Here is a 72,089-nt window from a genome sequence, read left to right as displayed (position 1 = left end):
GCTGGCTGATTGAGGAGAACTGCATACTGCCTTTCAATTTTACTGGTAATAAACTATGCTAAATCTCCATTGGCAAAGACACTGAGAATAAGTCTCTATATAAATAAAGATTTAGAGATGCATAGGGTTAATTTATTTCCTATCTGAAGTCTTCAGAACTAGGTACAAACCACAAATACAGTTTTCTAGCCAAGAGGTCACCTTAACTCTTTGAATAAGTTGAAGTTATGTTAAATACTCATTAGCATTTCTTTGATCAAATGTATATTTTCTTCCTTTTCACAACTTTCAAATGCAAATATGTGCTTCAACTTTAGCCACCAAGCTTCAACTAGGAGAACATCCACAGAATGTTTAAAAATGCAAATCCGCACCTCTGAAAGGAAAGAATGAACTTTCCCTTGACTCCACTCTTTTGTACACAGCAGCAAATAGTGGGAAGTACGATTAAATACAATCTCTCTGAACTCTTCCATCAAGAAGTAAATGTATTACCAACTGAACTACAAGTGCCTGTCTTTGAGAAGTCTTACCAAAATGCCATCCGTGCCCCAGGAGATCCAAATGGAACACAATTACAGTTAAATTGAAACACCATTAAGAAAAGGCCCAATTAGTGTTCTAACAGACCAAATAAAAAGTTTTGTTTGAAATTCAATTCAGTCATTTCACTATTCGGATGATTTTTAAAGTAAACATGGGTTATGAAGTCAAATGAAGGTAGGGGCTTAGAGGAATAAATCACCCATGTTGCTTTATTTTAAAAAAAGCTATTAATTCAAGAAAGGATGTCATTAGGAGGTTAAAATTTATTTTAAAAAATATTAATTGCAAATAAATATGTACATGCTAATTAAAAATTGCACTGAAAGTTGCTAAAGTCACAAAGAAATGGAGAAATGAAAGAAATGAGGAAATGAATATAACATAATTATCTCCAGGTAAAGGGCAAGTTCATACAGTGATCTCCCGCAATGAAAAGACTGTCCATACTTATCTGCTCTTAGTCTTTATTTTAAAGACTGTTGTTGTTGTTGCTGTTGTTGTTGTTGTTGTTATAGTATGTTATACTATGGTGGATCAAAGACAAGAAAGTCACAATTTTTTTTAATTATATTTTGAAGGTCTGGAGAGATGGCTCAGTGGTTAAGAACACCTGCTACTCTTCCAGAGGATTTGGGTTTTAGTCCTAGAACCCATATATGATGTTTCACAACTGTCTATAACTCTAGATCCAGGAGATTTGACATCTTATTCTCGCCTACGTGGGCACCAGGCACACACATGGAATACAGACATATATACAGACAAAACGTTCATACACATAAAATTAAAAACAACAGCAAATTACATTTGGACAGGGAGTGGGGTGATGACTTTGAAAAGCACAAATGAACTTGCACATGAGTTCTACTAAACACTGATGATGGGCTAGAGAAATAGCTCAGTGGGTAGAATGCTCACTGTACAAGAATAGAGGACCTGAGTTTGGACTCTAGCACCAACACAAAAATCTGCACATGGGAACTAGAGATGGTGGGTGATGGTGATAAAACCTTTGGAACAGAAGAATGAGAACCTGAGTTCATGGTATTGCTGAAAATGGTGCAGTGGCCCACCTGAAATTCCAGCCTGCCTGTAATATCATCAACCAGCGTGAGCAATAAACAGAGACAAGGGAGCCCTTGAGAGAGCAGGCTAGCTGGAATACTTGCGTCATTATGCTCTGGGTTTAAATGAGAGATCCTGCCTTAATATATATGGTGGAGAGCAATCAAGGAAGACACTTGAGATAAACCTCTGGTTACCAGAAGCACACACAACACATACAAGGGAAAATGAGGTTTCCTTTTTTTACTCTTAGAATCGTTAATAAAAGAATTTAAGGCTGGAGAGATGGTTTATTGTTTAAGAATGCTTACTGTTCTTTCACGGTACCTGAGATAGGTGCCAGCACTCATGTCTGGCAGATAAGTCACCTGCAACTTCAGTTCCTTTTCTGGTCTCATGGGCACCCCCCCCCCCCAACACACACACATGTGGTATGAATGAGCACACACACACACACACACACACACACACACACAAATACATCTTTAAAAAGAAAAGAATCTGAACATGGAATCCAGTTGAGGTCAATTGTATTAATGAGAGAAAAACAATAAGCTGTACGTTGTGACAGTGGTCAGTGGGGGGGATACAGAAGAGGAGGTGAGAAAGCCATGTCTTTTGCAATGCTTAGCAAAGACATTTGGCAACCAGCCACATTGTGAAAGAGGAACATGTCACTTCAGAGAGAGAAGGAGAAAATCTAAAGAAAGTCAAAAATCCAAAGAGAAAACGTGCTTAGGTATTTGTTCAGTATCTAAAAGAAAGAGATTTAAAAGGAAAAGTTTTAATGCCCTCGGTAGTTGCTATGAATCCCAAAGATATTATTTTCATGCTGTTGTAAATATAGCTGGTTTTAACCTGTGATTGGTCAAAAATTTGACCTGTATGTAGGTTAGTGCTCTTTTTGGCAATGTGCTTTCTTCAGCAAATTTGCTGGCTTTGATGGATTAGAATTTAGTCTCTACAATCTATTTGTAATCATAGTCACAGTTCTTTCACATGCAGAATTTTCCCATGGGATCTGCCCTTTTCTTTCCATGTAGCTTTGCCACTCTATCAGCTTAAGCACAATTCTCCTGAGATAATCTATCACAGTGGTTCTCAACCTTCCTAATTCTGTGACCCTTTAATACATTTCCTCATGTTGTGATGAGCCACAATCATAAAATTATTTTCATTGCTACTTCATAACTGTAATTTTGTTACTCTTATAAATCATGATGTAAATATCTGTGTTTTCTGATGGTCTTAGGCAACCCTTGTGAAAGGGTCATTTGACCCCCAAAGAGAGTGCAACCCAAAGTTTGAGAACCACTGATCTAGCAGAAAAGGCCTAGGTACAAAATGTTGTAAGGAAGATAACAAACATGTAGAGACCAGTCTTTAGATGCAGACTCATTCTGAGAAGGGCTATGAAATGGGTGAGGTAGTTTGCTACTACACAGGGCAGTCTCCCCCAACATCCACCTTAAGAGCTATCTTCACTCAAACCTCCCAGAATGTAAAGGAGTAAATTTGTCAAATCTGAATGGGGGGCTCTGAATAATATATCACAGATTATACCTCAATGGATCCCAATGCAATACTAAATTTCTAAAGGAATAACATAATGTCATCTGACTGAGGAAGTTGTTATTCACTGACAACTTCACATCATGGAAAAGAAAGGATTAATATTTGCTACTCATTTCTATTAGAGATCAAAGCATGTATTTTTGTGATATCAGAAAGGATTTCTAAAGAGTTATTTTTATTTTATTGTAACTATATAATGTGCCTTGGGCAGATGTTAGTGTCATTTCTTAGAGTCAAACTTATTAAGACTATGCTTTTGCAGTATTTGTGAAACTGCATATATTTCCAAATCCATCAATTTTATTATTTCATTAAATGTGCTTTTACTTTTAAAATGTACTCAAATGTTCATGGACTCAGTAAAAGAATTTTGAATCCCTATAATACCCCTTTTGATAAGAAATATCAAACCTTGAAATTTTTAAGTACATTTTTGATACACATAAAGTATCTTAAGTCAGTAGCACAAGTCTTCTCACTATAAAATATTTGAATTCATTTCTTAATGTAAATTTTAGGAGAACTATAGGATTTGGATTATCCTATAAGTGTCAACAATATTTTAAAACAAATAAAATTACAATAGTTCTTCATAAAAGCACCAAATCTTATATTTAAGTACTTGGCTGCATTCAAATACATATTAAGTACATGTGCATTCAAAGGTGCCTAGAAGGTTCCATAAACTGGGTTCATCAAGGAGAAATGATTTTTCACTATGATTAGTGATTTGACATCATTAGGGTCTTCCAAAGACAACATGAATGTCTTTAGGGAATTCAAGTTTTGTAAGTACTCCTGCTTTGATGTGTATACCTTCCCTTAAATTTCAGGCCATACTTGTTTCCTTTTCCAGTGTATATTTAAATCATGGTCTTCAATATCTCCAATAGAAGTAACCCATGTTACTTCAAATATAAAGAATGAGAAGGCCTCTAATAACATCTTCTATGACATTAGAACAACCTGTTCTTTATTCATTAGACAAAATCTACTGCTTTGATGCCCTAGCCAAGCAGCAACAATTTGACACTCAGAAAGGAAAAAGTAAAATAAAACAAAAGAACAAAAAGGTACTACTTCTCTCTTGCCTAAGTAATGCCTAAAATTTCAACCCTAGAAAGTCACTCCTCAATCTAAAAACCCAGGCTTAATTAAAATATAAATATAAGTATGACTTTTATGAGAATATAATACCTTAGTTTAAACAGTGATCACACGGTTTGCTGAAACATTCCTTAAGAGACGAATCTGGAAACAAATTATCCTGAATAGAAAACTAGGAGTCTCTTTTTCACTGCTGAGTAGTACTCCATTGTATATATGTGCCACATTTTCTTTATCCATTCTTGGGTTGTATGGCATCTAGGTTGTTTCCAGGTTCCGGCTATTACGAATAATACTGCTATGAACATACTTGAGCATGTGTCCTTGTGGTAAGATTGAGCATTCCTTGGGTATATGCCCAAGAGTGGTATAGCTGGGGCCTGAGGTAGATTGATTCCCAATTTTCTGAGAAACCGCCATACTGATTTCCAGAGTGGCTCTACAAGTTTGGAATAATATCATGAAATTTGCAGGCAAATGGATGGAACTAGAAAAAAATCATCCTGAGTGAGGTAACCCAGACTCAGAAAGACAAACATGGTATGTACTCACTCATAAGTGGATACTAGTTGTAAGGCAAAAATACCAGACTACAGCCCACAGCTCCAGAGAAGCTAGCCAAAAAAGGACAACCCTAAGAGGGACACATAGATAGCCCAGCAAAGAAGAAATAGATGAGATCTACGTGAACAAACTGGGAGTAGGGGGGTAATGGAGGGGAAAGAATGGGGGATGAGAACATAAGGGAATGGGAGGTTCAAGCTGGAATAGGGACAGAGTGGGAGAACAAGGAAAGAGATACCATGATAAATGAAGACATCAGGGGAATAGGAAGAGGAAGGGTGCTGGGGAAGTTCTCAGGAATCCACAAGGATGACCCCACCTTGGACTACTGGCAATGGTCAATAGGGTGCCTGGACTGGTCTAATCTGGTGACCAGATTAGTGAATACCCTAACTGTCACCATAGAGCCTTCATCCAGTGACTGATGGAAGCAGATGCAGAGATCCACAGCTGGGCGCCAGGCTGAGCTCTGTGAATCCAATGGATGAGAGAGAGGAGGGATTCTGTGGGCAGGGGACATCAAGATCATGATGGGAAAACATGCAGAGATGACCAGCCACACGAGTGGGAACCCATGAGCTGTGGAACCCCCATAGGACTAGACTAGGCCCTCTAGATACGGAAGACAGTTGTTTAGCTTGAACTATTTGGGGAGCCCCCAGGCAGGGGAATCGGAATCCGTCTCTGGTGCATGGGCAGGCTTTTTGGAGCCCAGTGCCTAGGGTGTAACACCTTGCACAGCCTTGGTGCAGGGGGGAAGGGGCTTGGACCTGACTCAGCTGAGTGTGGTGGGCTCTGCTGACTCCCCAGGGGAGACCTTGACTTGGGAAATGTGGGGATGAGGGGTGGGCTTGGGGGGGGGAGGCTGGCGGGTGGGAAGAGGGAAGAGGGGGAATCTGTGGTTGGTATGTAAAGTGAATAGAAAATTTCTTAATAAAAAATTATTTTAAAGAAAAACAGGGATCTCAACAAATTTGCACATAAGAAAGCTGTGTTATCTATTGATTGCTCTACAACAAATATTCCCCAAACTTAAAGGTTTAAAATGGTACTGACTGATTTAATTATATCACAATTCATGTGGAATCTGTGCAGAAATTCAGTTAGGACCACTGTTTCAGGATGTGCAAGCCAGTTAGCTGAATCTTTTGTCTCATCTGAAGGTTCAATTGCGAAAATATCTGTTACCAAGCTCACTTCTATGGTTGTTGGCCAGGTGTTCGTCTTTGTGGGATTTGAATTGAACTGAGTTTAATTGAATTGAACTCCTCAGTTTATCAATGACTATGGGACAGAGATTTTGTTTAGTGACTTACGACATTTACGGCTTGTTTCATCAAAGTGTGGTAACCAATGGGGAGACAGAGAGAGGGAGGGAGAGCCAGAGGCAAAGCCAGAGGCAGAAAGACAAAGAGAGAGAAAAAAAAATATTGCCAAAAGGGAAGAAGTCGCAGCCTTCAATAACTTAGTCACAAAAGTGAAATTCCACCACTGTTGCTACAACCGAGTTGCTTCAAGGTCACTTTGTTCGACCCAAACCCAAGGGAGTTTACAAAAGAGTGAGTGTAGGAGAATTTGGGAATCATTAAGAAATATCTTAGCAATCTGCTTAGTCATAAGTTGGGAGAGTGTTAAAAATAATGGAAATTTTGGTAGGGCACTTCAAAAATATTTAATATCTTTTATTGTCTAGGATTTTACCTAAGTGATTTCTCAAATGTCGTGGTTTTGTTATAAGCACGAATTTAAGAAAGCATGCTGAATGATAGCTGGAGTTTCTAGGAGTAGGTTTTGTCACTACAAAATAGGGATGATAATCCTACTTTAAAGATGTCATTGAAAATTAATGAGAATAGTTTTAGATGTAAGATTCAGGTAATGTTTCCTGTATGTTTGCCAATACGTTAATTTTTTTCTAGAGTCACATATATGGTTAAAATATTAAAGATATGCAGAACAGTCTGTCCTTAAGGACATACCATATAATCAAGTAAATATTAAAATATCTTACCTCGAAACCTGAGCTACTAAGCAGAAAGCATATTTAAGCCATGGATTTGATTGGGGACTTGTTCCTTTATTTAGAGATTAATCACTGTAACATAATCATTTTATAGAAATTAACTTCTTTCTCAATAAGAAGAAATGAGGACAGAGTAAGTTCACTCCTCAGTACTTGATGCAGATTAGTAAGTAATGTGCTCCATCAATGCTCAGAAGAAGTTGATAATGATATTTACATGGATGATACTGTCTTTATCATGTACAAGACTCTTAGTAGCATTTAGGAGAGAAGAGAGAAATCCATATACTTAAATGTAGCCAATTTATCATTGTCTCAGTTAACTGCAACTTGTAGCACTTCTTTATCTCATTTCCTATATAACTTTATGCCAAATACACATTTTAAATGTTATGTATTGTTACTCTACACTGTTTTCTCTGTTTGTCACTGCTAATTAGGGTCACATTTTGGTGGGAGTTTGTTGGAGGAAGGTGCTTATTTTATTGCATTATTATCCTTACAAAAAACTTCTGAAGTAAATTTTGAGCTTATTCATTCATTTAACATTAGCTAATATTATAAAAACATCATTACATTTATTTATTTATTTATTATTTATTTGTGGGTATGTGTGTGCATGAACACATGCCACAGCACTCACTTATAGGTCAGAGGACAGCTTTCAGGTGTTGGTTTTCTCCTTCTACCACAAGGATCCTAGAAATCAAACTCAGGTAGTCAAGCTTGGCAGCAGGCATCTTTCCTCTCTGAGTTATCTTGCTGTTCTAATCAGCTAGTTTTTGTAATAACCAATATTTTGAGAAATTGGTCTTATAAAAAAATACACTCATTGATTTTAAGAATATTATGAGCCATTAATAAAGCTTCATGATTGTTAACAAGATAAACACTGTAAAAATGATCAGTTTATACTAGTCTGATCAACAAAAGAATCATTAGGTGCCATTTTACATAAAAATTGATTGTCAAAATTCGATATATATGTAAGGATTACAGTGTATGAAAGTATAATTCTGAAAATGTTAAAAACATGATCTTCATACAAAGATACTCATACGGAATGAGTATGTGCTGAAGATTTTAACAGTACAAAGAGCCTAGCAGGGTGGTAAAATATTTCAAAGTAGAGTGTGAAAACACAAAGATTTATATGATCAGTTAGTATGCATAATAAATGCTGGTTTGAAATTGAAAATTCATTAAAAATATTATACCAGACAATAAAACTAGTCATTTGGAGTAGTCATTTTTCCTAAGTAGACATTATTAATTAGCATGTAACTTCAAAGTTTGGGCTAGACTATATTATACTGTGTTATAGTTCTGACTGGTTCTATAGCTAAAAGTGTACATTTCCCAATTTACGACTTTGGTTTCTTCCATGATTCTACCATATATTTTAATATGGAAATATAATTCTATGTAATCCCAAGAATGAACAGAGAAAAACTGAATTTACAGCTTTGGATACTGTATAAGTTACTTTCCTCACAGCACTGTGACAAAGATCCCTATCTTAAACATCTTAAAGGGGAAAGGTTTGTTTTGACTTACAATATCACAGGACTCAGCTCATGGTCACCAGGCTCCATGTCCATGGGCCTCTGGTAAAGCAGAGGATCTTGATAGCAGGAGTCTAAGGAGGAGGAAGCCATTCACCTCACAGCAGACAGCAAGCCAAACAGCAAACAAGGGCCCAGGAAGCAGGTATAGCCTTCAAAGGTAAACTCATGAACTTGCTTCCTGTAGCTAGTTTTTCCCTCCTGACATCTCCAGACCCTTCCAAAATTAGTGCACCAGCTAGGGACAATGCATTCAAACACGTGAGACTGTCAGGACACTTTCTATCCAAACTATAAAACTATATCCCCAAGTAATCTGTGGATGTTGAAAAGAACATCTGGAGAGATTTTGAAAAATTGTTTCAGTGTATTTCAACATTTTAAAATCTAATTACAGTGGGAGGCACCTCTATCCAAAAAATGTTTGAAAGACTAATGGAAATATTAACAATTCTTTGTTTGGTGCTGACATCTTATTAATTCAGAGATACATTCTTTTCTTGCAGACCAGAAATTTTGGTTGGCATTGGTTACTCTTTAACATCCAAAAATAATAAAAGGGAACCTTTATAAAACAGGGTTTGATAACTATTGCCCAATGTAGACCCAGATGGAATTATTGCAACAATACCAATGCCTGATGAGCAGAGCATTATTCAAAGCCTGGCATTGGCAACAATTCCAACATATGGTGAAACATCATTGACTCTCAGAAGATGGGAATATTCCACAGCTGTGACTTGCTTGTGCTTAAAAAGTACACTTACACACATAATTTGTCACCTGTCATATAAGGGAAGGAAATATCCTGGCTATGCACAAGTTATTATGAACTTTGGATCATTGCTAGATTAATAGAGAGTTATATGGCTACTGTCATATAATAAAATAGTTTTTGTCAAACATCTCCACAAGTATTATCATGATCTCTAATAGATCAGTAAATCAATGAAAGAAGGAAGATATTATTTACACACCACAGCTAGATAAGCTGAAGTCCACATAGGTGAAAGGTTTGTTCCATATCTCATAAGTAGTAATCTAGAAACGGGATTGTTTTGGTAATCAGTACCAGATAACAAGCTACCGCATGGCCTCATAAGCATAAAACACAAACATCTTTTGACCACAGATTGGGGATGTCACTTCATGAGCTCTATCAATCCTATTTTGACTCAGTGCATCTGGGGTTTGACAAACTAGCCTGGAATAGAGTTAGCTAGACTTACTGAAGAGACTTAATTCTACACTAGTCTTTTATCCTCCAGTCTACAAGCTTATATGTGTTCTCTGGTCAATGGTATGGAACAAAGCTATGAGTAAAAAACAACAAGTGCTTTTTTAGGCCTCCAATAATATCCCATTCTTCACAGAATATTGTGTTTTCACATTCAGAACTCATAATTGAGACATAGTAAAGGTAAACTTACACCCACTAACACCTACTACTTGGAATATGAACCTGTGTTTTCTTATTCTAACCTAATCGCTTCTTGTCAGTTGTAGATGCAGTAGAGTACCCAAATGAAGCCCAAGTTCATGAGAAATAGCTGGCTCTTAAAAACTGAAGATTTCTAGTGATATATTGGATGGATGGCAATGTGGTTATCATTTCTTTCAAAAATTGCTTAAATATTTATCACTGACTGTTTGCCAGGTTTGCTTTTTAGAAATAAATACAGCAGTCACTTAAGCTTTATAGTGATGATGATAATGATGACAATGTGCATGCGTGTTTTGCCTGAATATATGTCCATGTACCACTTGTGTGCTTATTGCCTGCAGAGACCAGAAAATGGCACTAGATCTTCTGGAACTGGAGTTACAGGGAGTTAAGAAATACCATGTGGGGGCTGGGAATCAAACTGGTTCTTCTTCAAGAGCAGTCAGTATTCCTAACTGCCTAGCTACCTCTCCAGCCCAATGTAAGCTGCCTTAGATTAACCACATATACTGCTCTTGCGCTTAATCACATTAGTATAAAAGTTCATCTTTTCAGACTCTCCAGATTCAGTATTCTGATGCTGCTTCCAGAAAGGAAAGGGAAAAACAAGGTGTAGGGCTCTTGAGCAATTCTACTCGATTATGCTGTCAGCTCTTACATCAACTGCCACATTCTCCACAGTTGTGCATACTAAACACACTTTCAATTCCTTTCTCTCCTCTCAGACCTCATCTTATTTTAAAAAGAGCTAGAAGCTCAGTATCTGTATTAAATGCCCGAACTGCTTCAAATTATAAAATCTGTTTCTTGTTTTTATTTCTTTATTTTGGGGATTACAATACAATAACATAATTTCTTCCTTCTCTTTCCTCCCTCCAAACTCTCCATATATTCTTCCTTGTTAATTTTCAAATTCATGGCCTCTTTTTTAATTAATTGTCATTACATATATACCTGTATATTTTTCAAAATACATTAAGTACAGCTAGTTTTTATATTGAACGTTTCAGGTAGAAAAACTCAGGACAGGATCATTTCTTCCTCGAAGTCTCAGATACATTGCTATATGCATTGGTATGTGAGAAATGGAAGAGATGTAGGCTTGTCTAGATCAGCCATTACAAATATTTGATTATTATTATTTTTATTGTAAAGCAGCATAATTCCATTTTTTTAAAATTCCTAATAATTTTTTGTGTGTGTATGTGGGTGTGAATGTGGGTGTGTCATGACACGTGTGGAGGGCAGAGGACAACTAGCTGAAATCAGTTCTCTCCTACCATATGGATCTTATGGATCAAATTCAAGTCACCAGGCTTGGCAGCAACTACCGTTACTCACTTAACTGTCTTGGAGCTCCCAAAATGCTCAGTTTTTCTAAATGAGTCTTTTGCAGGACCCATAGTTGAGCATAGATAAACGCTGGCTTATCCTGGATAAGTTGAAAGTACAGCATTCAAAGCCCTGTCCGCTTAATTTGGACGAAGTTCAAGCCAATCGGAGCATTCTGAAAGAATGTTTGAATATTCCTTAGATAACCCTTACTGGTTTTGAAGGTCCCATTCTCCCTGCATGTGACTAACTTAGCACTCAAGGAAATCCTAATATGTGACATCTATGCTGTGATCCCACTTCCTGTCCTCATAAAAATGTGACTAATAAAGAACAACACTTTCCTACTAAAACCAAGTGCTATATTGGAGTTCTCACCATATGATTATTTACCACGACAAATTGGTATTTGCATTCAAGATGAAGCTTATTTCAAATCTATGAGAGCCTTTCTAGCCATATAAAAATATACACACGTGATTATGCATCACTCTTACACACACATTGCTTGTTCTATATCAATCAATCATTGGTATTTCCTGGTTATCCACTGAGATGAACAAGCCATGAGCTCTGCAAAGACAGAATCGGGGAATTAAAGAACCAGTAGTTAGAATCTCAACTTCTTCTTTTACCCAAGTCTGAAGAAATTCATATCCTTTGATATAAGGGTGTTTGTGGATTTATGAGAAACCAGACCCTAGAGTCATATTCATGAGATTATAATACCCAGAAGCTGAATGAAGTACTGTCTTTTAGGGTACAATAATTTCATGTAAGAGTTCAGATATGCCTATTTACCTCACCTTTCTGTTGGAGGCTTGAAAACTTCCACAATCCCCAAGCAATGATTAAGCATATGAGGAGTACTCAAGCCTGCCATTTATATCCAATATAGTTGTCTTCCAATGAATAATCTTTGCTCAAAAGTTGCCATTAGATTGGGTGAGACTATCAGAGCTGTGTCATAGTCTCTTCCTGCCCAGTACTGTTTCCTCTTCCTTTCTTTCATAGTCGTCAGATATAAAATACAGTTTGAAAGCGTTCCCTATCCATTCTCACTTCTCTGCTTGATTCATCATTTGCTAACATGACCTTCTTTCCCTCTCTCACATTCCTGACTCCAGTTTAAAGTTGGCTTCCTGATGGCCCCAAACAGCACATTAACAAATGCTGTAAGAAGTTCTATTGCATGCCAATAATTTTATAAATGAGACTATATTGCAAATTAATTTGTTTTTTAAAAACCTTAATATCTGGTATTTTCATAATGAATTTGGAGAAGACAAATGGGATGTTTAGGAAGACCATACAGTTTAGGTTGCCTGGAACAATGTCAGTTAACAGATATTTTTTAGATGACCCTTCTGAGTTAACATTTGCTACCATGAAAACTATTTGAGAGGTCACTGCCAGTGACACTGAATAACACCTATAATTCTTTCAACTTGTAAAGTTTCAAATACCTCCTCCATATTTCTAAAGCAGCTGAAACTATTCATTTATGTTATGACATTCTCATTCCTTTAAGTAATAATTAAATGCCAAAAATGCTTGAGTTTCCTTTAGCACAGCATTATATGCCCATGACTCAGATTTAAAAAACAAAACAAAACAAAACAAAATACGATGAATTCTTGAGTAACATTTTAAGTCAAGCTGTGTTTGAGTAACTAAAAGACTAATTTGAGAGATCAGTTTTTACCTGATTTTCTAGTTCACAAAGAGCATTCATAATGGCTAGTCTACCATGACAGATATTTCCTTCAGTGGAGATGGCATGCTTCCCTGGGGACTATCTTTCTGGGCAGCAGCAACTGCAGTACAGGTTGCTGAATTCAGCTACATTATATTTGACAGATTGAAAGCTCACAAGTGCCTTGACTTTACCAGAAAACATTTGTCTTTCTTAGTAGGAGAATTGGAACTCTTTCAGTTGGCTGTGGCAGTTTTTTCACTTTATACAGTTTTTAATGGAACATTTCTGTACTATCAAGTTTATTTACCAGGGTATGCTCTGCCATACACTTAAGCATTACAGATTTTTCACTTCCTTCTCAATTTTTAATGAAAATGCATGAGTAGAATAATGCTTCTTTAAACAAATTGAGACACTTTGATTTTGTATAGTTTCATTTTCATTCATTATTTCGGTTGAAAGTAGCATGCTTGTGTTCACTTCATCACAGCTCCCCATCTACCTGTGCCATGGAAAGGTCTAATAAGCAAGGTTACGATAGGTTGTGACAGAGAACACTCACTTACAGCACAATGGAATAATTATTTGTGATGTCAGTATCCATTCCGTATTTGAAAATCCAGGCTGAATTCTATTTCAATCAAGGGGGTGAAAAAATGACACATGTCAAAAGATAACTCTTCTGAAGATTGGTCATTACAAATATCATATGTATAAGTTGGTTTTGTAAGTTTCAACCCTTTCTTAAAACCATAAGATGGTTACAACTGAAATACAGGCACATGCAATGTTGTTATTATTTTGCAATTGATTGGCTTCAGACAGCTCTGAATTTCTGCTTACAGCATAAAACCCAGAGGTTTAGCATTTTCTGTATAATAAGTGAGACACTTAAAGAAATTTTTAAATATTAGAAGATGCTATCACGTATCTTTCTAATAGATGCCTTAAATTTTCTGTATAAATATTACTTGCATGAAGTAATTGTGAAAGCAGCTTCAATGCCCCCTTGTATAGCCAGCATCATTCACTTAGGAAGAATATTCCTTCACCTTCCTTTTAAAGTAATAGTTTAGTCAGGAATATGGAAATAATTCTTGGTATGCCTAGTTTAAGCAGATTTAAGACAAACAAATTAGAGTATCTGCAGCATTCTCGGCATTCCTAGCAGGAGAGAAACTAAATATGCAAGGATCTCAGGGGGTAGGGGAGTAGCCACTGATGCCCTCAACTGTCCGTAGGTTCGACATGGAAAAATTTGGAGGTTGCCTACTCTGTTCCATTACAACAGTTACTCTCAACTTGCCCTCATCGTGCTTTTCCATTGTATGTAAGTCTTTTCCTGTGGCATCACTTAATCTGGAGGAATTCTAGTAAGAGGACCTTGACATTTTGTTTCCATCTCCTTGGTAAATACAGAAGGGTAGAGAATGATGCAGAAATCAGGAAAGCTAACATTCAGGAGAGTACCATAACCCAGAGGAAAGGCAACACTTAAGAGTAGATAATCTGGAGTTTCACAAATAGCCTCCAAAAGACAGTCTCCTATAATTTCAACTTCTCATTACAGTAAGCCATAGTTTCTTGATCTACAACTGTTATGATTGTTATACCTATATGGCTCAAGTTTTTTCCAAATGAGCAATATCATTCCAGTGAGAATACCTTTTTCTAAATTGTCTCCTTGTTGAGCTTGGGAATTTTCCCATTTTGCAACATACATGAGCTGTGAAGTTAGGCTCTATGCTTATAAAAGTATTTTCTTTCTTCACCTGTTATACTAGAAAGTATTCAGATCACACTCCACATGTATTATCCAGTACTAGAAAAACCCCATTGCTTCCCTTATGTACCAAACTTGAAGTAATGACTAACACAGCATTTTAAAGATTATTATTTTTATTTTATGTATAAATGGGTGTTTTGAATACATGAACATGTGTTCGTATATCTGTGTACCATGTGTGTGCAGTGCTCTTGAAGACCAGACGGTGTCAGGTCCCCTGAAACTGGAGTTACAAATGGTTGTTAGCTATGGCATCGTTTCTGGAAACCAAACCCAGTACTCTTTAAGAGATCAAGTGCTCTTAACCACTGAGCCATCTCTCCAGCCCCAGTTGTTTTCATGTTTTGTTTCGTTTTTTATTGTTGTCTTCAATAATTTGGAGCACAAAATTTTTTTCTTCTGACTGACTTTTATACAATAAAGCTTAATTGCATCCATGGGTCTCTAGGCCTCCCAGCACAAGTCTGTTTTAAGGTAGAATTATGTTGCCACCCACATGAAAACATCTCCTTTAAAGCCTCAAAATTCAAAAGCTGATTAGGCTCCTGTAGGGGATAAAGGATCTCCAGATCAAAGCAACATAAAAACCTGTTTGGCTTCCTGGTGGGGTAAAATAAAATTAGTTTTTGTCCCTTTGCAATGACTCTCCAGCAGCTTGAACACTGTGCTGTTTCTCTGTTGGCTGCTCCTTCACATCAAAATTGCAGTAAATCAACCTGCCACACTTGCTAGAGGATTATCTTTTCCTGTACCTATGAAAGTGAAAATCATTCCTCTAGGAAAGTCACTGTGGATGGAGGGCTGTACTTATGGTCACGGAAGTAAGCTATCTTCAAGTGAGGATGTGTAACCCACATTTAGATGACTCCGTATGACTGTAACCTCACAAGAACCTATTCAGCTGGAAACCACAAGAACTAATAGCACAAAATTGCTCTGTGTCTGTGGGTTCTACATCCATGGGTTCAAACAACTGCAAACTGAAAATATCTGGAAAAATACTGCATCTATATTACAAATGTATAGTTATATTTTGGTCATTATTTTCTAAGTGATGCAGGACAGCAAACAATTGCATAGAAGTTACTATGTGTCAGATAGCATAAAAATCGAAAAATAAAAATATAGTGGCGTGAGTACCTAGGATATATGAAATTACAATGTCATTTTACATATGAGACCTGGGCACTGGGTAGAGTTTGGTATGTAAGACAGGTCTAGAATTAATATCCCATAGATACCAGGAGAAGGGTATATTGTTATCAAAACATTAAAGTTTGTAATTTTTGTGTGTGTGTGTGCAGCAAAAGATAAGCAGAATACTGCCAAATCTAATTGTTTCCATACTTCCGAGCTAAGGCTAAGCCTGGATGTGAGTGTTAAGTACGTCTAGGTATGGAGGAAAAGGAAGGAGAAAGAAAATGAACTATACATTAGCTGTTTTTAACCTGGAGATAGAGAAATAAGATAATTGTTTTACTTGAGGTTTTATATGTGTTATCAAACCAGCTGCATTGGTTTGAGGATTTTCTATGCTGCATTAACACATATATTACACTTATATGAGATTTAAAAATATAATAAGAGCTGCTAACAACTTGGTGTCATGAAAAAACACACTATGCCATAATTTCTATGATTCAGACTCCTTAGACTAAGCCGATTCACTCTGTGTAGAGACTCACAAGGTTAGATCAATGTATCAAAGAGCTCAGGATTCTCTTCCTAACTCGCATGTTTATGGTCAGACTTTAGTTCCTTTTGTAGGACTATGATCCTTGGCTCCCAGAGGCCCTGAAGTTTCTACTACATGACTCCACAGGTAGTTCATATCATAGTAGTTTTCTTCCTTAAGGCTAACAGGAGAGTATTTCTAATTCAGGAAACAAGACTGAATAAACAGAATGAATAATAAAATAGCATGAATAAATTAGTGAAAAGATATTTGCTGTGTATAGTGGCAATTAGTTTGGAATAAAAGTTCTTTCTTGAATGGTTTAAGGTATAGAGGTCTTTAGAGTAACAAGATGAAGATTTTAGAGTAAAAATATGTCCTTAAAGGCTAACTCAGTCTGGAGTAACTTCAAGAAGACATCAGCAATTTCTACAGTTATTAGAGAAAGCACTAATGAAAATTGAAGCAGTTGGAGTTAGTGTTTGAAACAAAATGAGCAATTAAAAAATGACAGCTATCACAAAATAAAGATGGAATAAAAATCATTTCAAGTGCAGTGATCTAGTGGCTCACTTTTTCCCAGAAGCTGGGAGCTGTAAGAAGACCACTAATTTTTGTAATGCTAACAGATATTGTGCCTGAGGGTTGCTGTTTTATGCTAATTTAAATTATTCACACACACTATATAAATGAAGCCTCAAGGATGCCAGATTGTTTTGAGATGCTTTCTAGAGTCATATGTGAGGTTCCAGGTGTGAATAGTAGGCCTGTGGGTAGAAAATGCAAAGCCTGATTTCTAGGTAATGATCTCTGTTGAAAAGAACATATGAAGGTTCATACTGCAAGCAAATATTGGAGCCAAAGCAACAACAGTTAAGAGAAAGGACATTTGTGGGAAATATGAGAGTACAATAACACAGAAATAATTTCGCCTTTGAAGCTATTCTTAGTGCATTGATGTAAGGATGGAAATGTCAGTATAGTTCAACCATAAATATAAATTTAAAAAAAGATTCACAATTTGAGGGGGAAACTAAGTTGGTGCCTTCACTTCTCTTTCCAGTCCTTTTCTGTGATGCCAGTAACCATGCTCAAAGGTTCAGAGTAAACACGGAGAACATATGCAGAAGAGTCAAAATGGGACTAGAGACACCACAACAATGCTTTGCATGTCTAAAGAAAAACTGGAAGGAGTGACTTTAACCTGGCCTTTGATTTTCAGCCAACTACTTAACTCCTTTAACCCCTAGCCATTAGCGAGGAAGGCTTGAGAACACTTGCATAAGGAGCAGTGAAGAAAATATACCTTTTACAAACACAGTGGATACTGCCTGTGTGTATGTCAACCACATGCAGCTTCCCTCTGCCAAAGAAATGTGATTAATGGAAAGTTTTTCAACCTCCAGGGCACACTCAGCTGCATGACAAAGCCCTGCGTGTAGCAGTTAGCTGCTAAATGACCACAGATGGAGAAGACGTACTGTTTACAGTTGGGGAATGCCAAATACTAAGATCCTGATGCCAATGATGAGCAATATTTTTGTAAATCTGAAGTCTTAGGAAAAATAGAGCTTATTGTAGGTGTTTTCATAACATAGACACACTATCAGTTATTCTTTCACGTCTCTGCATGTACTATTTCTCAAGTCAATATTTAAGCTACTAAGTCCTAAGACAATTCTCCAGAATGCAGAGAGATATAAACTGATAAATCTGAGATTCCCCCTCTCATTCTCTTTTGCTAATTTTTATTTATGATTATAAGTCTGTGTGTGTGCTCAAGCACGTGTGTGTGTGTGTGTGTGTGTGTGTGTGTGTGTGTGTGTGTGTGAACACAAGTGTATGCTACAGAATGCATGTGGAAGTCCGAGGATAACTGTGGAGGTGGTTCTCTTCTACCTTTAACTGGGTTCTGGGGACTGAACTTAGGTTCCCAGGCTTGTGCTGTAAGTGCCTTTAAATGGTAGAGTCAGCCAGTGATCTCTCTTTTTTTCTAATTCAAGGTACTTCTGCTGGGCAATCTTATTAGAGAGTCTTCAACTTAAATGAGTTGAGGCATGCTTATAGTTTATATAAAGAAGTGGCTGAAAGATGGATGTTCACAGAATAAAGTATTCTTTATATTTTACAGTAGTGTAGTATGTTGGTCCTATACGACAAAGCTCACTGAAATGAAGATCCTAGAAAGCAAATTCTGCTTCAACACAAGGAAAAATTCAGACAACTACCATTAAGAAGTGAAAAGCCAAGTGCAATGATCAATATGATGCAAACCATAGACTAGATGAACAGTTGGCCCTCTGTAGTTACCAGTTTCAATCACCACACTCAGCAAATTGTGGATGAAAAACAAAACAAACTGAGTCTGTACTGAACATGTACAAACTTTTCCTTGTTATTTCCTAAACAATACAGTATACTTACTATTTATATAGAATACATAAAGCATATTGAAAGATGTGGATAAGATATATTCAAATACTATGGCGTTTTACATGAAACTTGGGAATCTGGATTTTGACACCTGTAAGTGTCCTGGAACTGGTCCTCCACCATATAACAAAAGATATAAATATATCTTTTTTGATATAGGGTTTGAATATGAATTCCAACCCCCAAAGCCCGTATTGAAGCCTTGGGCCCCAATGCAAAGTTCTTAAGTGGTTCTTTTATACAGTGATTGAATCTCTGACCTAACTGATGGGTTAATGCATTCTTAGATTCCTAACTTGATGGACCTGGGAGAAACTAGGACACAAGGTCTCTTGAAGGAAGTATGTCACTGGAAGCAAGCCCTGTAATGCCTTGTGTCTGTCCCCTGACTTTCTCACTGTTTCCTAGCCACCATAAAGTAGAAATCACATAGATCATAAGAATGATGAGCCATAAATACTAGTTCAGTGGATTGAAATTGTTACGTGTTTTCTAGGTGTCACTTTTCACACTGGCGATGATATTTCCCAAACTAGTGCAATAGGGAGTAAGTACTCCAAATTCTGTTCCTATAAAACTAGAAGCTGTAGTAAACTGAGGACATACATCCATGCAACACATTCATGCAATAAAATGTTTGTTTAAAAATTGAAAACATATGGAATAGGTAATATTCTTATCTACTTTCACATATGCAGAATTTGAGTCAGGGTAAGGATAATACCAGAATTTTGAAATCTTCCTAATTTGTTACTCATTTCTGGTTTTCTTATTGGCTCCTGCTCCATAGGAAAATAATGGTACCATTATTTCCTCTTCTCTGGGATATTGTCATTTATTTGGCTTTTCACAAACATCTATACAAATAGGACTGCGAATACTTTGATTCTAGTTCAAGCCACTTAATATATTTGTTAAAGATAATTGTGAAGAACTTCAGAGTCATCCTTGACATTACTTTTCTCCCTCCTTAATTACAGTCTGTCTTTCAACATGTCTGCTCTATTGTACCACCGCATAATATGGAATCTCTTCACGGCTTCTTAGACCACTGTGGCTAATCTCATCTAAGTTAATCTCTACTTTACAAAGGCAAGAACCACTTGATTAGCTCTTTGTTTGCATGTTTTCTCCTCTGAGTAGACTTCTTTACAGGAAATTTAGGTCTACATGGTGTCCTTATTCTTCCCAAATTAGAATAGAACCATTTTTTATTTCAGAATCTTCAGTCTCATAGTTATTTGTAATTTGTCCTCTTCCTATTACAGATCTTTCATTTTATTTTTTAATGTTTTAAATTACTTTCACTCTCCCTTTCTTTCCTCCAGCCCCTCCCAGTTACCCTCTCTCAAGCCCTCCCCACCACTTGCTACATATGTGGGGGGGGGATGCATGCACAAATATATAAATGCAGCCTGCCGAGTGTGTTTTGTTTGTGCATATATCGTCTCAAGGCTGACCATTCTGCTTTGGGCAACCAATAAAGAGGCTCATCCCTAGGAGAGGTTAATTCTCCTTCTCCTAGCAGTCATTAGTTGCCAGTAGTTCTTTATCTAGGGGCAGAACTCTCCAAAAATTTGCCCCTTCCACACTAACATGTCCATTGATATTGTTATTGTTCTGGTCTTGTTTATGCAGCCATCTCTAAAAGGAAGTGTTTCACAGTAGCCTTCCTGGTATTCTAGCTCTTGTATCTTTCTGTTCTCTTTTTTGCAATGTTCCCTGGGCATAGATGCAGGAGTTGGGCTCTCCATTATTCACTGATCTCTGCATTGTGTGCTGTTGTGGTTTTCTGTGATGGTCTACATTGGCTGTAAAGTGAAGCTTCTTTGATGAAGGGTGGTAGCTACACATAACTGTGGGTATAAGGACATATTTATATACATATGTGTGTGTGTTTGTGTGACTATATTACTTTAAATTCCTTTATAAATATATACATATTCATATATTTATATACATAATTATATAGTAGATTTAGTATAAATTTATATATCACATATAATATATATTGTATATAAATATACATTATATATTTATAAACATACATTATAAATATATAAATATAACATAAATATGTGTATATTTATAAATGAATTTAGAGAATTTACATATATATTTTTTTATTTTGCAATACAATTCAGTTCTACATATCAGCCACGGATTCCCTTGTTCTCCCCCCTCCCGCCCCCCTCACCTTCCCCCCAGCCCACCCCCTATTCCCATCTCCTCCAGGGCAAAGCCTTCCCCACAGACTGAGATCAACCTGGTAGACTCAGTCCAGGTAGGTCCAGTCCCCTCCTCCTAGGCCGAGCCAAGCGATCCTGCATAGGCCCCAGGTTTCAAACAGCCAACTCATGCAATGAGCACAGGACCTGGTCCCACTGCCTGGATGCCTCCCAAACAGATCAAGCCAATCAACTATCTCACCCATTCAGAAGGCCTGATCCAGTTGGGGACTCCTCAGCCATTGGTTCATAGTTCATGTATTTCCATTCGAGGAAATTTAAGCCACTTGGTCTGAATATATATATATATATATATATATATATATATATATAAAATCTTAAGGCAATTTAAGCCACTTGGTCTGACAGTGCTCCCTGTAGGAACCATAGATTATCAATAATCCTGGTACCATACATGAAACTCCTCTTTTCAAAGGATTGATCATGGGAGTCCAAATGATTCCAAAAATAATATAGACTTTTGATGTAGCCCTTGGTTGCCTCTCAGAGGCTGATAGTGGGACCCTACTATTGAAGGCAGCATGCTTAGAACACAGGACTCAGATGACTCAAGCTGGATCTGACGAGAAAGTCTTTTTCACGTAGTCCAGCTCTATGCTTCCAGAAAATACTATGCAAGTTGCCAAGGGAGAGAAGCAACTGAACGGTCACACCCAGCTGCAACACTTACAAACCACAATTGGCAGCATGGCGGAATATGCATGAAGGTACAGTAAGTGGCACTACCATGGCAGGGGCAAACAAAAGCTGTCTAATGGGACTTAAGGCCCACTCATCAGGGTGGAAATCATAGCAAATACGAAGAACTAGCCAACTTCATGGGGCTAGTAAGGTCACGGACCTTGTCACATTGCTACACTACTATTTATGACTATTACAGATTATTATTTTTTCCTTTACTTTATTTATGTGTTGTGGGATATATGTGTGCCACATCACAGGTGTGGACATCAGAAAACAGCTTTAGAGAGTTGGTTCTTCTTCTACCATATAAATCCTGGGTATTGAACTCAGGTCATTGGGCTTGGCAGCAAGTACCTTTATCTGCAGAGACAACTTCCTGGCCCTTACTGCAGATCACTTAAGTCATTCCTGTGTTTAAAAAATTTAAAAATTAATAGAGTTCATATTTAGAGAAATTCTAGGCTGAAAGAAAACAATTGGCAATATGTTTCTCCTCTTACCCTCACAGTTTTTGTTCTTTTTAATATTTTGTTCCAGTGTGGTAAGTTTCTTAGAATTGATAAACCTATACCAATATAGTATAGTTAACTTAGATCTCTAGACTCGTTTAGGTTTATCTGTCTTTCTTCTATTGTTCTATCGGTTTTGACAAATACACGATGATACGAATTAACTGTTACAATGTCTACAAAATATTTTCATTAGAAGTCCCTTGTATTCCACCCTTACAACCTTTCTTACTCTTGTTAAATTCCTGGAAACTGCTGATCTCTTTGTTTCTTCTTTATCTTCTTCCAACGTCTGAGCCATCACTCCATCTCTACAAACACAATCTTTGGGCACGACCACAAGAACTCATATTTCCCCAAGCAGCCATTGGTGAAATATAGGTCTAGTTTTACATTTTTCTTTCTTATAGAAATATAGCACTTTGATAAAGACTATTAGCGATTATCGAATCCAATGGTTTTTCCCCTTTGGTATTTCTGTATGATTCAATATTCCACTTTGTATTGCAGATGGGAGGAGGTAGGAGTCTGAACAAACATGTCATTTTATTTTGAAAATGCATATTAGAAATTGCAGAGCTGGAGACAACAAAACAACTTAACTTGGTCTTGCGACTCCTACAGCTTTGGGGTCTATGTGAACCAACCGTCACAGCTGCTGATTTCCAAATGCTCAGGACAATGCATAGTCTCAGTAGGCAAAGGTGGAGGGCAAGGACATGGTAAATGTTATGGGCATTTTAATTTCACGTGCCAGTTTGGCTGCGCCAGTGTTCAGACATGTGGTGAAATATAATTCTGAATAATTCTTGTGAAGATTGTAACGACAACATTTAAATCAGCCCTCTGTACTGCACCTGGGTTTAGCCCATTCAGATGAAAATCTGGAGAGAGCCAAGGGAAAGGAATCTGCTAGCAAAAATGCTTTCAGCCTTGAACTGCAATATTTAATTCTTCCCATGGAATCCATTTTTCTTTCTCACTATGTTGATCCAATTTTGAACTTGTCAATCCCTTAATTGTGTGATCCAATTCCTTAAAATGAGTTTCTTTTATTTATATACGTACATCCTGCTGCTTTTGTTTATTTCAAAAATGCGAATATACTTTCAGCTAGCAAGTTCACCAACAACTGCAGAACAGAGGCTATTATTTTAGAAATCAGGGGACTGATGCTGAAAGACAGAACTTCCCTTGCAAGCATGAGAGCTTGAGAAGCTTCCCTCATCCTTCATATAACTGAACAACATCTTATTTGAAGTATATAACAGCAGAGGGAGCTTGGCTAAGAGACTGAAATTGAAATTTCTTTTATTTTCTTTTTGCATGGGGGGGGGTAGAGATTCAATAAAAGGTTTCTCTGTCTAACCACAGCTGTCCTGGAACTTGCTTTGTAGATCAGGCTGGCCTCAAACTCAGAGATCTACCTACCTCTACCTCTTGAGTGCTGGGATTAAAAGCATGCATTACCATGCCCAGCTAGACTGAAATTTCTTAGGAGAGATCACACAATAACTGACAGGTTTAAACCAGAATGAGAATTTAGGTTTTCCCTATTCACACCATGGAGAATTCATGAAAGAGACAATATGGGAAGAACATTAATAAAAGACCAGAAAAATGCATCCAGCTCCCCATTATGGAATTTTCACAAGCGTGTTCCAGGAATCCAAAAATGACAACACAGTGCTGTACCTCTATGTGCTGAGACCAGATACTTGGACCAGAATGGCTCTTATTTGCATAACCCCGCGTTGAAAGCTAGAGATTATAAACTAGATATTAAGTGCACAGTACCTTAAACTAACCTTCAAGAACTATACAACAGCAAAATCTGGGCTGTCCTCCTTTGTATGACATGAATTACATGCTAGTAAACTACACACAGGAAAACTTACCCTAAAAGCAAGGTATGTACATCTCTCAAATGGAGAGTCTAGTGCCCTATGGCGGTCTGTATTCTGATTATTGCCCAGCTTGATGGTCTTTTGTAGCATTTTTATTGTTCTGATCTAAAGGGTGAATTAATTCATCACCTCCCAATCTGTAGTGACTAGTTATTTAGTCCACTACACATATCAGATTAATTTAAGATAAAATAAAGATGCACTATTTCTTAGTCTCTATTATATCATGGGAAAGAACTATGTATCTATATAATCAATATATTTAATCTCTGTATTTGACACTTAAGTCCCTTTATTAGTTTAATTACATTATTTTTATCATAGTTCTTTTTAAAATTATTTCTCAGCAAAAGTTGTTAGGGAACAAAGGTTGTATTTTGTTAAGAGAATGCTTGCCTACCATGTATAGGATTTGATCCTAAGCTGTGGTGGTTTAAATAATGGTCCTCTGTAGGCTCTTATATTTGAATGCTTAGTTACTAGGGAGTGGAACTATTTAAAAGAATTAGAAGGATTAAGAGGTGTAGCCTTCATGGAGGAAGTGTATCATTGCGGGTGGGTTTTGAGGGTTCAAAAGCAAATGCCAGGCCCAGAGTATCATTCTCTGCCTACAGATCAGGATGTACTTCTTAGATACTTGAATACCACCATCCTTCCTGCCATGGTGATAATGGATTAAACCTCTAAAACTGTAAGCAAGCCCCAAATTAAATGTTTTCTCTTATACTAGCTGCCATGGTCATGGTGTCTCTTCATAGCAATAGAACAGTGACTAAGAAATCAGCATTGCAAAAATACAAGGAAAAGAAGAGTTCATGTGAATTTCTACACCTCTCTGAAAAATATTAATGTTATTTTTAAAATGAGTAACATTCATTAGCATTTCAAAAACCATTGGGAACTTAGCAAATATAATGCTATATTACAATGTGGTTAGCATATAAGGTATTGACATAAACCCTGTGCATATCAAAATTATTGTAGATTATATACTATCACATTGAGTAGCCCTTACCTTAAATACTTATGAAATATGTTTCAGATCTTAGGTTTTTTAATAACATAATGTTTGCATGTACATAATGAGATATCTTAGGGATGAAAATACAAACATTAAATTCAGTTATATTTTGTGTATACATTATTCACATAGCCTGAAGATAATATCACATATTTTTAGTGCTTTTGAATTTTTTCTAAAAAAATAGTTTAATTTTAGGCGTGTGTGTGTGTGTGTGTGTGTGTGTGTGTGTGTGTGAGAGAGAGAGAGAGAGAGAGAGAGAGAGAGAGAGAGAGAGGAGTGATATGGAGGCCAGAAGACAAAAATGAATCACCTGGTGCTGAAATTGCAGGATGTTGTGCTGCTGGTGATTGAACTCTCATACTCTGGAAGAACAGTATATTTTCCTAACTGTTGAGCTATGTCTCAAGCCTTGGTGCCTTTGATTTTTAACTGCACCTCACCATATAAGATGAAATTTCTTTTTAGCATATAGATTCAGATCTACACTTAAATTGTTATTCTACTTTGAAGAACTCCAGATTTTGGATTTTTGGACTACTTGATGTAGGCCCATGAAAAAATGTCAGTGGAAAAAAATTAACCATAAATTTGGTAGGCAGTTTTGAGGATATATGAATTTTGGTAGTTTCTTAAAAATTACATGACACCTAAACTATTATAATTCCTATTATGAAGTCAAGATAGATACTGAAGACAGTGGAAGCCTGTTGGAAGATGGAGAGTGGGTAAACATTACTTCTACAGCTCCCCAACTTTCAACTGAATGTAGCTCCCTCTAAAATATATTCTCCCAAAGTAAGTAATGGCTTACAAGATGGTTACATAGACCTCATGACTCCCTAGGGCAATATGACTAATATTCCTGTGCTGTGGAAAATGATAATGCATCCTTCTCAGAAAATAATTTGTAAAAAATCAGTTCTGTTGTATTTTATCTTGTATTTCTTCTTAGCAACTTAACCTATAGTAAGCACAATATGACACTAAAGAACATGAATCTGTAGTTGAATCTTTGCTTCATTTTCTGTGCTGTGGAAAAAATGATAACTTTTCCTATAGATTTCTTCCTTTATAGCAAAAATATCAACAAGGTTTGTTCAGAGGAAACTTGCAAAAAATCACAGAATTTCCAAGTCTGGTAGACAAGAATTCACTTGCTTTCATGTGTTAAGGCAGAAGAAATGTCAGCAGAAACTAGGTATGGTTTGTGATTCCAGCCAGGGAAGCAGGTAGGCTAACTGAATATCTTCATCTCTTCCTCTTCTTCAACCTCTCCAAATCCTATACCCCTGTAGTCGCATCCCAGCTCTGCTCTGAAATGGATCACTTGCTGCTGGCTCTTTCTCCCCACCTCCCGCCCCCATATTCAGTGGTTCATACAGATCTTCCCCTCTTAACTTCTCTCACCCTGACTCATCACTCTTTTTTTTCCCAGACCCCAACTCCAGCAGGCACCCCCTGGAAACCCACAGGTTTCTCCTGCCAGGGAAGCAGTTAGGCTAACTGCAGGTCTTCACCTCTCTCTCAGTTCCTCTGGATCCAATTGCCCAATCTCATCCCCACCACTGTAGTAGACAGCAGCTTTCTGCAACCTTTCCTTACTCTCTGTCCCCATTCTAGAGGACTAAGCAGACCTTGGTAGAACACCTTGATTTTCTCCTTCCTGGGTATCCCCGTAAAGCCCCCTCAGCACATCCCCATTCCTAAGTGTCAGCTGCCAATACCTAGAAACATATTTTACCTGGAACCCCCAGTGGCTACACCAATCAGGATCTCAGCAGAATGTCCTACCAGGTAACATATAGCAACCACACTCTCCTAAGAACCACAGAGGGCAATAGAAACCAAGGAACAAAACATCCAATGCAACAATGAAAAGATCAGATATCAGCACCTAGAATTCCATTCTTCCCATGTCCATGTGCATAAAAACACAAGTCAATAATGGCCAGGGAAATACGTTGCCACTAGAGCCTCACAACCATACTACAGGAGGCCCTGAGTACTACAACATAGCTGAAGTACAAATAAAAGACCTCAAAATAGCCTTTATGAATATTACAGGCATTCTTAAATAGGAAATGAATAAATACCATAAAAAAATCTATGAAAACACAAACAGTAGAAAGAAATGAATAAAACAGTTCAAGCCATGGAAGTGAAGCAGAATCAATAAAGAAAACTCAAACTGAGGAAAATCTAAAATTGAAAAATAAGCCCCAATGCCCTGGACAGATGTTCTACAGACTTTACAAGAGCAGAGATGCCATGTCAGACTACTATACCCATCAAAACTTTCAATCTCAATAAATGGAGACTTTAAGACATTCCATGATAAAACCAAGTTTAAGTAATATCTATCTACAAATCCAGCCCTACAGAAGGCATTAGACAGAAAACTCCAACTTAAAGAGATCAATACCATACCCAAGAAAACACAAGGAATTGAAGACCAGTTTATCAAAAGACAAGAAACACACACACACACACACACACACACACACACACACACAAACACAACAACATCAAAATAATAGGAATCAACAAATATTGCTCATTAATATCTCTAAACATCAATGGTTTCAAGTCCCCAGTAAAATGACAGACTAACAAAACGAATGCATAAACAAAATCAATCTTTCTACTATACCTAAAAGCACACCTCAATATCAAGCATAGACATCACTTCAAGGTAAAAGGATGGTATGGTGGTTTGAATGAGAATGGGCTCCATAGGCTCATAGATTTGAATGCTTAGTCATCATGGAGTGGAACTGTTGGAGAAGGATTAGGAGGTGTGGTTTTTTTGGAGGAAGTGTGTCACTGGGGCTGACTTTGGAGGTTGAAAAGCCCAAGCCAGGTCTTCCTGATTGATGCCTGTGGATCCAGATGTATAATTTTCAGCTACTTCTCTAGCACCATGTCTGCCTTTATGCCATCATCCATGCTCCCTAAATGATGATAACAGTAAACCTCTGAAACTGTAAGCAAGTCCCAATTAAATGATTTATTTTAAAAGAGTTGCCATGGTCATGGTGTCTCTTCATAGGAATAGAACACTGATTAAGACAGAAGTTGGTATCAGGGAGTGGGGTATTATTGACAGGCCTGACAATGCTCCTTGTTGGCAGAATGTGGACTTTGGATTAGGAAAGCAATTGAATGGGGCTTAATGGACCATACTAGTAGAAAACATGGAAGACAGTGATTCTGAGAGCAATGTATACTATCATAACCTAGCTTAAGAGCTTTCAGAGGAGAAGAATGCTAGTAAGAAGCCTTGAGAGAATTGTGATATTTTGGAGCTGAAAATTGTAGCTGTTTTTTGCCTTTGTCCAAAAAATCTGTGAGAGGCTAAATTGAAGAATTTTGGATTAATGGTGTTGGCAGAGGAGATTTCAAGACTTTCTAGTGTCAACTGTATCATGTGGTTATTAGTGGTCACTATTATGAAGATCTATGATTTAAAAAGCAAGTAAAGATAAAAATGTACAGCTTAAGGAGAAAAGGGGAACCAGGAAGTATAATGGAGCCAAGTCCAGTGCTCAGGGAGACAAAGTGTTTAAAGAACAGCCTGATACCAAATGTAACAAAAGGAGTGGTGACATCAGGGAAAGACCCTATCCAGTTAAGCTTCCAACTTATAAAAAGGGATCAAAGATAAGCTTAAGCAGCAAAGGAAAATATCAAAATCAGAAAGCTGGTGAAAATGTATTTGAATGAGGAGCCCAAGTTATAGCTCCAGCAAGCAAAAAAACTTGGCATGGGTTATAGAATCTCCCTTGGGGCTAAGGAAAACCATTAAGGCCAGGGATGTGTCAGGAGTGTTCCTGCAGGGGGCACAGAGAGGCGATTGCCTGAGGCTGTGAAGGTGAGGCCTGGATTGCATTGGCGATCCCCAAATGTTGGAGATGCCAAAGTCATGGGATACCTGCTGTCTTAGGGTTTCTATTGCTGTGAAGAGACACCATGACCATGGCAACTCTTATAAGGAAAACATTTAATTGGGGTGGCAGCTTACAGTTTCAGAGGTTCAGTCCATTATCATCATGTCAGGGAGCATTGTGGCATTCAGGCAGATATGGTGTTGGAGAAGAAACTGAGAGTGCTACATCTTGCAGGCAATAGGAGGTGATTGAGACACTTGGTGGTATCCTGAGCATAGGAAACCTCAAAACCCTCCCCCACAGTGACACACTTCCTCCAACAAGGCCATACCCACTGCAACAAAGCCACACCACCTAATAGTGCTACTCTCTATCAGATTATTGGGGCCAATTCTACTCAAACTAGCACACTTCCCAAGGAGTGCTACATACTGGGTATGGAACCAGTTAAAGGGAAAGAAATATGTTGCAGTCAACACACCTGAAAGGAGTTGGAGATCTGAAGAGCACTTCGATATCAGACATAGAGATGTAGATTTTGGAGTTTGCCTTGCTGGCTTTCAGTCTTGCTTTGGTCCTACTGGATCCTCAATCTGCTCCCTTTCCTAGAATGGCTTATATATTCTGTGCCTTTGTGTGTCAGAAGTATGTGATCTGCTTTTTTATTTTGATGTTACAAGGGGTTGCAGTTAAGAGATTGCCTTGAGTCTAAGAAGAAACTATGAACTTTTATACAGTATTGAGATTTTTGAAAGACTATAGGGACTTTTGAAGTTTGACTGAATGCATTTTTGCATTATGATATAGTTCAAAGCCTGTAAGAGCCAGGGAGTGGAATGAGGTGGTTTGAATGGGAATGGGCCCCCATAGACTCATAGATTTGAATGCTTAGTCACCAGGGAGTGGAATTGTTGGAGAAGAATTAAGAAGTATGGCCTTGTTGGAGGAAGTGTGTCACAGGGGTAGCCTTTGGGGGTTCAAAAGCCTATGTCAGGGCCCAATGACTCTCTCTTCCAGCCACCTGCAGATCCAAATGTATAACTCTCTGGTACGTCTCCAGGACCAAGTCTGTCTGCATGCTCTCATGCTTCCTGTCATGATGATAATGGACTAAACCTCTGAACTTGTAAGACAGCCCCAATTAAATGTTTTCTTTTATAAGAATTGCTAAAGAAGGTGGTAATGGTGCACACTTTTAATCCCAGCACTTGGGAGGCAAAGACAGGCAGAGCTCTGTGAGTTCAAGGCCAGCCTGATCTACAAAGTGAGTTCCAGGACAGCTAGGACTGTTACACAAAGAAACCCTGTCTCAAAAAATAAAAAAAAAAGAATTTCTATGGTCATGGTGTCTCTTCACAGCAATAGAACACTGACTAAGACAAAAAGGAATATGCCTAGCTCATTTTATAAGGCCATAGTTATCCTGATATCCAAACCACATAAAGACCCAACAAAGAAAATTACAGAAAAAAATTTCCTTATGAACATAGATGCAAAAACAATAAAATACTTGAAATCAAATCTAAGAACATGTCAAAAATATCATTCACCATGATCAAGTAGGCTTCATTCCAGAGATGCAATGAAGCTTCAATATACTAGAATCAGTAAATGTAATCTACCATATAAAAAATTAAAAGAATATAAAAACCCATATGATTATCTCATTAGATGCAGAAAAGGTCTTTGACAAAATTCAACACCCTTTCATGATAAAAGTCCTAGAGAGATTAGGAATACAATGTGTACTGGCTGGTTTTGCATGTCAACTTTACACAAGCTAGAGTCATCAAAGGAAGAATCCATTTTCTCATTTAGTGATCAATGGGGCAGGGCCCAGCACATGGTGAATGGTGCCATCCCTGGATTGTGGGTCCTGGGTTCTATAACGAAGGTGGGCTGAGCAAGCCATGGGAAGAAAGACAGTAAAAAGCATCCATCCATGACCTCTGCATCAGCTTCTGCCTCCAGGCTCCTGACCTGTTTGAGTTCCTGTCCTGTCTTCCTTCAGTGATGAACAGCAATGCTGAAGTGTAAGCCAAATAAATCCTTTCCTCCCCAACTTGCTCTTTGGTCATGATGTTTCATCACAACAATAGAAATCCTTATTAAGACACAAGGGACATACCTAAACATAATAAAAGCAGTTTACAGCAAGGGTGCAGTATTGTAGTCTTTGAAAACCAGCTCCAAGATCACGCTCAGGGCATGCAAAAAAAATCCATGATGTCAGTGAGAACTAAACTTTCTATCTGAGGGGTAATAAACACATGCTTTCTGATGATAACCTTCTCTTTTACTTCATCTTGAAAAATCTTCCTCCAACAGAAAACTCTAGACAATATATGAGTTACATTTTCAGGGTCACAAAGCATTTCTTGAGTAAGCAATAAGAAACAGAGCCATTCTGATAACACATAAGTAATCACAGTTTCTCTCAGGCTAAGGATGTCACAGTGATTGGCCATGGTGTGTAACCATGGCAACTCTCAGCTGTCAGCTAAGTTCCAAGATGTGCAGTCTATAAAGCAAGCACATTGCTCTGAGTGGTCAACATTTCCTGACAGAGAGTGACACTGAAATTCAGGACCTAAACAATAAACAGTTAGTTGGCTAAACTTTATGCATTGTATCATAAAAATGAAGTTAGGAGTACCTGCAGAGAGTCAATTGCTGAGAGAAATTGTACAGGGAGTTATGTTTTTAATGTTATCAGCCACACTTTTGCAAGCAAAGAATTGGCAGTAAAGTTGTTTCATGCCTGACCTTGGTTCAACAATTAGACAGCTGGGAACTTGTCCTTGTGCATTTCATTTGCAGGGGCAACTAGTCCACTCTGAGGTTTTAAATTAGCTAATTGTATATAATTGTCTTGAGGCTGTGGAATAAAGGCCTGACTCTGAAAGTATATTTTATTCACCAAAATTACACAGTATAAGAAGAAGTCATCCTTCTGCCAATTCACAGACATAAGTGTGCCCAAAAAGTATAAAACACACCATCAATGGGCTGTGGAAAGAACCCCACAGCTGTTCTTTTTAGGGAGGAATTGTGGCAGCACATGAGAAAATTATAGACAGAAACAAATGGTATCCACAGCCAGTAACCCCACAGTCTTTGCCTAGTGGGGCTCCCCATTAGAAAATTATTCATCTGGTGGGTTGACCTGTTGAACATTAGTTATTAGCTGATGTATATTCTTAGTGGCCTCTGGCACTTGCAGCAATAGAAATCCTAATTAAGACACAAGGGACATACCTAAACATAAAAAAAGACATTTTACAACAAGCTTATAGCCAACATGAAATTAAATGGAGAGAAACTCAAAGAAATTCTATGAAAATCAGGAACAGGACAAAGTTGTCCACTCTCTCCAAATTCATTAAATATAGCACTTAACATCTTAGCTAGAGCAATAAGACAACTGAAGGAGATCAAGGGGTTACAAATTGGAAAGGAAGAAGTTAAAGTATCATTATTGGTATATGATATCATGGAACACATAAGTGACCTGGGAAACTCCTGCAGCTGATAAACACTTTCAGCAAAGTAGCAGGAAACAAAAATTAATACACAAAAATCAGTACCCTTCCTATATGCAAGTGAGAAACAAACCAAAAAAGAAATCATGGAAACAACACCTTCCACAACAGCCTCAAACAATATAAATATCTTGGGGTAACTCTACTCAAGCAAGTGAAAAACTTGTATGATAGAAACTTTAAGATACTGTAGAAAGAAACTGAAGAAGATATCAGAAAATGGAAAGATCTCCCATGCTCATGGATAGGTAGAATTAATACACTAAAAATGGCCATCCTCCCAAAAGCAATCTACAGATTCAATGTGTTCTCTATCAAAATTCCAACACGATTTCTCACAGATCTTGAGATCTTGAATGGACAACTTTCAGTTTCACATGGAAACACAAAAAACCCAGGATAGCTAAAACAATCCTGAATAAAAAAGAATTGCAGAAGATACCACCAATCCTTGATGCCAAGAGTTATGGTAATAAAAACATATTGGTACTGGCACAAAATGAGACAAGGAATCAAGTTGAAGATCCAGACATAACTCCACATGCCTTGGACACCAGATCTTTGATAAAGAAGCCAGAAACACACACTGCAAAAAAAAAAAAAAAAGATAGCATCTTTAACAAGTGGTGCTGGTCAAACTGGATGGCTGCATGTAGAAAATGCAAATAGATCCACATTTATCACCTTGTACAAAACTCAACTACAAACAGATCGAAGACCTTAACATAAAATCAGATGATACTGAACCTATAAGAGAGAAAGTAGGGGAATAGCCTTGAACCCATTGACACAGGAGATGACTTTCTGAACAGAACATAGTTAGCAGAGGCACTAAGATAAACAATAAATGGGACCTTATAAAACTGAAGTTGAGGAAAGCTTCTGCATGGCAAAGGACATGGTCATATGGACAAAGTGGCAGCCTATAGAATGGGAAAAGATTTTTGCCAACTGCACCTCTGATAGAAGGTTTATATTCAAAATATAATAAAGAACTCAGAAAAGTAGGTGTCAAGAAAACAAATAACCCAGGGGTACATATCTAAACAGAGAACTCTCAAAAGAGGAAACTCAAATTTCTGAGAATCACTTAAAGATATGTTCTACAACCTTAGCCATCATGGAAATACAAATCAAAATGACTCTGAGATTTCATCTTATACCTGTCAGAATTGCTAAGATCAATAAAACAATTGATTGCTCATGCTGGTGAGGATGTGAAGTAATGGGAACACCCATACATTGTTGGTGGGAGAGCAAACTTGTACAGTCACTATGGAAATCAGTGTAATGTTTCATTGGGAAGCTGGGAATCAATCTACTTCAACATCCAGCTATTATACTTGAGAATATGCTCAAAGAACTCGAAATGCTATTACTGAGACACTTGCTCAACCATGTATATTAGTGCCAGAAACTGGAAACAGTTTAGATGTCAGTCAACAGATACATGGATAAAAAAATGTGGTACATTTACACAATGGAGTATTACTCAGCTGTTAGAAAAAGAAATCATGACATTCTCAGGTAAATGGATGGAATCAAAATCAATCATCCTGAGTGAAGTAACCTAGACCCAGAAAAACAAATACGGTAGATATGTATTTGTTTATATGTGAATGTTAGCTGTCTTAGTTAGGGTTTCTATTGGTGTGATAAAACAGTGACCAAAAAGCAAGTTGGGGAGGAAAGGGTTTATTCAGCTCATACTCCCACAGCACAGTTCCTCACTGAAGGAACTGAATTCAAACAGGACAGAATTCTGGATGCAGGAGCTGATGCACAGGCCATGGAGGGGTGCTGCTTACTGGCTTACTCCTCATGGCTTATTCAGCCTGCTTTCTTATAAAACACAGGACCATCATCCTAGGGATGGCACCACCCACAATGGGTTGGGCTGTCTCCCACTGATCACTATTTGAGAAAATGCCTTACAGCTGGATCTCATTGAGGCATTTCCTCAACTGAGGCTCCTGCTTTTCTGATAATTCTAGCTTGTGTCAGGTTGACACAAAACCAATACTTCAGCTAAGTCAATGGAAAACAAGCTGTAATCTGTAAAAGCACCGAGGTTAGGTTAGGTGTAGAGTAAGGGACTAGGGGTGTAGATGAATCTCTAAACATTCTTATTAAATAAGAAACACGGAGCCAAATACAAGGGTAATAGCCAAAGAGATCAGAGAAATAGCAAATAGCCATGACTAGCCTTAACTTACCACACTGTACCCAGAGAGAGCTTCTTCCTGTCTAACCTGCACTTTTATTGCCTTCCTGTTCTGCCTTCTCATTAGCTCTAAGCCCAGCCACATGACTTCCTCGTCACTGCCTGTCTATACAAACCTCCAGGTCTCTATGGTTGGTACTGGGATTAAAGACATGTGTCACCATGCTTGGCTGTGTCCTTAACCACACAGAGACTCTGCCTGCCATGTGATCGGATTAAGGGTGTGTGCTACCACTGCCTGACTTCTGTTTTATGGCTTGCTATGACCTCTGATCTCCAGGCAAAGTTTATTTATTAACATATAAATAAAATATCACATTTCAGCACATATAAAATATCTCCACATGGGGGAACAGATAGATCATCCTAGGAAGTGGAAATAGGATAGATATGGCTAGATGGGGGGCTATAATTGGAGGATCAAGTGGGGAGGGGAAAGAAAAAGAGGAGGAGGAAAGGAATATAGGATGAGACATCTAAAATTGGGACTATTTGAAGGGTATTATCGAACACCTAATACAGTAGAAGCTTCCTTAAAAAATGTACATATATGAAGGTGATCTAAATGAAATCACTAAATATTGGGAGAGACAGAGGCCAAACTGGTCATCTCTTGTCATCAAATGAAGCTTCCACAACTGGGATAGGGTTACATCTAACTGACTTGTTGGACAAAGGGATCCTGTAGTAATCCCCAAACAACCCAAACTATTGCCAAACTATAGGTTGTTCTGTCCAAATTGATTGCAAGGCCCCATTGCTGAAGACAACACCTACGCAACTCATTGAACAGGAAGAAATCAAGCAGGTGCCTACCCAGAGCCATCACCCCTACACGCTAGTGTCTTTGGTACAGGAAGGTACTCTGAATGGTACCAAAGGAGAAATGTAAACACCAACCCAGCCAACACACCCTTTGATCTACAATGGTGTCCTGTCTGCAAGATATACTAGAGCAATGGTGGCACAAAGATCACAGGAATAATCAACCAATATCTGGTTTGACTTAAGGCCTACTCTACAAGATGGAACCCATACCCAATACTGCTTGGGTTACCAAGAACCTGAAACTAGATAGTCCAGTGACCTAGGAGAAAATCAAATACTACTGTCCTTTAAAAAACATGTAGCAATAAAATGACTCCTAATGACATTCTTCTATACCAGCGATTCTCAACCTGTGGGGTGAGACACCATACCCTGCATATCAGATATTTATATTACAATTCATAACAGTAGCAAAATTACAGTTATAAAGAAGTAATGAAATGATTTTATGGGTGGGGGTCACTAAAACATGAGGAACTGTATTAAAGGGTTGAAGTATTAGGGAAGGTTGAGAACCACTGTTCTATACCTATAGATCAATGCCTTGTTTAGACATCATCAAAGAAGCTTATTCCTTCAGCCTATGTGAACACAGAGACCCACAGCTAGACATTATGCAGAGAGTGAGAGACCTTGAAACATTCAACCTTAAATAAGATGTCTCCATTAAATCCCTCCCCCTCAGAATTCAGGAAACCCTGAGGAAGAGGAAGAAAGAAATTTAAAAGCCAGAGGTGATGGAGAAAACCAAGAAAACAAATCCCACTAAATCAACATGATCAAAGCTCATATGGACACAGACTGAAGCTTGCACAGGACCTGCCCAGGTCTGCACCAGATGGGGCCCTAGAACAGAAGGGAAAAGTAGAGGCATGTTCCCATCCCTATCTCAGAATCAATCTCCAACTGATAACCACTTGCAAATGAAAATGTAGTCTCCTCCAAGGATGTCTTTCTAGGGAAATCAACCTACTCTTAAGGGTAGGCTGCATGCCCAGCAGGAGATCGCCAAGATAAACAAACTAAATGGTATCTTTGGAGGTTCCTTGTCTCACAATGTCATGTCATGGCTTCTTTCTTACTTTTAGCTTATTTTTTAATTTTAATTTAGGCTTATTATATTTTTTCTCTTCTCTTTTTACCCTATAGGTCATTTGCGCATGTATGTTGTGGCTTCCAGTTTAGTGTTTTTATAGGATTCCTGAGTATGTGAATGAGTGGGTCTCCATTTCTTGTGCTTTGGGTTCTTTTCCTTTTCGTTTTGTCTAAATCTGATGTGTTAGCTTTTGTTCTATATTATTATATTATATTTTAAGTTATTATTATCCCTTAGAAGCATGCTTGTTTTCTAATGAGAGACAGAAAGGGGGTAGATCTGGATGGGAGTGAAAATGTGAAGGATCTAGAGAGAGTAAAGGGAGAAGAAATCACAACAAAGGTATGTCAGAAAAACTATTATCCATTAAAGGAAAATTTTTTTTAATTATGTGTGGTTTGTATTTAGCAGCATTTATTCATTTATTTAACAAATGCTTGGCTATTCTTTACTGTACAAAAGGTCTTCTGATACATAATCTGGTGACAATGACTACCAAGACATTGGTCCTAGCTTTGGGAACCTTATCACTTAGCAGAAAATTAGCCGAGCAGTCACCTGTAATATGAAAAGACAAGTGATATAGTTTCTCCGGAATACAGGCAGAAAAATGTAAATAAATAACATTCAAGAAGCTCTTTCAGATTTAGAAGAATTATGAGTGAATGGCACAAGAAAAAAAATGAAGAAAGAACTGTAAGCTTTAAAACATTATCCTTACTGTAGAGCTAATTTTAACTGGTATTTTTGGAAATATTATTTCTAAGATCAGATTATTTTGCCTCCATTTTTCTCATTCCTTCCTTCTACCTTTTCCCCTCTATCTACTCCCTCCCTCCCTCCTCCTCCCTCCCTCTCTCTCTTTCTGTCTCTGTCTCTCTCTGTCTCTCTGTCTCTCTCTGTCTCTCTGTCTTTCTCTGTCTCTCTCTGTCTCTGTCTCTGTCTGTCTGTCTGTCTCTCTCTCTCTCTCTCTCTCTCTCTCTCTCTCTCTCTCTCTCTCTCTTTCTTTTTTGTTTAGGTCTCAAACGCAGAACCTTGCACACAGTAGGCAACTGTTCTACTCGTGAGCTACATGCCCCAGCCCTGTCTGGGTTTAAGGTTTAAAACTGATATAATGTCATATCTTAGTTTTTTAAATTTCCAGAGATTCCCGAGCAAAGAGTAGAAAACAAAATCACACAGATATGAGATAAATCATTACCTTTTTATAAAGTAAATTATTACATTTTAAATGAAACTAAATAAATTTATAATATAAAGGCTAGCTGTTCAAATGTTTCTAAGAAAATTTCAAATACTTTCCTATTTTTCATTTTCTTTCAAGAAATGGAAAATCATGCTTGTCTGGATGAAGTATGCCTCAGTAGTTGTTGAACGGAGTTCATGACTAACTTTAAACATAAAATGTGCTTTTGTTTCTAATCTGGTGAACTATCACCATTCAGAACAAAACATCATATGGCACAGCACTGTTTCCAAAGCATTGCACAATTACTTAAGTAAAATAAAAAACTAATAATTTCCCTTGAGCCAAGGCATGTGCACATTACAGAAAGAAGTTCAAAATCGAAAAATGCTAAGTGTGCTATTTGGTATTAATTAAATTTATTTTTGTCGCTAGACGTGATTGATGGAAGCTTCACTGAAAAAGTCTCTGGAAATTTGCGAGGCTAAAAAGACAAGAGTACTTTCTCTTTTCTTTTCTCCACTGCAGGAAGCCAATGCCCGTGCTGATGGGACTGCAGTGCCAGCGCGGGCATCCCTGGGAAATAGAGTGATTGGACATTGTTCTAACTACCATTAACACTTTGTTTTTTAAATGAGTATATATGTGCCAGATACATGCATACATTATTTTATCTTAAAGTATGACAAATTATGTAAATTAACTTCATGCTGAGAAGCAGAAATATTACTCAATTGAAGGAAATCTCATCCTGGGTGAGAATTATTGTACAATTTCCTGTGTTTTGAATGAGGCACTTCAGTCTGAATAAAAAGATACACATATTGCATTCTAGAAAGGAAAATAACAACTTCTCATAAGGGAGACTCATGCTATCATTTTCCTGTTATTTTATGCAATTCAAAGTGGCAGGAGTGCAGATTGAAGAACTTTTTACAAAGCATAAGTTTTCATTTTCAAAACAATACACTTAACAATTGCATTAGTAATAAAGTGGCTTTTTTTGAGCTATTGTTCATGATGACTCTGTCTCAATCTGGAATTTGAAGGGGCTCTAATATCAGCAGTCTGTGAACAACATGAAAATCACCACCTAAGTCTATTGTACGCACATTTCCTTTCTTATTTAGGACCTGCAAAATAAGAAAAATAAGATTTTGAAACATAATTATCAGGCACTGGACTATGCGCAGCAATGTAAAAGGAATAAACCAATTCAAAAGATGCAGCTAAGTCAACACTGTGAATACAAAACACGGATTCTGACACACAAGCTTTGTTACATGGTCTGAAAAATAAATGTTTCTATGTTATCTTGCGTTTTCTGTCTCACACAGGCAAATGAAGTTGAGTGACTAAAGTTTTATAACACTGTAAAAGTAGCATTAAACTTTTCAAAATCATAGACCTCAATAAGCTCTGCCCATCTTAGTAGAAAGCAATGGTCTTTTATTGATGATCATACGATACAAGGAAGCAAAAAAAAAAAACACATTATGGAATCTCAGGCATAGGAAGTTCAAACCAAAACATATTAAGTGTGTTATTTGATATTAATTTTTTTTTACTTGCCATGGTGGAAGCTCCACTGAAAAAGTCTCTGGAAATTTGCGAGGCTAAAAAGACAAGAGTACTTTCTCTTTTCTTTTCTCCACTGCAGGAAGCCAATGCCTGTGCTGATAGGACTGCAGTGCCAGCGCGGGCATCTCTGGGAAATAGAGTGATTGGACATTGTTCTAACTACCATTAACACTTTGTTTTCTATTTGTATGCCAGAAGAAAGAAACTGATTGAGGAAGGAAAGACACAGAAGTAGAGTCATAACTTTTTGTTTGTTCGTTGGTTTCTTCTTTGTTTTGTTTTGTAGTGGAAGTTACGGTGGTGGTGGTGGTTTTGTGTGTGTGTGTGTGTGTGTGTGTGTGTGTGTGTGTGTGTGTGTGTGCATGCGTGCGTGAGGAGAGCTGTGCATGCAGGTACAGGTGAATGAATATGTGTGTTCAGGTAGAAGCCAAAGGTTGGTGTTGGATGTCTTATTTGATCACTCTCCATCTTAATTTTTTTTGAGACAGGGTTTCATTGAACCTGGGGCTCATCAATTTGGCCAGGTTTGTTGGCACACAAACATCTACTTGTCTCTGAATCCTCAGTTCCAGGATCACAGGCACATGGTGCCTTGCCAGGCTTTTGCGTGGGTGCTAAGGATGCAAACTCAGGTGTGTATGCTTTCAAAGTAGGTACTATACCGACTGAGCCAATTTCCTAGCCCTTTGTTTGTGTTTCCTGAGAAAGTTTTCACAGTCACCCAAGCTAAACTGAAGCTATAACCATTCTACCTCAGTCTCAAATACTAAGACATTAGGCATGTGACACCGTATCCACTCAGAATTTTTAAAAATATATATATTTCGTGTTCATTTGGTGCTGAATGAACAAGGGGTGAACATAGGGACAGACAGATTTGTCACAATGGAATGCACAAATCTCTGTAAGAATGACCTGAGGTTACAACAAACTGTTCTTTCCTTCCCCAAACACACAATTGTTCTTTTAATACTTTTGCCACAGTCTATGTATGAAATACATGGTGTATATACTGCAAGGAATTTCCATTAAATTAGTAGCAATGGGCTTCTGTCTTTGACAAAGCAACTGGGGACAAGTTTGTCTTCTTATTGTAAACAACTAGCAAACTGGATTAAGTGTAAAAAACAAAAGCTTTTAGACACGGGCCTGCAGACAATGTCTTATGGAGTTCCCTAAGTGCAAAAAAAAAAAAAAAAGAACACAGTGAGCCTGCCAGCATCTCAACTTCCTGCCAGGAGGCATTTGGTGAGTTTGGTGTCTTCTTGTAGGGACAATTTAAAAAGAAAATACTGGTTTCTTTAGGTCGAGGGGGCATTTGAAGAGGGTAGAATTTTGGAACAGTGGCTGAAAGGAGGGGACTGCACACAAGCCAAGGCTCTGGAAAATGTCTTTAAGGTTCACTTGAACCTGTGGCTGGGTAATGCAGGTATCTCCACAGTGAAGTTCACAGCCAAGAGAGCAAAGCTGCAGCCAACACTGAGCAACGACTGGCAGACAGTTCTTAGTCCCTTTCGGTTGTCCCTGACCTATTTGAGATCTTGGTCTCCTTTTAAGAACATGAGATAATTTTTAGCTTAAACATTATTGGGATATGTAGACAGACATTTGGAAATGATGAAAACATTTTAAAGACAGCATTGTGGAGGTATAATCGATAACCGATGAACTGTATTCATTCAACATTTACAATTTGATGAGTATGGGCATTCCACACAGCTATGCTGAAATGTATGCAGTAGAAGACAGACATAGATCTGAGACTCAATCTATAGTTGAACTCAATATCTTCAATATTCTCTTAGAGACAGCATGTAGAGAGGTGTAAAAATTAGCAATTACAGGGCAAGCTTCATGCTAACACTAAGGTGGGCACATTCATATGCTATCTCAACTTAAAACATTGTCACAGCCCTGACAGCTAAGTAATTGAATCCCATTTGTAATGATCAGAAAATTAGTACTCAAAAAGGTAACTTGCTGAAGTTACTGCAACTGGAACCGATAGTTTAATTCAAGATTCAAGACAGTTAATTCAGATATTTGATACTCCAAAGCCCAATCTCATCCTATCAAAACAAGATGACAGTATTCTGGTGTTTGTACTGAATTTCAGAGGAGGAAAGGGAGCTGACTTGGTGCATTTGAGAACACAGGCATGACCTGATACAAGAGCCCACAAAGGTGTATATATATAATATTAAATAATATAAATATATAAATCTATTAAAAGGTACGATGGGGAAACGGACTCACTAATATATGCTGCTGATCCACTGATGATCCAGCTTCTGTTCTCTTCCAAGCCAATGGGGACCAACTGCAAGCCGCTTTCCACTGCCTGACCTGCTCTTCTCACCCCAAGAGAGAGCGTGTGACCCTCTCTCTCTCAAGCAGTCAGGTATGCAGACAAGAAGCCACGCCCCAAGGCTTGTACCCCAAAGCTATTGGTGGAAGACCTGCAAGGTCTGGCTTGCTTATCTTCTTACTCATCTAATCTTACTTCCCAGTGCTTCTCTCTCCATAAGGATCAGCCGTCATACATAAGGATCAGCCGTCATAGCTTTTGGATATTACACAGTGGAGTGCAAAAGCAGTAGACACTTACCTCAGGTAGGTGCCTTCATGATGTCTTCAGAAATCCAAATTCCCAGGGTATCATCATGGTTTACTCACTGTCCACATTCATTTAGGCTTCTATTTCAATACCAGTTCCTTGTGGAGCAATGTGCTTCCTACATAAAATACAAACCCCTCCCACTTCCTGTTTTTAAAAAGTTTAAAATTGATTGTATTGACAATTTCATACACATGTATAATGGATTCTTATTACTCTTTCCCTTCTCTCTTAACTCTCTGTCATACCTAACCTGTCCTCCGCCTATATTTTTCCCAGAATCATGACTCCTGATTCTGATTTATGATCCATTCAGTTCAACCAGGGCCAAATGTGTGAGTGTTTTATTCTAACTATCCATTTGAACTTAGTGGGGTCACCAGTGGATAGACAGTGGAAGATAATGACTCCCACTCTCCCTGAAGCTATCAGTATCAAATAATTATTTCTTTTCATAGCACTTCTGCCTGCTATATAATATGCATAATATTGTCTATGGTTTTATATTCTCTCACCAACTAGAACTCAGCTCCGTGAGGTAAGGAAGTTTTCTGTTTTTATTCCTGCTTATTCTTCAATAACTAGAACATGATTTGGCATGTAAAACATCCTCAGTAGATGTACATGAATGCATGTGTGTGTGAACTTATTCTAGACTGATTGAAAAGCATGAATCCTCTTAAAGCAAACATGTACTGTTTTTCTCCCTATCAGCATATCTACTCTCTAAGTCTACCTGTTTTCTGCAGAGTGCCACTGAAAAACTTAAAATATTAGAGAAGAGGAAGATAGTTTTTTTTAAAAGAGGAGTGATAACTAAGCATAAGGGAATGACTAATTGTGTAAAAATTAGTCAGAAAATTTAGAATTAATGTTTGATGTGCTACTGAATTTTATAAAAAGACAAAAGTAGCTTTCAAGATTTCAGTTTACTCATGGAGAAGAACAGTTACTGAAGAACAAGGCATGACACAAGTGTAGATAATGGATAATGGATAATAATCTCAACAAATGATGCACCATGATCCTAGAAAACCATACTGATCCAATAGTCATTATCCATAAAGACTTTTTGTGGATCACAGCAAAGGATACTACATGGGACTACAAGGATATATAAAGATGACTTGCCTTCTCATCATGCAGAAGTTTATGTCAGAATTAAAACTATATTCCCAGGTTTCTTGATATATGACCTTAAAATAAAGTACAATGAACTTCATTCTAAGAGCAAAGTCTCTGGATAAAGAGATGAAGTTAACTAATTTACCATAATGTTACAATGATCTCTTCAAACTCTCTGATCCTCTATTTCCATATCTACAATAGGACCCAAAATGATTTTGGTTTGATCAGCTAGTATCTCCTGGAAGGTTTATGTATTAAGTGACACATTGCTGGCATTCAACACATTCTTTTCACCACGAATTTCTTTGTAAAATAGTAATAGTCGCCATTTGTGTTGTTCGTTGTCTATTATTGTCTATGTATTACTTTTCAATCTAATTTCTATCACCTAGCTTGCTTATATGATTATGTATATATTGTGTGAGAATATTTCCTGAGGGAAAATATAGTTGGCAATAAATAGAAGCAGTAACCATATGGTTATTTAGTAAGTTTAGGGTGGTCATAATTTTCTAACAAATGAGCACCAATATTTCATCATTCTGTGGGTTCAGCTTGATGGCAGATCTCCACATTATCTAACCTCCACATTCACTCATGAATCTGTAGTCAGCTGATGGTCCCTGGACTAGTTCATATTTCTGATGGTTAGTTACGTGTCTGTTAGCAAGGTAAATATCAGTATCCGTGCTGTGTGCCTTCCATCATACAGCAGGCTCAGTACTGAAGCCCTTTTCAGGTCTCTGCTTGCATCACATAAGGTATTGCATTACAAAGTAGAGCAAGTACCCAGACAGTGACTTAAACTGCTCAAGGCTTCGATAACAAGGAAAGTAAACACATAGTTACTTACACACAGGTTAAAAACAAGCACAGGACCACTTAACTGGGAATATCTGATGTGAATGATAATGACTGTGACGTAAGACAGACTTGGAAAAGAAAATAAGAGTTAATAGGACCAAGACTTTTTTAGAGCCTGAAAGAGGTATATCTTTATCAGAAAGCAAAAAGAGAGATAAAATGATGGCTAATAAGGAGCAGATGTTGCTATAAAAACAAATAAAGGCAATTCACAGCTAACTTCTAAAAGCTTGATATCTTGGTTATCTGTTTTTTTTTTCCATTTAGCTTTTTTTTTTTTAATTCTTTCTGATGTTCACTAAGACACCTACTCTATATTCTATTTTCATCTGGAAACTTCACCTTCATATTTACATCATAGGGGACTCAAAGACTTGGTACTGCTATTGATGTTTTGGATTTCTCTCTCTCTCTCTCTCTCTCTCTCTCTCTCTCTCTCTCTCTCTCTCTCTCTCTCTCTCTCTCTCTCTCTGTGTGTGTGTGTGTGTGTGTGTGTGTGTGCGCGTGTGCGTGTGCGTGTGTGTGTGTGTGTGTGTGTGTGTGTGTGTGTGTGTATGTTCTGAGAAGCATTTTTAACTAGATTAGCCACACAGACAATGGAAAAGATATTTTGAGAAAACTTTCCTGCTGATTGCCCATAAATTTCAGATAATCTCAATTTGACTCTGTAGACTACAGAAAACTCTAAAAAGATTAATTTTATGTACATAATTTCCTCCAAATGAATAAACTGGTCATTAGAGCTGAATCAAACTGAGATCCTAGAGAGATGGCCATACCTAATCTTTTCCTCCCAGTACACATGAAGTCTTCATTTTTAAAAAGAAAGGTTATTATAATAAAAATTTTCATTTTAAGTTATGTTTTGCTGGAAATTTAGTTCAATTGATAAGACTTATTGCCTTGCATACATGAGGTCTTGAGTTTGAGCCACAGCAACATATGTAATAGGGTACCACAGCACAGGCCTGTACTTGTGAGGTGGAGGCAAGTGAATCATGGTCATCCTCAGTTACATATCAAGTTTGAGGCCAGCCTGGGATACATGATACCCTATCTTGAAAAAAAAAATTATGTTTTTAGGGCTATGGAGTTGTCCCAGTGGACAGGTAAGACTTGCTCTGCAAGCACGATGACCGGAGTTCAAATCCCCAGAACCCACAGTAAAGCCAGATATAGCATTACATGTCTGTAATCTCAGTTCTTCTGTGGCTACATGGGAGCCAGAGACAGGAGACTCTCCAGCTAGCCCGGCTTACCCAGTGGTATCCAACACAGAGCTCCTCTCTCGAACAATGGGGAATGCAAGGACCAACACCCAAGGTTGTTCTCTAACCTGTACATGTGTGCTGCAGCATGTGTGCACTTGACACCACCACACACACACACAAACACATACATACTCATAAATACACACATAAAATAATGTTTCAAAATATTGGTGAATCTTAAGAATCTCCTTTGAACTAGTTTAAAGTTTTTATTGAAAAGTGAGAATACATGTATACACTGTAAAATTCTAACAGCCAATTATTATTTAAATGAAAGTAATATTCATTTTTTTCAGATGCAGATACTGTTATGATTTTGCCTCTTATCTGAAATTAAGTTTTCTATTATTTATTTTTTGTGTAAGTATGCATGCATGTTTATGTGTATGTGAGTGCAACTCTATATGTATGTGCTTGGGTGTGGAGATAAAAAGTCATGCCTCAATAGTTGTCCTCTTTCTTTTCTGTGACAGAGCCTGTCATTGGATTTGTGACACACCAATTAGGCAAATCTGGCTAGCAAGCCTCAGGAATCCTCTTGTATCCACTTTCCCAGCTCTGGATGTACAAGTGCACACCATCACATCTGGCTTTTAGGTGTGTGCTGTGGATCAAACTCTGCTCTTCGTACTTGCACAAAGTCATTGTTAATCTCAAGTGTCAACTTGATGAGCTTTAGAATTGCCCATAAGGCAGGCCTCTGGGCATGTATGTGGAGGATTATCATGATTAGGAAGACCAACCCATGTAGGTAGCATGATGTACTTACTGTCTTGGACCTAGGACTGTAACAAAAAGAGAAATGAACTGACCACAAGCATTCGCTGCTTTCTTCTTGATTGTTGGTACAACGTGATCAGCTGCCTCAAGTTCCTGAAGCATTGAAACATTGCCATGATGAACTGTACCCTTGAACTGTGAGTCAAAATAAACCCTTTTTCCTTTATATGGCTTTTTTCAGGGTATTTTTGTCACAGAAATAGAAAAGTAAGAAATAGGCAAGCCCTTTACTGAATGACCTATCTCCCCAGTGCTGAAGTTTACATCTCTGAGCATTTACACATGAACACACACCTTGTCTTAACCTATTTTCTGTTGCTATTAACAAGATAGCACAGATTGATTAACTATGGCACAGATAGGACAGATTTATAACTAACAAACATACATTGATACACTCTTGGACATATACCCAAGGCATGCTCAATCATACCATAAGGACACTTGCTCAACTATGCTCATAGCAGCATTATTTGTAATATCCAGAGCCTGGAAACAACCTAGATGCCTCTCAACCAAAAAATGGATAAAGAAAATTTGGTATATATACACAATTCAGTATTACTCGGTTGTTAAAAAAAAAAAAAGACATCATGAAATTTGCAGTCAAATGGATAGAACTAGAAAATATCATCCTGAGTAAGATAACCCAGATTCAGAGAGGCAAACATGGTATGTACTCACTCATAAGTGGATATTATATGTAAAGCAAAGGATAACTAGACTACAATCCACAGCTCCAGAGAGGCTAACTAACAAGGAGAACTCTAAGAGGGACACATGAATCGCCCTGAGAAGGAGAAATAGATGAGATCTCCATGAGTAAACTGGGAATGGGGGGGGTCAATGAAGTGTAGGGAGCGAGGAATGAGAACATAAGGGAACGGGATTGTTGAGCAGGAACAGGGATGGAGTGGGAGAGCAAGAAAAGAGATCTCTTGATAGAGGGAGATATTATGGAGTTAGGGTGAAACCTGGTGCTAGAGAAATTCCCAGGAATCCACAAGGATGACCCCACCTTAGACTCCTAGCAATAGTGGAGCAGGTGCCTGAACTGTCCTACCCTGGTAATCAGATTGGTGAATACCTTAACTGTCATAATAGAGCCTTCATCCAGTAACTGATGGAAGCAGATGCAGAGATCCACAACCATGCACCAGGCTAAGCTCTGAGAGTCCAGTCAAAGAGAGGGAAGAGGGATTACATGAGCAAGGGGGGGGGGGGTCAAAATCATGATGGGGAAATCTCCAGAGACAACTGATCCAAGATCGTGGGAATGCACAAACTCTAGACCGACAGCTGTGGAGCCTACATGGGGCTGAACTAGGCCCCTCTGCATATGGCAGACAATTGTGTAGCTTGGTCTGTTTGAGGGACCTCTGGCAGTGGGATCAGGATCTATCCCTGGTGCATGAGCTCGATTTTTGGAGCCCACTACCTATGGTGGGATGCCATGCTTAGTCTTGATGCAGGGGAGAGGGGCTTGGCCCTGCCTCAACTGAATGTACCCCACTTTGCTGACTCCCCATGGGAGGCCTTACCATTTTGAAGGAGGGGATGGGGGTGGGTCAGGGGGAGTAGGAATGAGAGTGGGAATCTGTGTTTGGTATGTAAAATAAATAAAAAAATTCTTAAATAAAAAAATACAATGATACGTGGCTCTGGAGTTTCAGAAATCTGAGCCTGAAGGGGCCCTATCTAGTGATGGTCTTCTCAGTTCTTCATTCAGTGGTAGAAAAGCAAGGAGAGAAAAAGAGGGAATAAGAATCAAAGAGAAGAAGAGAAAATAAGAAGCAAATGTGCCCTTTTATGTAGTCATCCACTTACAAATAATCTGATCAATTTTGGCCTAATCACTCCTTAACTGCCTTAAGATTCCAACACATGAACTTTGGGGCTCTTGTACAAAATATACTACCGCTGTATATACATTTTTAAACGTTGGCAACTGAAATTAGCTGAAGTTTCCTCATATTCAGTATGTATTTTTGGCTAGGGCCACTTTACAGGGTCAAATCATATTTACTGGAAATCAGTTCATTTCATTTTCCTCCCTCTCATTATCAAGGATATTATCTGGGACTACATTCAAATAAGTATTTTACTAGACACTCAGCTTGATTGCTGTTTCTCGATAGTTTTATTCACTAACAACAATAATGAAGTTACCTGAAGTATGTAAATACATACCTTAGTATGTAAATATGGAGATTGAACTGAAATTATGAAGCCAAGAATCATGCCTTCAACCACAAAAAACACTTCATTTCAATAGGCACCAGATTGTGGTCAAATAGGTAGGCGATGTGGCAGTCAACAGTAATCAGTCAATTGACTAATTGTTCTGGTTGTCTCATGTAGCTACACTTGTGGGACAAAATTCAAAGGCAGAGGTATTGGAAAGGTAATTAGTGTATTGATTGCATGGTTGTATTTAAAAAGAAAACAAAGAAATAGAAACCCACAGTGGAAAAGAAATTTAAGCAATTACTTTATTCATGAAGCAGGTTGAATTCTTCATCTGTTTGGAATTTTTTTGTTTGTTTGTTTTGTAAGACACTGGTACTATCTAAAAAGAATGCTTCATCCGTACTTTAAGGCAACTCACCACAGCAAAGTTTGAACATAAAATAATGATGATAATAAGAATAAGAATAATTAGGAAGTGGTTATTTGCAACTAAAAGTATTCCTTAAGCTATTAATAGACAGGCGATCGCCCAATTCTTCTACCTATTGTATATGGATAATTTACAAAAGTATTGCCCTGTATCACCTCAGCAATTTTGAAAGAGATTTTGTTTCCTTCCACGTTGAATGAGCTAATAGTCACAGGTTTATGGACTTGAAATAATTTACATGTATAGGAAAAGATGGTAGTATGAAAGAGATACACTCTCAACTACATCTGTTACAACATAGAAAATATAAAGTTCACTACTAAATAATTCATAATAAAACTTTTCCAATATTTAATATGGCCATTTGTACCCACATATTTGACTTGTGCTTTAAAATGTAAAAGGCTCTTTTATATTATCTAGTAAAAGAAAGTTTTAAAATATTATCTTTTACCTACATTTTCATCTAGATATAGAAATTCTGAATCCATGTTCACAATTTAAAAACAGCAGTTTGGGTTTGCTGTTTAAGATTTCAATCATAAACATGATAAAATATCTTTAGCTATTCCAGTCTCATAAAGAGTAAAACTGGAAAGGACAAAGAAACTGACATTTTCTTGTACAGCAGGGTTTCTGCATCTTACAGATGATTTTCCCGCCATTTATTGTGCAAAACTGTTCTATAACTATTATTTTGGATTGTTTTGTTTTGTTTTTTGAGATGTGTCACTCTATACAGCCCCTATGGCCCTGGCTGTCCTGTATGTAGACCAGGCTGGCCTTGAATTCACAAAGAACTACCTGCCTCTGCCTCCTTAGTGTTGAGATTAAAGATGCACACCCAACCCTACCCAGCTCTGTAACTATTCTTGTAATATTATCTTAAAATAAGTTATCTGCTTTTCTATCCTCAGAGTTGGCTCTTGCACACCTATCCCTTCAGGTCTTGCTCTACTGTGTTGTCCAGGTGAGGTGTAGGGGCCCCTCTTCCAAGTGTTGCAGCTGGTGAAAGGTGGGGACAGCTCTCCCACTCTTCTGACCTCAGGACCAGCTCTCCCACCTGCTCCAGGCAGCTAGGCGCAGGGGAGTGGAAGGCATCTCTTCCCCACCCACAACACCATATGGCAGATGAGGGGGGGCCAGATCTCTCATGCTAACTTTCTCAGGGCCATTCACCTGCACCCTTGTTAATAAGGTCAGCTCTATTGTGTTGTGTTGCCCAGGTGAAGTGCAGAGTTCACTTTCCTGAGTACTGCAGCTGGTAAGAGGGAGAGTCAGCTCCCTCACCCACCACAGATGGCACAGGCAAGAGGGGAGAGCATCTTTCCCTCACCCTCACCACCACATGGCAGCCATCCAACTCCGACACTCTTAGGGCCAGCTCACCTGCCTGCTTTCCTGAGTGCTCCAGCTGATAACCGAGAGGGTCTGTCACAGGTGGTGAGGGATAAGGAGAGCATCTCTCCCCTGCCCACACCACCACATGACAGATGAGTAGTGAGGACAGATCTCTCCCATGCTCACAGATTTGGAGCTGGCTCATCCATGCCTCTGCTAACAGGGTTGACACTATTGTGCTGCCTAGGCAAAGTGCAGGGCCTGCTCTCCTGAGTACTACAGCTGGTTTGGGGGCAGGAGCCGCTCCCCTGCTCTTATGACCTCAGGGCCAGCTCTCCCACCTGCCTCAGGCATTGACCCACCTGCCTCAGGCATTGACCCACCTGCCTCAGGCATTGAGGGGTGTGGTGGGGAGGGCATCTCTCCCTGCCTGTGCTGCCATAGAGGAACAGGGCCAGACTTCCTAGCCTTGCGTCTCAGGGCAGGTTCACCTGTGCCTCCATCAATAGTGTCAGCTGCACTGTGCTGCCCAAATGAGGTTCAGGGCCTGCTTTCCCGAGTGTTGGAGATGGTAAAGGGGAAAGTCAGCTCCCTCACCTTGAACTTCAGATAAGTTCCACCAAAAAAAGAAGTGCGTAAGTCTGAGTCATAGTCCCCTTGTAAGGCATACATCCAATGACTTAACTCACCTTCAAATTCCAGCCCCACTGCCTAAAGGTTAACACCACCTCACAAAAGCAATATCCTAGGGACCAATTGACTAAACTGAGGACATTTGCAGGACACTACACGTATTTACATCATAGGAAGAAGTTAGATCACAATCATGCAGTTTCCTCCATCTCTTTCTTGAAACATGTGGCTTTGGAATCCTGAACTGCCATTTAAGTACTGCAGACTCCCTGAAGTTTTTACAATGCACCTATTAAGTCTCCAACATGACTAACCAAACATGAACTGAACAAGGATGACACCAATGGGCATGCCAAACTGAATGAGAAAAAGTCCATGAGGCCTCAACCCTACACAAAGAGCTATAGGCTATTAAGGAAAGCTGGGAGTGGGAGAGGTGGTCTTCACCAGGGAAGAGAGCACCAACTGGTCATCCAGCGACAAATCGTCAGCCCTGAAAATGTGCATATAAGTAATATATGCACTGAGCAGTTTATATTCAGGAATATATATACACATACATACATTCAATTAATAACAATTAATTTAAAAAAGAGAGCATGCATATGAAGAAGACTAGGGGGAGGTATATGGAAAGGATTGGAGGGAGGAAAGGTAAGGGAGAAATGTAATTATAATCTCAATTTAAAAAGAAATGGGATAGATAACAGTGAGGCATAGATCCTGTTGCTTCAGCTTCCAGCATCTCAAGAATTCCCAGGCCAAATATTTCTTAGCAAAGAAGACTTTAAGATGCTAAATAATCAATAGGGATATTATGTTTAGGGGAAAAAAGGCAAAGAGAAAAAAAGAGATGACATTCACTCTTAGGAAATGAAATGCCTAAAACTTTATGAAAATTCATGAATGAGAAGTAACTAGTGGTATCTGTCAGTTCGCTGAGCCATAAAGATGATAGCATTAAACAGTTGACATTATTTTAACTACTTTTAGGGAATGATCTATTGTTTACTGGTAAGTAGTAAATGCAATATCTTGCCTTCTTGTATCTGAATTTGCAATATTTTCTATTCTGTTTAATGGAATCCTTCACTTTCCTGCAATTTCTAGGAGGGCACACCACCAGGCAAACAGTTTGTATTCACTACATTGAGAGTTAGGCAATACGGAAGTGAATAAAGTAACTGCATGTTTAAAGAGTGATAGAGTTAGGAATCTGGAGAGGAAGGTTGGAGACAAATCATGGGCATCCTTGTGAACTAAGCTGAAGCAGTTTAACCTTATTTTGAAAGTTACTTGGATTCATAAAGGGATTTAGCTAATGGAGTGCTAATACTCAGATTCATACTTGGTAAGATCATAATGGTAGTGATATGCTAGATAGGACAAGATAAGAATAAGGAGTACACGCCAGGTGATGGTGCTGCACGCCTTTAATCCTAGGACTCGGGAGGCAGAGCCAGGCTGATCTCTGTGAGTTCAAGGCCAACCTGGTCTACAGAGAGAGATCCAAGACAGGAACCAAACCAACGCAGAGAAACCTTGTCTCGAACTCCCCTCCTCCCAAAAAAAGAATAAGGAATACAGGTAGGTAATCTGAAAATGGTAACATGGTCTAAAAATGTGCCAGTGAGATTTCAAAAACACATAGTAGAATACATAACATAGAAATTTTGCATAATATATTTAATGGTGCTCATTTACTAAATGGACTTTTATTTACAACAAAATAAATTAATTACATCCCTACATATGTCCCTTTAGGACAATTTTTAGAAGTTTTTATTTGACTTTTACATTGTCTTTGTAATTACTGATTATTTCTCACAGGCAGCAATCAGTCCCAGTAATATCATATGTATTAATTTCTTGTGATCTTGAGGAGTTAATAGACTTGAGCACACTCAGCATGATAATCTTTTAGAAGTGAATTTTCTAATTACTCACACATCTTCTAAAAGGAAATGTCCTGTTTCCTTACAAATGTTTCTTAAAACATTATTCTTTATGTAGTCTTAGATTTTCAATGTTCAATATAACTATTCTTTACTAGAGCTATCAATCACGTAATATGACTTACTTAACATATTTGCAGTTGTTTTGAATAGGAAGTTTCATGAACGCTTACGTATGAGGTAGAAAGAGAGAATGTGAGGAGTAGAAAGGGATACAAAACAGAGGTAATTTTTGGAAATAAAGATAATCTTTGAACAAAGAATAAACAAAATAGATCATAAAATAAATAACACTAGAGTACTAAAATGTGAGGTTAGTGGACCTAAGAACCAGAGCATATATTTTCATTCATTTTACATATCAACCACGATTTCCCCTCCCTCCTTTCCTTCCATTCAGAACAAACCCTCAGAACTAAGGGATATGACAAATACTTCATTCAGGTCACATGCTGAATAAATCTAATCCTTGTGCTACACTAAACTATCGTACTGCTATGGCTTAATATGAAATGTCTCTCATAGGTTTATGTGTCTCATCATTTGGTCCCAGGTGGTTCCTGTTTCAAAAGGCTGTAGAGCCTTTAGGAGGTAGAGCCTTGCTAGAAAAAGAAGGTCACTGGTGACAGGTTTTGAGGTTTTATAGCCCAATCCCATTTCCTGTTACTATCTGTTTCCTGACTATTGACACAATGTGACCAGCAGCCTGGAACTCTTGGAACTGTACTTTCCATGCTATGATGGATTGTATCATTTCCAGTGTGAGCTAAACCAAACCCTTTCTCCTTTTGAGCAAGTATTTTGTCATATCAAGGAGAAAGATACTAACATACTACAGACAAAGTAATTTATAAATATTGTCACAAAGTTCTGGAGTCTGGAAGCTAATGATGAAAACATTGAGAATTAGTATCTGGTGATGACACATTTCCAATACACAATGTATTTTCATTTCATAGTCACAAAGTCAAGGGGATATGGTTTCTTTCTCTAACTATATTCATAATGATACCAGTCCTTTTCTGACTCTATCATTATCATATTGCAAAGAACTTGCCATATCCTTGCATGGCTCCAGGTATGAACCCAACTGTAGTGCTAAGGGAATGAAGAAAAGACAGACACACAGATCTGTAGAACTATCTGAGTTCAACTGGACTGGGTCCTTTGATGGAGAAACCCAGAGCTCTTTAGAAGAAGCCATCAGGGAAATGCAAATCTAAATGACTCTGAGATTCCATCTTATACCTGTCAGAATGGCTAAGATCAAAAACATTAATGACCTTGCCATTTCCACATGGGTCTGAGGCTAGGGGTCCTTGACATGGCCTTGCCCATGTCAGTAACACACTTTCACTCAGGACTTCACTCACTCAGGACAACGTCATACAAGAACTCTTTCTACATTGGCTTCACTTCCTAATATCATCACCTTGGGCATTAAGGTTTCAATATACGAATTTTAGGAGGATATAAACATTCAGGTAACAGTATTTATCCAATTACTATCCTACTCCCTATTATCACATTAGAACCCTAAGTGTTTAAACAATGCCTTCAGCTACAGGAACTACATATCCAGTTTCCCTTTGAGCTGGAAGGAATGTGAGAAAGCTGTTATGTAGGACTTCTGGGAAGTTTCTTTAAAAAGGTAAAATTGACCTATATCATTTGTACAGAGAGAAGCATAGGAGATCAATCTCGAAGCAGACAGCATGGTCCTATAGCCCTTATAATCTTCCTGACCCCTTTTCTGAGATGTTCTCTGGGCCTTAGGTGTGGGAGCTGTGTTGTAGACGTACCAACTGGGCTGGGCTCACCATGGCCAGTTGTTCTTTGAAATTTGACTAGTTGAAACACCATTTAAATTGGGGCTTTATTTCCTATGGAAGTGCAGAATCTCTGTTGCAAGGGAAAAAGCTAACATCTATAAGCATTACTGTTTCTAGAAGTTAAGAATGTCAAGAATCACACAGGTCCAATGTCACAAACTTTTGTTCCCAGAACTCAGGAGTCAGAGACAGGCAGATGTCTGTGAGTCTAAGGCCAATCAGGTCTATATAATAAGTTCTAGACCAGTCAAGGTTACACATTGAGACCCTGTCTCAAATAAATAGGTAGACAGACAGACAGATGGATGGATAAATAGATTAATGGAAAGAAAAGCAAAGGGATAAAAATGAGTAGAACAGAGACTAGAAAAGAATGTGATTTGAAAGAAGGGAGGTCAAAGAGTAAGGGTTAAATAGAGTGGAGGATGGTAAGGCAGGGTAGAAATGGAAGCATGGGGAAGACTAACACTATGACCTTTGAAAATATCAAATGGAAACATACTGTTGTGGAAGCTTCCTAAAATATATACCTATACAAGTACAAAAGGCATTTAAATGGAGTAACACTATAATGGATGGTAGGAAACAGTTCTCCAAGACACCTCAGCTATCATATAAAAATCCTGGTTTCTGATATGGGTTGCTCCTTTACTAGTTATTGGTCAGTGGAGTCCTCTAGTCCTCTCCCAAAACATTACTGGCTGTTTCCATTACTCTTGATTACTCTTCAGAACTTGATATAAGATCCCGTTGCTGAAGACATCACATACTTGAGTCATAGAGCTTGGAGAAATCAAGCTGGTACACACTTGGAAGCTTAATCGCCACTGGCTAGCTTTCACAGTGCTAAAGGTTCTATGCATGGTACTGAGGAAAAAAAGTAACAAACATTCTTACACCCACCAGTGTACATGTGAACTATAACGATAACTGGCCTGGTAAGACGTTCCCATTGGTAAAATAGTGTCATGAATGTTATGGGAATAACCTACTATTTCTGGTCATTTTTCCACTCGATCTTAGCTAAAGGGCTGAGAAATTATCTCTGCTCATTTTTAAAGTCACAAAATGTAGCTCATGAGTGATACTGTTAACTGGAAAAAAATTAGAAACAAAACAAAACAAAAACCAAAAAACTGACTGGTTAGATCATAAGCCCTAGGAGAATCCAGCACTATTGTTCTGCTAAACGGACATAGTAATACATGGCTTCCTAAGCTCTTATCTTTATACCCATAGTTAAGTGTATCTCAATGCTCATCAGAGAATCTCCTTTTTGCAGTAGATGAAGGTTAATACAGAGACATACAACAGGTCAATAAGAGACTGAATTTCTCAGCATTAAATGGGACATCTATAACACACACACACACACACACACACACACACACACACACACACACACACTCCCACCCTAAGGCCCTAAGGCTCAGAGATCATATTGGAAGAGGGGGCAAAAAGATTCTAAGATTTAAGTGGAATAAACATCTACAGGGAAACAGTATTTACCAGACACAATAGGGTTGTTTTACACAACTAAATTCACAGAGGCTATGAGTGTATGAACAAGACTTGTACAAGTAAGCCCAAATTCTACCATGGATGAATGAGGTATTTGTGAAGTTCCACCCATATCTGAGGAACTCTTGCAACTGATAGCTGTTGGTGGAGGGTGAGTCAGTTTTCTTCAGTGATACAGGCTTTGAAAGGCTACCTATGTTCCAGGTTACTGCTTAGAGTTCCTGTCCTGATTTCCTTTCATGATAGATACAAGCTTCAAGGTGACATAAACATTTGCTTTCCTCCAGCTGCTGTAGGTCATGGTGTTTATCACAGAAATAGAAAGCAAACCAAGACAAGATACAGTTCATAAGATCGTGTTATAGCTAGTCATGTTGACTCCTCAGATCTCTGATCTGTTTAATTGTCCCCTTGGTTTAATCTCCTTAACAATTTTGAAGGTCACTGGCCAGGCATTGTGTAGACTGTTGCTTTATTTAGATCTGTCTGGAGTTTTTCTGCTGCTTGCAGTTTTTATAAAGAATACCTCAGAAATAATGGGTTCTTCTAATCACCATATATGAGGACTTTATAAAAGCTACATGATACCAAAATTGACTTTGATGACATGGTTAAGGTGATGCCATCTAAATGTCTCCAATACAAAGGTACTATTTCCTTTTTTCTATACTTTTTGGGAGCAAGTCACTAAATTCAGTCCACACTCAAGGGAAGAAGAATTTGCAACTTTCCTCAAGTGAGGAGGAATCCTCATTTTAAAAATTATTTCTTTTATCTTTTCAAGATTATAATTACATGATTTCCCCCTTCTTTTTCTTCCCTCCCAATCCTCCCATATACCCCTCCTTGTTCTTTTTCAAATTCGTGGCCTCTTTTGTCATTAATTGTTGTTACACACACACACATACAATCAAACCAAACAGAAGCACAACCTTCTCAGTCATTATAATGTTACTATGACCTCAGTGCTAACCATTTGTATACTTGTATACTGTACTCTTCCCTCCGGAAGATGATTTCTCCCTCCCTCAGAATTCTCTGGTTGCCTGTATTTCTTTGTGTAGGGTTGAGGCTGCCTGTGTTTCCCTCGACACGTTTGTTGTCCTTGTTCAGCTCATATTTAGGCAGCAGCCATGTTGGTGAAACTTCATGGGTTTAGTTTCCAATGTTTCTAGGAGACACTATCTTAGAACAAACTCCCCGATCTTCTGGCTCTTATAGTCTTTCTGCCCCTCTTCCAAAATGATCCATGAGCCATATGTGTAGGAGTTGTGTTGTAGATATATCCTTTGGGACTGAGCTCCACAGCTTCCCATTTGATTGGTTGTAGTTTTCTGTAATGGTATTTATCTGTTTCAAAGAGAAGTAGGAATTCTCATTTTTTAAAGAATATCATGGTAAGGAAGTTCCAGTTTCTCTAAATTTCATCATTATTCAATAGTTTATATTAATCTGTAATCATTGATACTGATTTTATTTTTTGAATAATCAAATGTTGTAATTATTTAGCTGAAATTGACCCAGCTTTGGACATTGGAAACTCAAGTAGGTTCTTTGTGTATTTTTTACAGTTCCATTTCATTTTAACTTTATATTTTTCTTTAAAAAGTATAATGTAATAGTATTTGCTACATCCTTGAATCTGGCCCTGCAAATTGTTACTAGCATTTCTAGAATATTCTCTTCCTAGTCCAGCCAGCAGCCAGTTTTCAAGAAGCTCTTATTCCTTTTGTTGTGGAGAAGTATCTAGAAACCAAGGTCTAAATTGTCACTAGATGTTTAAAGTGTTCTCATTTATTTTAAAATGTTTTGTCCTGAGCTCTTGCTGATGACACTGTGAATGGAGCTTTTGTATCACAAATTGGGCATATTCATTTGCTTATCTGTTAGTATCTAACTCTGCTGAAATGTATCTTCTGTTCAGACATTGTATCATCCAGCTCATCAATGATAGTTTAAGGCCTGAAGAAATGGGCCAATTGGTAAAAGCACTTGCTGGCAAGCATGAATACTTGGGTTTGGATCCCAGCACTTATGTATTAAGTGTGTTTTGTGTTGCTACATTTACCTTCAGTGTATTACTCACTTAAATTTATTCTAGTGGAACACAGCCTCTATTTTGCTTTTAGTGTAATGCCCAGAGTGCTGCAGGCATTTCTCAGTTTATTCTTCCACCTTTCTCTTTCAGCTGGTTCTTCCTGCTTGTAACACAGAAAGGTAATTCTCTGTATACTGCTGCTGTTCTCCCACATGGTAAGCTTTTAGATAGAGCAAAACTTGTGTGTACATGGGGAAGATTAATGCCTCTTCTACAGTCCTAGTCTTAGACAGCTGCTGTACTGCTTAGCCCCAGAGATGGATATTTCTTTTTTTTAATATCCCAGTGGTTCACAGTCTCATTTCCCCCCACATGGCATCTACAACACATTATAAATCTATCATGTATCAGTGGAGATCTTGAACATGAATGAGTTTCTTGCCCTTTTATCAGCAGCAGGAGACCTCTACACACTAGTGATTTTCCTATTATTCCTCCAGTGGCAGATAGGGATAGGGTCAGTCTAAGGTGGAAGGATTGGTTTTCTTTTAAGTGGTAGAAAATTTAACTATTTAACAGAATATTACACTATCTTGGAGAATAGAGCCCTCAAGAGAAGGAATATATTCCATCAAATTATAGATAGTTTTAGTCATTACCATGCCTGCAGATGTTTTTTCTTTCACAAAATTTGATATGGAGCATTTTATTTTTCTTAATATTATTTTTGATGAACAAGTCATAATTGTGCCCATTTATGGGGTATAACATGATGTTTTTTGTTTTATTGCTTTAAGGGTCTAACTTGTAGCTGTTTGCTGGCTTTGAGCTCAATCCTTTTACCTGGGGTTGCAAGCATACATCACCATGTCATTCTGACAATGGGATGTTTTCATATACTTTCATAATGTAAAGTGACTTACTAAAGCTAAAAAATACATAACTCACCCAATTATCCTATAATTTTAAGTGATGGAACAACTGGAATTTACTCATTATTTTAAAATATGTAATATATTATCATTGACTATACCCAACCCATTGTGTCACAGATCTCAAGACCTCTTATCTGTCTAAAGCCTTGTTCCCTTTAAATTGCTTTTAATTTTTTACAATTATTTTTAAAAATTTCATGCAATATATTTTGGTCATATTCTATCTCCTTGCTCAAGTCCTCTCACCTCCCTACCAACCCAACCAAAACCAAAGAACAAAAATCAAACCAAACAAAAAACATGGAGTTTGTTTTGTGTTGGCCAACTATTCCTGGGCATGTGAAGTTGATATAATATAGATGTTCTATTTCTCATCTAGCATTAGCCAATCTTTGCCTGCAATGAAGTAGGTCAGGCAGTTTCTTCTGCATTCCCCAGAGACAAGTTGACATTTTTTATCAAAACATGGTTAAGCTCCAGGTATGAAGAACTTTCTTGACCTCCTTCCCATTTGGAGGTGATCTTTACTTTGTATGGGAGATAAGGTCTAAGTTTGGCCATGTTTCAGATTGTGTGTCTGTGACTAAATAAGATACTTGGTAACCATCTTGTGCTGTGGTATAGTCTGTATGTTGTGAGTTTGTTGCTCTAATTGGTTGATAAATAAAAAGCTGATTGGCCAGTAGCCAGGCAGGAAGTATAGGCAGGATAAAAAGACAAAGTGAATTCTAGGAAGAGAAAGGCTGAGTGAGGAGATACCGGTCCACCGTCCAGGGAGCAGCATGTAATGGCACACAGGTAAAGCCACGGAACATGTGGCAACATATAGATTAACAAAAATGGGCTGAGTTTAAGTGTAAGAGCTAATCAGTGGAAAGCCTGAGCTAATGGCCAAATAGTTTTAATTAATATAAACCTCTGAGTGTTTACTTGGGTCTGAGCAGCTGTGGACTGGGTGGGACACAGAAAAACTTCAACTACAATCTTGTGCACAACAAGGAAGTCCTGAAACATAAATTAACTTTTCTGCATACTTTTGATCAAAGTTCAAACATTTCTAGACCTTCCATATATTTATAACTAGATTATTTCAGATCTCTTGTTGGACCCCAACATTTTTTTGTCTGTTCCGTGGAGAAATTCACAGAAAGGAACTTCCAAGGGGCTGCAGATATGGCTCAGGGATTAAAGTGCTTGCTGCACAAGTATGAGCATTGGAATTTGGATCTCCAGAGCCCATAAAAATACCTGATGGATATGGTGGCCAGCCAGTAATTCCATTGTTCAGAAGGCAGACAAATGAATCTCAGAGCAAGTTGCCTGGCAAGACTAGTCATTCTCTCTCTCTCTCTCTCTCTCTCTCTCTCTCTCTCTCTCTCTCTCTCTCTCTCTCTCTCTCTCTCTCTCTCACACACACACACACACACACACACACACACACACACGCATACACTGAGAAAGAGAGAGATACAAAGTCTGTCTATAATGACCTTATAGAATTTGTAAACCTTCATGCTGTTACAGTTTGAATCTCAAATATCTCCAGTAAACTTGAATTTTGTACAGCTGGTTCCCAATTTACAGTGCTATTTTGAAATCTGAATCTTTAAGGAGATGGAGCCTGGCTGGCAGAAGTAGGTCACTCTGCACAGGTATTTAAAGATTCTATCAGTGCCTGGTTTCAACCCCAAACCTTCTGCTTCTTAGCCTGTTCCATGTGAACACCCATGCTCCCAATACAATGGACTGAGTTTCCTCCCACCATTTTCCACACCACAATAGCCTGAAATTTGTCTGAAACTCTGAGCAAAAATAAGCCTTTGCTCCCTTGGGCTGTTTAATGTCACATTTTTGGTTACAGCAATGAAAATAATATACAGGTTAACATGTATTTGATATTTAATAACTCATTAAAATTCCATTCACATTTTTCTTACCTGTTTGAATAATTCCTACCTCTTCCTTCCATGTTATGCCAAGCTGAAACAATTCCCACATCTCAATTTCTCCTTGGACAAGAGACTTGTTCCTTTGGAATTAAGTTCACCTTCACTTACAATATCAGATTGTTGAAAGACTTAATCTGTTGCATTGTATATTATTAATATTTTATTTTATAATAAGGCAGGTCCAGTACTCTTTGTGTATTTTCATACCCCAAATTAAAGCAGAAATTGTAGTGATTCATCATTATCAAGCAAAATATAAACATATCCCTAAACCAGAGCTCTATCTAGGAACTGAATACTAAAGACAAAGCAATGAAAGTTGACTGAAAAGATTGGGTCTGCATAGGTGTATGACACCTTTGGGCTGAAAAAAATCCTGAAAACAAAGTAACCACCCCAGGCAGTAATGGAAAATGCATCTAGTCATCACAGGGCATCTGTCATGGGGAGATTAAAGATTTTTAGATGTTAATGCATTTGAAATTGAGATATAGACTGTAACCTACAGAAAAGCTTCCAGAGATGATATTTTATTCTCCTTCCCTGCTTAAAATAGACTACTTTGTTGCTTTATCATCTTATTTAATACACTTTATTTTGCATACCAAAACCTTCTCAGTTCTAAAGATAAGTAATTAAAGAGGAAAATTTGTTTCATAAGCTACAGTTACGACTGATTAAAAAAAACAAGAAACACAAGTATGTTAATATTTGGCTTCAGGGAGGTGAAAAAATCTATTTTTCATTTAATTTGACTAGTTTGACTAGTATTTTTCTTACATATTGGGCAAATACTTAATAGTTTCCCTAAGCACAGAGGATTTTGTCTTTGTATTTGAATATATACATATGAGTATATGTATTTGAGGAAAACTCTGTAATTTCTTCTTTGCTTGTGTGGATGTCAATTCAATGTGGAGAAACCTGCTCTGAAATGTGCTTGAGTCAGACATTTAGAAATCCAAAATATAAAGACAAGAGTCTCAATTCAATAATAGTGTGTAGTGATTGAAAAGAGTATAATTGCCTTAATAGAAGTGAATTATTCTGTGTTCTTTGTCTATGTATAACATATTGAAATTTAAGATCATATTATATAGTATCAAAACTCAGAAGCTTTTCAAATATCCGCAATACAATCTGTTAGTAAAACACTTGTATTGCTTACCATGGAAAGGGAGATCACCACATTGACTGCAGCTTGGTCTTGTCTCAGAGGGGTACAAATTGGGGTAGAATGTTGTTGTTTTTTAAGACATTTAAGTTTGTTTAACATTGTCCTTCAATGTGGTAGCTATTAGGATTAAGTAAGGAATATTATCTATTTGTTTAGAACATTGTGTATAATGTACATATTTGTTCAAGCTCACAGAGTTAGCAAGTCCCACAACTAGAATTTAAGCATGTGAACCTTGGTTACAGAGTTGTTTCTTTGAACAAACTAGCTAGCTACCTTTATTTTCTTATGGTGGCATGCCACAGGTATACACACAGAGAAAATTTACATATTCTATAATTTCCCCCATTTTAAAATATCATGTCTTAAATATAGCTCTTTGGGCTTCACCATTCTAAAGTTTTCAGCTCTATCCTTAAAGAAATGTCCTTAGAGTTATATCTAAGTGAAGCACTTGAGGTAGAAAATAGAAAGCTGCAGACTGCAGACTCCAGTAAAGCGAGAGTTAGAGACATAGGCTTGCTTAGCTGAGGCTAGCCCTGGCACTAGAGAAAGAAGTACTATTGGTGACAGTACAGCATCTACTGCTTCCTGGGTGGATGTCTGGATCCTGATAGAAAGAGGTTTCCATTGATGAAATGCAAACAGGAAGTTTTCAGAACTAAAATAGTGAAAATTCACATGGAAAAGTCAAAGCAGTACTACTTGGTAATAAGGAATGACAAAAAGGTGGAGCTTGAGACAAAGCCTTGCCACACTACAGCACTATCGGAGGTGGACATTCACCATGTTCCTTCAGGGACAGAGAACTATTATGTATGGCAGCCAGTCAGAACAGAACAAGAGTGACCAGACATGGCTCTCAAGTCTACCAGTAGTAGGACTGTGATAACAGTCACTGTCTGGTATGAGCTGGAGGAGAGAAGGACTAGGAGAACTTGGTAGTTGGCATGACTGCAGGTAAGACTGTTCCTGTGTTGCCAGGCTGGTACTTGAATACTCCTGAATCACTCACAAGAAGGTGGCAAATAACTGAGTTAGAAGGACTTTATAGAGAACTTAAACTTCAATGTATTTCATGGTAGGAAATTATTTTTCTCCTAATGAAACTTTAGCTTCCAAATATTTGCTCACAACCACTCTAAGGCTAAGGCCAGTGGTTGAGGAAAAGCAAGAAGGGAATGGAAGGACGAGGGAACCTAGGAGAGGAAAGGAGAAGACAGGATAGTGGAGATGGGAAAGGAGAGGAGAGAGAGATTCTAAGTCTGCATATCTAGATCTGAGTTAGCTTTGCTTTAAGAATTAAGTAAACTCAAGGCAAGGCAATGGCTCCTTAATAAAGAGTACAGTCTTTGCTTCATTGTGAGCTACAAATGTTCTACAACTGTCTGAAAATCATTTGGCTATGCTGACTGATAACATTCTTGATGAGGAATAAAATGTTTTTTTTTCTCCAGAGCTAATTAATGTAATCTTTAAAATATATAAATCCTGTGGTGAGCTCAAATAATTATAATTGAAATGTGGACCCTGCCAAAACTGAGAAAATTAAAGTTCAAACAAAATCTGTTAATATATTTAAATTAAAAATGAAAACAAAAAGTAAAGAGAAGTCAATTAACGTCTGGAAAGAGAATTTGATGTTTAGAATGAGGAGATCATATTAGGCAGATATCAAGTTAACACTTCGAATTAAGATGCTCTTGACCAGCTGCCTTTCTCTTGCTGGGACTAAAGTTATTTCAGAGCAGTGAAGCAATATGGTATAAAGAGCACGGTTGTGTTCCCTGACTAGTCCACACTGGGGTCAGAAAAATCCTCCAAGGAGTCTTTAGCAGCTTAGAGATAATTGGAAAGAAGGTAAGGAATTTATGATCATATCACTAATCTTTGGGGGGTGTTACATATAGGTACACACATATAGAAATACACATACAAGTTAATGATGGAATTTGAGATTGATATACAGAAATATGCATTTTTTTACACAACCCCTATTCCATCACCTTTTTCCTTTCATCAAGTGACTCAACAATTCCATTTCAAATGGGGGGGGCTGGGGGGAAGTTGAGGGGGGCCGGAGGGGGAAGAACAAGGGAATCCGTGGCTGATATGTAGAACTGAATTGTATTGCAAAATAAAAATAAAAATAATATGTGTATATATATACATATATATATGTATATATATATATACATATATATATATATATATATATATATATTAGAGTCAGGAGGTATAGGATACAATCGCAAACGTTTTAGATATACATATCTGTATGACACCTAAAAATCTGGTAGATTCTGGTAAGGTAGTGGAAAAAACATAACCAGCCAAATTAATTTTTGTTTTGTTTTATTTTAAACCTGAACTGACCCATACCTAACTTAATTTAGGTACTCAGGTACTCCTACATTCTTACTAAATCCAGGAAATGAGAAAAATTCATTTTAGTTTCTTTGAGAAGTTACTATGTGATTTTCACTTTTCATATAGTTGTTTTTATATAAGTATTGTTATAGCCTCTTGCCATGCATTATTATGAGTTCACTCTGGAAGCAATTTCTGTAGACACACTACCATAAAGGGGTTACAGCATATCAGTATAGATGGATCTGTTCTTACTTCATTAGCCAGCCAGCCAGGAGTAATTTTGAGAATCAGATATAAACCGTGGTGGAACTGCTGTCCTTTCCTAAGACAGGCTGCAAAGTCTTCACTCTGTTGAACAACCTTGAGAGCACCATTAAAGTTCAGAACTCCATTATGGGTGCCATTGCCAAATGACAACATTAATAAGATACCTGAGTTGAGACAGCAATCAGAAACTTATAATTGGCACTGGCATGGACATAGGACATGCATCTAGTTGTGATTATTCTGGTTTCTTAGCACAATCAAAAGAAATGGAGTCAGGAAAACAAAACTTATGGAAGTAATTTGATATCCTTATATTGAATCCACTAAGAAAGCAAAAGGGCACAGATTAGGGGAAGATGTGGAATACTATAGAATAATTTACTGTCAGTTAATATATTTGGAAATCAAGCTGATAAGATGAACAGTTAACAAATGCATTAGTTCATCTAGCAAATATTTACCATGTTAAGCTTGAAGCTACTAGGGTGAGAAAACGTAGAAAAGGTCATTCTTTCAATCAAATTACAGAATAGTGTGGATACAGACTTTCAATGTGATGGTCAATATTGAGAATGCATCACGAGTTAGGATCATCTAGGAGATTGTGATGTAATGAGCCATTTGGGGTTAATTTCTGGGCATGACTTTCTTTCTCTGGTTTGCTTTCATAGGGTAGTTTGTCCCAGCAAGGAGAACAATAACAATACATTCATTGAATGATTGCTTTGATGAAAGAAGCACAATTCTGTGGATGTGGTACAAAGAAAGGTGACCAAGAATGAGGGTTAGCAAAGTCATTTAATGACTGAAAGATGACTGTACTAAACCCTGGTTCAGGCTGGAATTAAAGTTTATCCAAAACGTTAGTCCTTTCATTAATCATCTCTGTAAAAAAAATGTTTGTACACTGACTTAGTTCCAGTGTGGCACCTAAAAGCTTTGCGTATCAACTAGTGAAAACATTTCCTTCTTTATATTAAAAAAAATATTTGTAGTGGCTACAGAGTTGGCTTAGCAGTTAAGAGTATCCTGGCAGTAGGATCAGAATCCATCCCTGGTGCATGAGCTGACTCTTTGGAGCCCACTACCTATGGTGGGACACCTGGCACAGCCTTGATACAGGGGGAGGGGCTTGGACCTGCCTCTGCTGAATGTACCAGGCTCTGCTGACTCCCCATGGGAGGGCTTACCTTCTTGTAGAAAAGAATGGGGGTGGGTTTGAGGGGGAAGGCTGGAGGGAAGAGGGGGATCTGTGATTGGTATGTAAAATGAATGAAAAATTTCTTAGTTAAATAAAAAGAGTACTTGTTGTTCTTGTGGAAGACCCAGTTTCCATTCCCAGCACCCACATCTTTGTTTGCAACTGTCTATAACTCCAGTCCTAGGGAATCCAAGGATTCTTCTGAACTTCTCAAGCACCAGGCACATGTATTAGTTACACATACATACACACAGACAAAATGCTTACATACATAAAATAATGAAATAAATGCATCTTTTTCAAAAATTTATTTATATTTTAAATGAAAAGTAAAGTCACAATCTTAGTTTTCTGTTGTTATGAAGAGACATCATAATCAAGACAACTTATAAAAGAAAGTTTATTGGGGGATTTCTGCTGTGGAATGTTCTGTATGGCAAATGTGTTGCTAATTAGTTAATAAATAAAACACTGATTGGCCATTGGCTAGGCAGGAAGTGTAGGCGGGACAAGGAGGAGAATAAAGCTGGGAAGTGGAAGGCTGAGTCAGAGAGACGCTGCCAGCCGCCACGATGAGAAACAGAATGTGAAGATACCGGTAAGCCACGAGCCATGTGGCAAGGTATAGATTAATGGAAATGAATTAATTTAAGCTGTAAGAACAGTTAGCAAGAAGCCTGCCACGGCCATACAGTTTGTAACCAGTATAAGTCTCTGTGTTTACTTGGTCGGGTCTGAGTGGCTGTGGGACTGGCGGGTGACAGAGATTTGTCCTGACTGTGGGCCAGGCAGGAAAACTCCAACTACAGATTTCTTATCACTTCAGAGGGTTAGTGTCCATAATGATCATGACAGGAAGCATGACAGCAGGCAGGCAGGCAGGCATGTCTCTGGAACAGGAGCTAAGAGACTATGTACTGATCCACAAGTTGGAGGCAGAGATAGCTAACTGGAAATGGAGTGAGTTTTTGAAACCTCAAAGCCCACCCTCAGTGACACACCTCCTCCAACAAGGCCACACCTCTTAATTCTTCCCAAACAGTTCCACCAACTGGGGGACAAGCATTCAAACATGTAATCCTATGGGGGCCATTCTCATTGTCATTGTCAAACTACTACAGCCTCTTTATGATATGCTATGAGATAATTTTAGAAATAGACTGTGAATCATTCATACTTTGGCACTATTAATACATATGAATAACTTGAAAATACTTAGCTTTCAAATTTATGGCTCAAACTTTAGGGGTTAGAGATATGGTTCCGTGGTTAAGCTCATGTACTGCTCTTTCTGAGAACCTGAGTTCATTTCCCAGCCCCCACATCAGGTAGCTCACAACCACCTGTAACTCTGGCTCCAGGGGCCTCTGTAGACACTTACATTCATGTGACCATACAGATACACAGAAACATACATATAATTTAAAACAACAAAAATAGTCTTTCTTTAAAGTTTGCATTTTTTAGGACTAATCTGTTCTCTAGATTAGAAATCAAAACATAAATTTATGTACAGCTGATGATTCTTTTGTAACTTCACCATCTGCAAGTACAAAACTAATTTGTTTTGCAAAGGGACAAATACAGTAGCTAAAAATCCAAGTCCACATATCCCTTATGTGAAAAAAAAGCACAACTTTATTTTGATTATTTACATATTTTGATTATTTACATACTTAATTTAGATTATTTACATAATTCTACTTGGCAATAGAAATCTATCTGAACTACTTCATATTTCTGCTTTTCCTTTGAGAGTTTAATTCAGTCACATTTTTAGGGAGATTATATTTTGCCAATGAACAAGAAAGGAACATTTCCTTGAATAATAGATACAGGGTGACAACTCCCAACAGTTCTCATCCGTTGACTGGTTCCCATGATTCATAGTATAGTTCTATTTTAGCTAAAATACCTTTCTTTCTATGACATTTGTGGATGTACAGAACTGATAATTTTGTTCTTTTCTAACTTCTAACACGAAGTTATTCTGTGATTCTTTGTGAGTCTTATTTTCCTAGACACATATCCAATATAATGTTTTGTTTTGTTTTGCTTTTCAAGACAGGGTATCTCTGTGTAGTTTTGGTTCCTGTCCTGGATTTTGCTCTGTAGACCAGGATGGCCTCAAACTCACAAGAGATCTGCCTGGTGCTGCCTCCTAAGTGCTAGGATTGAAGGTGTGTGCCATTGCCACCCGGCCTCCAGTATAGCTTTTATGTATCTCTTTGTAGTGCTACTTTATTTCTAGAGCCTCATAAGAAAGAGATCCTCAGTTCCTTGGGTTAGTGGATCCCAAGAACTATCTGAATTTTTCTTTTTTTTTTTTTTTTTTTTTAAGATTTATTTATTATGTATATAGTGTTCTGCCTGCAGGCCAGAAGACAGCATCAGATATGATTACAGATGGTTGTGAGCCATCATGTGGTTGCTGGGAATTGAACTCAGGACCTCTGGAAGAGCAGTCAGTGCTCTTAACCTCTGAGCCATCCCTCCGGCCCTGAATTTTTCTTTTATTACCACCTTTAACCTGAGGCTAATCTTTGCAGCAGTGTACAATGTGCAGAGTCAAGGAATCCCTGACTAAATGTGTAAAGAGAAGATGATGTCCTGGATGAATGTATATTGTTGGCGTGGGCAAAGCCATGTCAAGGACCAAGGCACATATGGGTTAGGCTTGGAATGGGAAAGCCTTCCCCTGTCCAAGTATGAATGTTTATGATCAATGTGTATGAAAACTAGCAAGTACAATTTTGTCCTCCTAGATGTTTACTATCTGAGACAGCAAGCCTACAGAAACTTCCTACCAAGACTAGCTAACCCCTCCTCAATGTGCTGCACATAGAAAACCTGACAAGGTTTTGAATTGTGACGGTAACTGCTACAGCTCGATCAGAATATACACAGCTAACTGGATCCCAGCTTTTTCTGTGTATGTATCTGTGTCTGTTCCTTCTTCATTCCTTTCCTGCCTGAGTCATGTTTCCATACTCAAACCAAGAAGGTTCCTTTAAAGCGATTATTCAATGTTTTTCCTAGGGTTGTCCCAAAATTCCACCAAAAAGTATATCTTTTTAGTTTTGAAGTAGAAATAATTGTTAGTCAGTTTTCCTCAGCTCTACACCTACTAAGAATTGTCAAGAATCCTGGCTGTACCGTGGATCTTTAACAAAGGAAAATGTTGAGGCATTGAGGAATTGTGGTATCAACATAACCCTGCACTACAAGAGCCCATGCAGACACCCCGAATGCCGTTTAAGACCACTGTTTGCAGATCATCAACACTTCCTTAGAGACCATCCACCCACAGTATTTCTACCCTCATCACCATACCCTGGCCCACAACTCAAGCAAAAGCCATGCCAGTTCCCAGAACCCCAGAGGTCACACAGACCACCAGAAACCCAGCAGAGGCATCCTACAGAACCAAAGGACTCACTAACCACTGGAACCTCAGGTCACACAGGCAAGAAGACCAGAGAGGAAAAAGAAACCAAGAAGAAAAACACCCACCAAATAAAGACAAACTCAGAAATCAGCAACTAAACCTATAATTACTCCTAATCAAGATTCCTAGAGGTCAGCATAACAACAATATCAACAATAGCCAGGGCAAGATGTCACCACCATATATAGTGTATATATATATAGATAGATAGATAGATAGATAGATAGAGAGAGAGAGAGAGAAAGCCTTGAATGTTCTAACACAGCTGAAGCACAAGAAAACAACTTTAAAACCAACTTTATGAAGATGATAAAGTCCTTAAGCAGGAAATGAATAAATTCCTTAAAGAAATTCAGGAAAACATAAACAAACAATGGGAGAAAAATGAATGAATCCCTCAAAGAAAGCCGAGAAAACACAAACAAAAATGTGAAGTAAATGAGTAAAACTGTTCAAGACCTGAAAATGGAAATAGAAGCAATAATCAAAACACAAATTGAGGGAGTTCAAGAGATGGAAAATCTAGGTAAGTGATAGGTACTACGGATGCAAGCATCACCAACAGAATACAAGAGATGGAAGAGAGAATCACAGCCACAGAAGGTAAAATAGAAGAAACTGATACATAGGTCAAAGAAAACATTAAATCTAAAAAATTACTGACACAAAACATCCAGGAAATCTAGGACACTACAAAAAAAACAAGCCTAAGAATAATAGGAATCACAGAGAAGAATTCCAGATCAAAGGCCCAGAATATATTTTTATTATAATTATTATTTTATTTTATAATTAATTTAATTTTACATATCAGCCACAGATTCCCCTGTCCTACCTCCTCCAACACCCCCAACCTTCGCCTCCAATTCACTCCCCATTCCCACCTCCTCCAAGGCAAGGTCTCCCCTAGGTATTCAGCTCAGCCTGGTAGGTTCAGTTGAGGCAGGTCCAGTCCCCTCCTCCCTTCACCAAGGCTGAGCAAAAGTCTCAGCATAAGCCCTAGGTTCTAAAAAGTCAGCTCATGCACTAAGGACAGGTCCCGGTCCCACTGCCTGGGGCCCCCCTAAACAGTTCAAGCTAATCCACTGTCTCACTTATCCAGAGGGCCTAGTCCAGTTCCATGGGGGCTCCTCAGTTATTGGTTCATAGTTCATGTGTTTCCACTAGTTTGGCTATTTGTCCCTGTGATTTTTCTGATCATGATCTCAATATCTCTTGCTCATATAATCCCTCCTCTCTCTCGCTGATTGGACTCCTGGATCTCCATCTGGGCCTTGACTGTGGATCTCTGCATCTGCTTCCATCAGTCACTGGATGAGAGTTCTATCATGATAGTTAGGATGTTTGGCCATCCAATCACCAGTGTAGGTCAGCTCAGGCTTTCTCTTGACCATTGCTAGTAGTCTATTGTGGAGGTATCTTTGTGGATTTCTAGGGACCTCTCTAACACTCTGCTTCTTCCTATTCCCATGGGGTCTTCATTTATCATAGTATCTCTTTCCTTGTTCTCCCACTCTGTTCCTGATCCAGCTGGGACCTCCTGCTCCCCTAGGCTCTCTTTCCCCCGACCCTTGCCCTCCATTACCACCCCTCCCATGTCCAGGTTGCTCATGTAGATCTCTCCATTTCTCTGTTGTTGGGCGATCCCTGTGTCTTTCTTAGGGTCCTCTTTACTAGGTAGCCTCCCTGGAGTTGTGAGTTGCAGTCTGGTTATCCTTTGCTTTATATCTAGTATCCACTTATGAGTGAGTACATACCATGTTTGTCTTTCTGAGTCTGGGTTACCTCACTCAGGATGATTTTTTTCTAGATTCATCCATTTACCTGCAAACCTCATGATGTCATTGTTTTTCTCTGCTGAGTAGTATTCCATTGTATATATGTACCACATTTTATTTATCCATTCTTCAGTAGAAGGGCATCTAGGTTGTTTCCAGGTTTGGGCTATTACAAATAATGCTGCTATGAACATAGTTGAGCATGTGTCCTTGTGGTATGATTGAGCATTCCTTGGGTATATGCTCAAGAGTGGTATAGCTGGGTCTTGAGGGAGATTGATTCCCAATTTTCTAAGAAAGCACCAGGACACGGTCAACAAGACAAAACAACAGCCTACAGAATGGGAAAAGATCTTCATCTACCCCACATCTGCCAGAGGGCTGATGTCTAGAATGTATAAAGAACTCAAGAAATTAGACATCAAAATAACCAACAGTCCAATTAAAAAATGGGCTACAGAGCTAAACAGAGAATTCTCAACAGAAGAAGCTCAAACAGCTGAAAGACATTTAAGGAATTGCTCAACATCTTTAATCATTAAGAAATGCAAATTAAAATGACTCTGAGATACCATCTTATACCCATCAGAATGGCTAAGATCAAAACACTGAAGACAGCTTATGCTGGAGAAGATGTGGAGCAAGGGGAACACTCCTACACTGTTGGTGGGAATGAAAACTTGTACAGCCACTTCAGAATATAATTCTAACAAAATCATAGAAGCAAATTTTCCTAATCTAAAAAGGAACATGAGTTAAAGGTACAAAAAGCTTACACAACCCCAAATAGATTGGACTGGGAAAGAATGTCCTCTTTGCCACATAATTAT

The sequence above is a fragment of the Peromyscus californicus genome, unplaced genomic scaffold, assembly GCF_007827085.1.
Source record: "Peromyscus californicus insignis strain IS unplaced genomic scaffold, ASM782708v3 Scaffold_10__1_contigs__length_136768540, whole genome shotgun sequence".
Classification (NCBI taxonomy): Eukaryota; Metazoa; Chordata; class Mammalia; order Rodentia; family Cricetidae; genus Peromyscus; species Peromyscus californicus.
Note: the sequence above shows the minus strand (reverse complement) of the source record.